Below are 72,089 nucleotides of genomic sequence, written 5' to 3'. Positions count from 1 at the left end.
ATACTATGACTTTTTTAATGACTTTTTATGACATACTATACTATGACTTTTTATGACATTCTATACTATGACTTTTTATAACATGCTATACTATGACATTTTCATGAGTTTTTTGGACATGCTATACTATGACTTTTTTAATTATTTTTTTCGACATGCTATACTATGACTTTTTCATGACTTTTTTGGACATGCTATACTATGACTTTTTTCATGACTTTTTTCGACATGCTATACTATGACTTTTTTAATTATTTTTTTCGACATGCTATACTATGACTTTTTTCGACATGCTATACTATGACTTTTTTCGACATGCTATACTATGACTTTTTTCGACATACTATACTATGACTTTTTTCGACATACTATACTATGACTTTTTATGACATACTATGACTTTTTTAATGACTTTTTATGACATACTATACTATGACTTTTTATGACATACTATACTATGACTTTTTTCATGACTTTTTTCGACATGCTATACTATGACTTTTTTAATTATTTTTTTCGACATGCTATACTATGACTTTTTTAATTATTTTTTTCGACATGCTATACTATGACTTTTTATGACATACTATACTATGACTTTTTTCGACATACTATACTATGACTTTTTTCGACATGCTATACTATGACTTTTTTCGACATACTATACTATGACTTTTTTTGACATGCTATACTATGACTTTTTTCGACATACTATACTATGACTTTTTTCGACATACTATACTATGACTTTTTATGACATACTATGACTTTTTTAATGACTTTTTATGACATACTATACTTTGACTTTTTATGACATACTATACTATGACTTTTTTCATGACTTTTTTCGACATGCTATACTATGACTTTTTTCGACATACTATACTATGACTTTTTATGACATACTATGACTTTTTTAATGACTTTTTATGACATACTATACTTTGACTTTTTATGACATACTATACTATGACTTTTTATGACATACTATGACTTTTTTAATGACTTTTTATGACATACTATACTTTGACTTTTTATGACATACTATACTATGACTTTTTCATGACTTTTTTGGACATACTATACTATGACTTTTTTCGACATGCTATACTATGACTTTTTCATGACTTTTTTGGACATGCTATACTATGACTTTTTTGGACATGCTATACTATGACTTTTTCATGACTTTTTTGGACATGCTATACTATGACTTTTTTCGACATGCTATACTATGACTTTTTCATGACTTTTTTCAACATGCTATACTATGACTTTTTTCGACATGCTATACTATGACTTTTTTCATGGCTTTTTTCAACATGCTATACTATGACTTTTTTCGACATGCTATACTATGACTTTTTCATGACTTTTTTGGACATGCTATACTATGACTTTTTTAATTATTTTTTTCGACATGCTATACTATGACTTTTTTCATGACTTTTTTCAACATACTATACTATGACTTTTTATGACATTCTATACTATGACTTTTTTCGACATGCTATACTATGACTTTTTTCGACATGCTATACTATGACTTTTTTCGACATACTATACTATGACTTTTTTCGACATGCTATACTATGACTTTTTTCGACATACTATACTATGACTTTTTATGACATACTATGACTTTTTTAATGACTTTTTATGACATACTATACTATGACTTTTTTCATGACTTTTTTCGACATGCTATACCATGACTTTTTTCATGACTTTTTTGGACATGCTATACTATGACTTTTTTAATTACTTTTTTCAACATACTATACTATGACTTTTTTCGACATGCTATACTATGACTTTTTTCGACATGCTATACTATGACTTTTTTCGACATACTATACTGTGACTTTTTATGACATTCTATACTATGACTTTTTTCGACATGCTATACTATGACTTTTTTCGACATGCTATACTATGACTTTTTATGACATTCTATACTATGACTTTTTTTGACATGCTATACTATGACTTTTTTCGACATGCTATACTATGACTTTTTTAATTATTTTTTTCGACATGCTATACTATGACTTTTTCATGACCTTTTTGGACATGCTATACTATGACTTTTTTCATGACTTTTTTCAACATACTATACTATGACTTTTTTCATGACTTTTTTCGACATGCTATACTATGACTTTTTTCATGACTTTTTTCGACATGCTATACTATGACTTTTTTAATTATTTTTTTCGACATGCTATACTATGACTTTTTTCATGACTTTTTTCAACATACTATACTATGACTTTTTTCATGACTTTTTTCGACATGCTATACTATGACTTTTTTAATTATTTTTTTCGACATACTATATTATGACTTTTTTATGACTTTTTTGGACATGCTATACTATGACTTTTTCATGACTTTTTTGGACATGCTATACTATGACTTTTTTCATGACTTTTTTCAACATACTATACTATGACTTTTTTCATGACTTTTTTCGACATGCTATACTATGACTTTTTTAATTATTTTTTTCGACATGCTATACTATGACTTTTTATGACATACTATACTATGACTTTTTTCGACATACTATACTATGACTTTTTATGACATACTATACTATGACTTTTTTCGACATGCTATACTATGACTTTTTTCATGACTTTTTTCAACATACTATACTATGACTTTTTATGACATACTATACTATGACTTTTTATGACATTCTATACTATGACTTTTTTCGACATGCTATACTATGACTTTTTTCGACATGCTATACTATGACTTTTTTCGACATACTATACTATGACTTTTTATGACATTCTATACTATGACTTTTTTCGACATGCTATACTATGACTTTTTTCGACATGCTATACAATGACTTTTTATGACATTCTATACTATGACTTTTTTTGACATGCTATACTATGACTTTTTTGGACATGCTATACTATGACTTTTTCATGACTTTTTTGGACATGCTATACTATGACTTTTTTCATGACTTTTTTCAACATACTATACTATGACTTTTTTCATGACTTTTTTCGACATGCTATACTATGACTTTTTTAATTATTTTTTTCGACATGCTATACTATGACTTTTTTCATGACTTTTTTCAACATACTATACTATGACTTTTTTCATGACTTTTTTCGACATGCTATACTATGACTTTTTTAATTATTTTTTTCGACATGCTATACTATGACTTTTTCATGACTTTTTTGGACATGCTATACTATGACTTTTTCATGACTTTTTTGGACATGCTATACTATGACTTTTTTCAACATACTATACTATGACTTTTTTCATGACTTTTTTCGACATGCTATACTATGACTTTTTTAATTATTTTTTTCGACATGCTATACTATGACTTTTTATGACATACTATACTATGACTTTTTTCGACATACTATACTATGACTTTTTTCGACATGCTATACTATGACTTTTTATGACATACTATACTATGACTTTTTATGACATACTATACTATGACTTTTTTCATGACTTTTTTGGACATGCTATACTATGACTTTTTTCATGAATTTTTTCAACATGCTTTTCTATGACTTTTTTCATGGCTTTTTTCAACATACTATACTATGACTTTTTTCGACATGCTATACTATGACTTTTTCATGACTTTTTTGGACATGCTATACTATGACTTTTTTCATGGCTTTTTTCAACATGCTATACTATGACTTTTTTCATGACTTTTTTCAACATACTATACTATGACTTTTTTCGACATGCTATTCTATGACTTTTTCATGACTTTTTTGGACATGCTATACTATGACTTTTTTAATTATTTTTTTCGACATGCTATACTATGACTTTTTTCATGACTTTTTTCAACATACTATACTATGACTTTTTATGACATTCTATACTATGACTTTTTTCGACATGCTATACTATGACTTTTTTCGACATGCTATACTATGACTTTTTTCGACATACTATACTATGACTTTTTTCGACATGCTATACTATGACTTTTTTCGACATACTATACTATGACTTTTTATGACATACTATGACTTTTTTAATGACTTTTTATGACATACTATACTATGACTTTTTATGACATACTATACTATGACTTTTTATGACATACTATACTATGACTTTTTTCATGACTTTTTTCGACATGCTATACTATGACTTTTTTCGACATACTATACTATGACTTTTTATGACATACTATGACTTTTTTAATGACTTTTTATGACATACTATACTTTGACTTTTTATGACATACTATACTATGACTTTTTATGACATACTATGACTTTTTTAATGACTTTTTATGACATACTATACTTTGACTTTTTATGACATACTATACTATGACTTTTTCATGACTTTTTTGGACATACTATACTATGACTTTTTTCGACATGCTATACTATGACTTTTTCATGACTTTTTTGGACATGCTATACTATGACTTTTTTGGACATACTATACTATGACTTTTTCATGACTTTTTTGGACATGCTATACTATGACTTTTTTCGACATGCTATACTATGACTTTTTCATGACTTTTTTCAACATGCTATACTATGACTTTTTTCGACATGCTATACTATGACTTTTTTCATGGCTTTTTTCAACATGCTATACTATGACTTTTTTCGACATGCTATACTATGACTTTTTCATGACTTTTTTGGACATGCTATACTATGACTTTTTTAATTATTTTTTTCGACATGCTATACTATGACTTTTTTCATGACTTTTTTCAACATACTATACTATGACTTTTTATGACATTCTATACTATGACTTTTTTCGACATGCTATACTATGACTTTTTTCGACATGCTATACTATGACTTTTTTCGACATACTATACTATGACTTTTTTCGACATGCTATACTATGACTTTTTTCGACATACTATACTATGACTTTTTATGACATACTATGACTTTTTTAATGACTTTTTATGACATACTATACTATGACTTTTTTCATGACTTTTTTCGACATGCTATACCATGACTTTTTTCATGACTTTTTTGGACATGCTATACTATGACTTTTTTAATTACTTTTTTCAACATACTATACTATGACTTTTTTCGACATGCTATACTATGACTTTTTTCGACATGCTATACTATGACTTTTTTCGACATACTATACTGTGACTTTTTATGACATTCTATACTATGACTTTTTTCGACATGCTATACTATGACTTTTTTCGACATGCTATACTATGACTTTTTATGACATTCTATACTATGACTTTTTTTGACATGCTATACTATGACTTTTTTCGACATGCTATACTATGACTTTTTTAATTATTTTTTTCGACATGCTATACTATGACTTTTTCATGACTTTTTTGGACATGCTATACTATGACTTTTTCATGACTTTTTTGGACATGCTATACTATGACTTTTTTCATGACTTTTTTCAACATACTATACTATGACTTTTTTCATGACTTTTTTCGACATGCTATACTATGACTTTTTTCATGACTTTTTTCGACATGCTATACTATGACTTTTTTAATTATTTTTTTCGACATGCTATACTATGACTTTTTTCATGACTTTTTTCAACATACTATACTATGACTTTTTTCATGACTTTTTTGGACATGCTATACTATGACTTTTTTAATTATTTTTTTCGACATGCTATACTATGACTTTTTTAATTATTTTTTTCGACATGCTATACTATGACTTTTTTCATGACTTTTTTCGACATGCTATACTATGACTTTTTATGACATACTATGACTTTTTTAATGACTTTTTATGACATGCTATACTATGACTTTTTATGACATACTATGACTTTTTTAATGACTTTTTATGACATACTATACTATGACTTTTTATGACATTCTATACTATGACTTTTTATAACATGCTATACTATGACATTTTCATGAGTTTTTTGGACATGCTATACTATGACTTTTTATGACATACTATGACTTTTTTAATGACTTTTTATGACATACTATACTATGACTTTTTATGACATTCTATACTATGACTTTTTATAACATGCTATACTATGACTTTTTCATGACTTTTTTCAACATGCTATACTATGACTTTTTTCATGACCTTTTTCGACATGCTATACTATGACTTTTTATGACATACTATACTATGACTTTTTATGACATGCTATACTATGACTTTTTATGACATTCTATACTATGACTTTTTATAACATGCTATACTATGACATTTTCATGAGTTTTTTGGACATACTATACTATGACTTTTTTCGACATACTATACTATGACTTTTTTCGACATGCTATACTATGACTTTTTTCGACATGCTACACTATGACTTTTTTCATGACTTTTTTCGACATACTATACTATGACTTTTTATGACATACTATACTATGACTTTTTTCGACATGCTACACTATGACTTTTTTCATGACTTTTTATGACATGCTATACGATGACTTTTTTCGACATGCTATACTATGACTTTTTTCGACATACTATACTATGACTTTTTATGACATACTATGACTTTTTTAATGACTTTTTATGACATACTATACTTTGACTTTTTATGACATACTATACTATGACTTTCATGACTTTTTTGGACATGCTATACTATGACTTTTTTCGACATGCTATACTATGACTTTTTCATGACTTTTTTCAACATGCTATACTATGACTTTTTTCATGGCTTTTTTCGACATGCTATACTATGACTTTTTTCATGACCTTTTTCGACATGCTATACTATGACTTTTTATGACATACTATACTATGACTTTTTATGACATGCTATACTATGACTTTTCGACATGCTATACTATGACTTTTTATGACATACTATACTATGACTTTTTATGACATGCTACACTATGACTTTTTTCATGACTTTTTTCGACATGCTATACTATGACTTTTTTCGACATGCTATACTATGACTTTTTATGACATACTATGACTTTTTTAATGACTTTTTATGACATACTATACTATGACTTTTTATGACATTCTATACTATGACTTTTTATAACATGCTATACCTTGACATTTTCATGAGTTTTTTGGACATGCTATACTATGACTTTTTTAATTATTTTTTTCGACATGCTATACTATGACTTTTTCATGACTTTTTTGGACATGCTATACTATGACTTTTTTCATGACTTTTTTCGACATGCTATACTATGACTTTTTTCGACATGCTATACTATGACTTTTTTCGACATGCTATACTATGACTTTTTTCGACATACTATACTATGACTTTTTTCGACATACTATACTATGACTTTTTATGACATACTATGACTTTTTTAATGACTTTTTATGACATACTATACTATGACTTTTTATGACATACTATACTATGACTTTTTTCATGACTTTTTTCGACATGCTATACTATGACTTTTTTAATTATTTTTTTCGACATGCTATACTATGACTTTTTTAATTATTTTTTTCGACATGCTATACTATGACTTTTTATGACATACTATACTATGACTTTTTTCGACATACTATACTATGACTTTTTTCGACATGCTATACTATGACTTTTTTCGACATACTATACTATGACTTTTTTTGACATGCTATACTATGACTTTTTTCGACATACTATACTATGACTTTTTTCGACATACTATACTATGACTTTTTATGACATACTATGACTTTTTTAATGACTTTTTATGACATACTATACTTTGACTTTTTATGACATACTATACTATGACTTTTTTCATGACTTTTTTCGACATGCTATACTATGACTTTTTTCGACATACTATACTATGACTTTTTATGACATACTATGACTTTTTTAATGACTTTTTATGACATACTATACTTTGACTTTTTATGACATACTATACTATGACTTTTTATGACATACTATGACTTTTTTAATGACTTTTTATGACATACTATACTTTGACTTTTTATGACATACTATACTATGACTTTTTCATGACTTTTTTGGACATGCTATACTATGACTTTTTTCGACATGCTATACTATGACTTTTTTCGACATGCTATACTATGACTTTTTTCATGGCTTTTTTCAACATGCTATACTATGACTTTTTTCGACATGCTATACTATGACTTTTTCATGACTTTTTTGGACATGCTATACTATGACTTTTTTAATTATTTTTTTCGACATGCTATACTATGACTTTTTTCATGACTTTTTTCAACATACTATACTATGACTTTTTATGACATTCTATACTATGACTTTTTTCGACATGCTATACTATGACTTTTTTCGACATGCTATACTATGACTTTTTTCGACATACTATACTATGACTTTTTTCGACATGCTATACTATGACTTTTTTCGACATACTATACTATGACTTTTTATGACATACTATGACTTTTTTAATGACTTTTTATGACATACTATACTATGACTTTTTTCATGACTTTTTTCGACATGCTATACCATGACTTTTTTCATGACTTTTTTGGACATGCTATACTATGACTTTTTTAATTACTTTTTTCAACATACTATACTATGACTTTTTTCGACATGCTATACTATGACTTTTTTCGACATGCTATACTATGACTTTTTTCGACATACTATACTGTGACTTTTTATGACATTCTATACTATGACTTTTTTCGACATGCTATACTATGACTTTTTTCGACATGCTATACTATGACTTTTTATGACATTCTATACTATGACTTTTTTTGACATGCTATACTATGACTTTTTTCGACATGCTATACTATGACTTTTTTAATTATTTTTTTCGACATGCTATACTATGACTTTTTCATGACTTTTTTGGACATGCTATACTATGACTTTTTCATGACTTTTTTGGACATGCTATACTATGACTTTTTTCATGACTTTTTTCAACATACTATACTATGACTTTTTTCATGACTTTTTTCGACATGCTATACTATGACTTTTTTCATGACTTTTTTCGACATGCTATACTATGACTTTTTTAATTATTTTTTTCGACATGCTATACTATGACTTTTTTCATGACTTTTTTCAACATACTATACTATGACTTTTTTCATGACTTTTTTCGACATGCTATACTATGACTTTTTTAATTATTTTTTTCGACATACTATATTATGACTTTTTTATGACTTTTTTGGACATGCTATACTATGACTTTTTCATGACTTTTTTGGACATGCTATACTATGACTTTTTTCATGACTTTTTTCAACATACTATACTATGACTTTTTTCATGACTTTTTTCGACATGCTATACTATGACTTTTTTAATTATTTTTTTCGACATGCTATACTATGACTTTTTATGACATACTATACTATGACTTTTTTCGACATACTATACTATGACTTTTTATGACATACTATACTATGACTTTTTTCGACATGCTATACTATGACTTTTTTCATGACTTTTTTCAACATACTATACTATGACTTTTTATGACATACTATACTATGACTTTTTATGACATTCTATACTATGACTTTTTTCGACATGCTATACTATGACTTTTTTCGACATGCTATACTATGACTTTTTTCGACATACTATACTATGACTTTTTATGACATTCTATACTATGACTTTTTTCGACATGCTATACTATGACTTTTTTCGACATGCTATACAATGACTTTTTATGACATTCTATACTATGACTTTTTTTGACATGCTATACTATGACTTTTTTCGACATGCTATACTATGACTTTTTCATGACTTTTTTGGACATGCTATACTATGACTTTTTTCATGACTTTTTTCAACATACTATACTATGACTTTTTTCATGACTTTTTTCGACATGCTATACTATGACTTTTTTAATTATTTTTTTCGACATGCTATACTATGACTTTTTTCATGACTTTTTTCAACATACTATACTATGACTTTTTTCATGACTTTTTTCGACATGCTATACTATGACTTTTTTAATTATTTTTTTCGACATGCTATACTATGACTTTTTCATGACTTTTTTGGACATGCTATACTATGACTTTTTCATGACTTTTTTGGACATGCTATACTATGACTTTTTTCATGACTTTTTTCAACATACTATACTATGACTTTTTTCATGACTTTTTTCGACATGCTATACTATGACTTTTTTAATTATTTTTTTCGACATGCTATACTATGACTTTTTATGACATACTATACTATGACTTTTTTCGACATACTATACTATGACTTTTTTCGACATGCTATACTATGACTTTTTATGACATACTATACTATGACTTTTTATGACATACTATACTATGACTTTTTTCATGACTTTTTTGGACATGCTATACTATGACTTTTTTCATGAATTTTTTCAACATGCTTTTCTATGACTTTTTTCATGGCTTTTTTCAACATACTATACTATGACTTTTTTCGACATGCTATACTATGACTTTTTCATGACTTTTTTGGACATGCTATACTATGACTTTTTTCATGGCTTTTTTCAACATGCTATACTATGACTTTTTTCATGACTTTTTTCAACATACTATACTATGACTTTTTTCGACATGCTATTCTATGACTTTTTCATGACTTTTTTGGACATGCTATACTATGACTTTTTTAATTATTTTTTTCGACATGCTATACTATGACTTTTTTCATGACTTTTTTCAACATACTATACTATGACTTTTTATGACATTCTATACTATGACTTTTTTCGACATGCTATACTATGACTTTTTTCGACATGCTATACTATGACTTTTTTCGACATACTATACTATGACTTTTTTCGACATGCTATACTATGACTTTTTTCGACATACTATACTATGACTTTTTATGACATACTATGACTTTTTTAATGACTTTTTATGACATACTATACTATGACTTTTTATGACATACTATACTATGACTTTTTATGACATACTATACTATGACTTTTTTCATGACTTTTTTCGACATGCTATACTATGACTTTTTTCGACATACTATACTATGACTTTTTATGACATACTATGACTTTTTTAATGACTTTTTATGACATACTATACTTTGACTTTTTATGACATACTATACTATGACTTTTTATGACATACTATGACTTTTTTAATGACTTTTTATGACATACTATACTTTGACTTTTTATGACATACTATACTATGACTTTTTCATGACTTTTTTGGACATACTATACTATGACTTTTTTCGACATGCTATACTATGACTTTTTCATGACTTTTTTGGACATGCTATACTATGACTTTTTTGGACATACTATACTATGACTTTTTCATGACTTTTTTGGACATGCTATACTATGACTTTTTTGGACATGCTATACTATGACTTTTTTAATTATTTTTTTCGACATGCTATACTATGACTTTTTATGACATACTATACTATGACTTTTTTCGACATACTATACTATGACTTTTTTCGACATGCTATACTATGACTTTTTTCGACATACTATACTATGACTTTTTTTGACATGCTATACTATGACTTTTTTCGACATACTATACTATGACTTTTTTCGACATACTATACTATGACTTTTTATGACATACTATGACTTTTTTAATGACTTTTTATGACATACTATACTTTGACTTTTTATGACATACTATACTATGACTTTTTTCATGACTTTTTTCGACATGCTATACTATGACTTTTTTCGACATACTATACTATGACTTTTTATGACATACTATGACTTTTTTAATGACTTTTTATGACATACTATACTTTGACTTTTTATGACATACTATACTATGACTTTTTATGACATACTATGACTTTTTTAATGACTTTTTATGACATACTATACTTTGACTTTTTATGACATACTATACTATGACTTTTTCATGACTTTTTTGGACATACTATACTATGACTTTTTTCGACATGCTATACTATGACTTTTTCATGACTTTTTTGGACATGCTATACTATGACTTTTTTGGACATACTATACTATGACTTTTTCATGACTTTTTTGGACATGCTATACTATGACTTTTTTCGACATGCTATACTATGACTTTTTTCGACATGCTATACTATGACTTTTTTCATGGCTTTTTTCAACATGCTATACTATGACTTTTTTCGACATGCTATACTATGACTTTTTCATGACTTTTTTGGACATGCTATACTATGACTTTTTTAATTATTTTTTTCGACATGCTATACTATGACTTTTTTCATGACTTTTTTCAACATACTATACTATGACTTTTTATGACATTCTATACTATGACTTTTTTCGACATGCTATACTATGACTTTTTTCGACATGCTATACTATGACTTTTTTCGACATACTATACTATGACTTTTTTCGACATGCTATACTATGACTTTTTTCGACATACTATACTATGACTTTTTATGACATACTATGACTTTTTTAATGACTTTTTATGACATACTATACTATGACTTTTTTCATGACTTTTTTCGACATGCTATACCATGACTTTTTTCATGACTTTTTTGGACATGCTATACTATGACTTTTTTAATTACTTTTTTCAACATACTATACTATGACTTTTTTCGACATGCTATACTATGACTTTTTTCGACATGCTATACTATGACTTTTTTCGACATGCTATACTATGACTTTTTATGACATTCTATACTATGACTTTTTTTGACATGCTATACTATGACTTTTTTCGACATGCTATACTATGACTTTTTTAATTATTTTTTTCGACATGCTATACTATGACTTTTTCATGACTTTTTTGGACATGCTATACTATGACTTTTTCATGACTTTTTTGGACATGCTATACTATGACTTTTTTCATGACTTTTTTCATGACTTTTTTCAACATACTATACTATGACTTTTTTCATGACTTTTTTCGACATGCTATACTATGACTTTTTTCATGACTTTTTTCGACATGCTATACTATGACTTTTTTAATTATTTTTTTCGACATGCTATACTATGACTTTTTTCATGACTTTTTTCAACATACTATACTATGACTTTTTTCATGACTTTTTTGGACATGCTATACTATGACTTTTTTAATTATTTTTTTCGACATGCTATACTATGACTTTTTTAATTATTTTTTTCGACATGCTATACTATGACTTTTTTCATGACTTTTTTCGACATGCTATACTATGACTTTTTATGACATACTATGACTTTTTTAATGACTTTTTATGACATGCTATACTATGACTTTTTATGACATACTATGACTTTTTTAATGACTTTTTATGACATACTATACTATGACTTTTTATGACATTCTATACTATGACTTTTTATAACATGCTATACTATGACATTTTCATGAGTTTTTTGGACATGCTATACTATGACTTTTTATGACATACTATGACTTTTTTAATGACTTTTTATGACATACTATACTATGACTTTTTATGACATTCTATACTATGACTTTTTATAACATGCTATACTATGACTTTTTCATGACTTTTTTCAACATGCTATACTATGACTTTTTTCATGACCTTTTTCGACATGCTATACTATGACTTTTTATGACATACTATACTATGACTTTTTATGACATGCTATACTATGACTTTTTATGACATTCTATACTATGACTTTTTATAACATGCTATACTATGACATTTTCATGAGTTTTTTGGACATACTATACTATGACTTTTTTCGACATACTATACTATGACTTTTTTCGACATGCTATACTTTGACTTTTTTCGACATGCTACACTATGACTTTTTTCATGACTTTTTTCGACATACTATACTATGACTTTTTATGACATACTATACTATGACTTTTTTCGACATGCTACACTATGACTTTTTTCATGACTTTTTATGACATGCTATACGATGACTTTTTTCGACATGCTATACTATGACTTTTTTCGACATACTATACTATGACTTTTTATGACATACTATGACTTTTTTAATGACTTTTTATGACATACTATACTTTGACTTTTTATGACATACTATACTATGACTTTCATGACTTTTTTGGACATGCTATACTATGACTTTTTTCGACATGCTATACTATGACTTTTTCATGACTTTTTTCAACATGCTATACTATGACTTTTTTCATGGCTTTTTTTGACATGCTATACTATGACTTTTTTCATGACCTTTTTCGACATGCTATACTATGACTTTTTATGACATACTATACTATGACTTTTTATGACATGCTATACTATGACTTTTCGACATGCTATACTATGACTTTTTATGACATACTATACTATGACTTTTTATGACATGCTACACTATGACTTTTTTCATGACTTTTTTCGACATGCTATACTATGACTTTTTTCGACATGCTATACTATGACTTTTTATGACATACTATGACTTTTTTAATGACTTTTTATGACATACTATACTATGACTTTTTATGACATTCTATACTATGACTTTTTATAACATGCTATACCTTGACATTTTCATGAGTTTTTTGGACATGCTATACTATGACTTTTTTAATTATTTTTTTCGACATGCTATACTATGACTTTTTCATGACTTTTTTGGACATGCTATACTATGACTTTTTTCATGACTTTTTTCGACATGCTATACTATGACTTTTTTAATTATTTTTTTCGACATGCTATACTATGACTTTTTTCGACATGCTATACTATGACTTTTTTCGACATGCTATACTATGACTTTTTTCGACATACTATACTATGACTTTTTTCGACATACTATACTATGACTTTTTATGACATACTATGACTTTTTTAATGACTTTTTATGACATACTATACTATGACTTTTTATGACATACTATACTATGACTTTTTTCATGACTTTTTTCGACATGCTATACTATGACTTTTTTAATTATTTTTTTCGACATGCTATACTATGACTTTTTTAATTATTTTTTTCGACATGCTATACTATGACTTTTTATGACATACTATACTATGACTTTTTTCGACATACTATACTATGACTTTTTTCGACATGCTATACTATGACTTTTTTCGACATACTATACTATGACTTTTTTTGACATGCTATACTATGACTTTTTTCGACATACTATACTATGACTTTTTTCGACATACTATACTATGACTTTTTATGACATACTATGACTTTTTTAATGACTTTTTATGACATACTATACTTTGACTTTTTATGACATACTATACTATGACTTTTTTCATGACTTTTTTCGACATGCTATACTATGACTTTTTTCGACATACTATACTATGACTTTTTATGACATACTATGACTTTTTTAATGACTTTTTATGACATACTATACTTTGACTTTTTATGACATACTATACTATGACTTTTTATGACATACTATGACTTTTTTAATGACTTTTTATGACATACTATACTTTGACTTTTTATGACATACTATACTATGACTTTTTCATGACTTTTTTGGACATGCTATACTATGACTTTTTTCGACATGCTATACTATGACTTTTTTCGACATGCTATACTATGACTTTTTTCATGGCTTTTTTCAACATGCTATACTATGACTTTTTTCGACATGCTATACTATGACTTTTTCATGACTTTTTTGGACATGCTATACTATGACTTTTTTAATTATTTTTTTCGACATGCTATACTATGACTTTTTTCATGACTTTTTTCAACATACTATACTATGACTTTTTATGACATTCTATACTATGACTTTTTTCGACATGCTATACTATGACTTTTTTCGACATGCTATACTATGACTTTTTTCGACATACTATACTATGACTTTTTTCGACATGCTATACTATGACTTTTTTCGACATACTATACTATGACTTTTTATGACATACTATGACTTTTTTAATGACTTTTTATGACATACTATACTATGACTTTTTTCATGACTTTTTTCGACATGCTATACCATGACTTTTTTCATGACTTTTTTGGACATGCTATACTATGACTTTTTTAATTACTTTTTTCAACATACTATACTATGACTTTTTTCGACATGCTATACTATGACTTTTTTCGACATGCTATACTATGACTTTTTTCGACATACTATACTGTGACTTTTTATGACATTCTATACTATGACTTTTTTCGACATGCTATACTATGACTTTTTTCGACATGCTATACTATGACTTTTTATGACATTCTATACTATGACTTTTTTTGACATGCTATACTATGACTTTTTTCGACATGCTATACTATGACTTTTTTAATTATTTTTTTCGACATGCTATACTATGACTTTTTCATGACTTTTTTGGACATGCTATACTATGACTTTTTCATGACTTTTTTGGACATGCTATACTATGACTTTTTTCATGACTTTTTTCAACATACTATACTATGACTTTTTTCATGACTTTTTTCGACATGCTATACTATGACTTTTTTCATGACTTTTTTCGACATGCTATACTATGACTTTTTTAATTATTTTTTTCGACATGCTATACTATGACTTTTTTCATGACTTTTTTCAACATACTATACTATGACTTTTTTCATGACTTTTTTCGACATGCTATACTATGACTTTTTTAATTATTTTTTTCGACATACTATATTATGACTTTTTTATGACTTTTTTGGACATGCTATACTATGACTTTTTCATGACTTTTTTGGACATGCTATACTATGACTTTTTTCATGACTTTTTTCGACATGCTATACTATGACTTTTTTAATTATTTTTTTCGACATGCTATACTATGACTTTTTATGACATACTATACTATGACTTTTTTCGACATACTATACTATGACTTTTTATGACATACTATACTATGACTTTTTTCGACATGCTATACTATGACTTTTTTCATGACTTTTTTCAACATACTATACTATGACTTTTTATGACATACTATACTATGACTTTTTATGACATTCTATACTATGACTTTTTTCGACATGCTATACTATGACTTTTTTCGACATGCTATACTATGACTTTTTTCGACATACTATACTATGACTTTTTATGACATTCTATACTATGACTTTTTTCGACATGCTATACTATGACTTTTTTCGACATGCTATACAATGACTTTTTATGACATTCTATACTATGACTTTTTTTGACATGCTATACTATGACTTTTTTCGACATGCTATACTATGACTTTTTCATGACTTTTTTGGACATGCTATACTATGACTTTTTTCATGACTTTTTTCAACATACTATACTATGACTTTTTTCATGACTTTTTTCGACATGCTATACTATGACTTTTTTAATTATTTTTTTCGACATGCTATACTATGACTTTTTTCATGACTTTTTTCAACATACTATACTATGACTTTTTTCATGACTTTTTTCGACATGCTATACTATGACTTTTTTAATTATTTTTTTCGACATGCTATACTATGACTTTTTCATGACTTTTTTGGACATGCTATACTATGACTTTTTCATGACTTTTTTGGACATGCTATACTATGACTTTTTTCATGACTTTTTTCAACATACTATACTATGACTTTTTTCATGACTTTTTTCGACATGCTATACTATGACTTTTTTAATTATTTTTTTCGACATGCTATACTATGACTTTTTATGACATACTATACTATGACTTTTTTCGACATACTATACTATGACTTTTTTCGACATGCTATACTATGACTTTTTATGACATACTATACTATGACTTTTTATGACATACTATACTATGACTTTTTTCATGACTTTTTTGGACATGCTATACTATGACTTTTTTCATGAATTTTTTCAACATGCTTTTCTATGACTTTTTTCATGGCTTTTTTCAACATACTATACTATGACTTTTTTCGACATGCTATACTATGACTTTTTCATGACTTTTTTGGACATGCTATACTATGACTTTTTTCATGGCTTTTTTCAACATGCTATACTATGACTTTTTTCATGACTTTTTTCAACATACTATACTATGACTTTTTTCGACATGCTATTCTATGACTTTTTCATGACTTTTTTGGACATGCTATACTATGACTTTTTTAATTATTTTTTTCGACATGCTATACTATGACTTTTTTCATGACTTTTTTCAACATACTATACTATGACTTTTTATGACATTCTATACTATGACTTTTTTCGACATGCTATACTATGACTTTTTTCGACATGCTATACTATGACTTTTTTCGACATACTATACTATGACTTTTTTCGACATGCTATACTATGACTTTTTTCGACATACTATACTATGACTTTTTATGACATACTATGACTTTTTTAATGACTTTTTATGACATACTATACTATGACTTTTTATGACATACTATACTATGACTTTTTATGACATACTATACTATGACTTTTTTCATGACTTTTTTCGACATGCTATACTATGACTTTTTTCGACATACTATACTATGACTTTTTATGACATACTATGACTTTTTTAATGACTTTTTATGACATACTATACTTTGACTTTTTATGACATACTATACTATGACTTTTTATGACATACTATGACTTTTTTAATGACTTTTTATGACATACTATACTTTGACTTTTTATGACATACTATACTATGACTTTTTCATGACTTTTTTGGACATACTATACTATGACTTTTTTCGACATGCTATACTATGACTTTTTCATGACTTTTTTGGACATGCTATACTATGACTTTTTTGGACATACTATACTATGACTTTTTCATGACTTTTTTGGACATGCTATACTATGACTTTTTTGGACATGCTATACTATGACTTTTTTAATTATTTTTTTCGACATGCTATACTATGACTTTTTATGACATACTATACTATGACTTTTTTCGACATACTATACTATGACTTTTTTCGACATGCTATACTATGACTTTTTTCGACATACTATACTATGACTTTTTTTGACATGCTATACTATGACTTTTTTCGACATACTATACTATGACTTTTTTCGACATACTATACTATGACTTTTTATGACATACTATGACTTTTTTAATGACTTTTTATGACATACTATACTTTGACTTTTTATGACATACTATACTATGACTTTTTTCATGACTTTTTTCGACATGCTATACTATGACTTTTTTCGACATACTATACTATGACTTTTTATGACATACTATGACTTTTTTAATGACTTTTTATGACATACTATACTTTGACTTTTTATGACATACTATACTATGACTTTTTATGACATACTATGACTTTTTTAATGACTTTTTATGACATACTATACTTTGACTTTTTATGACATACTATACTATGACTTTTTCATGACTTTTTTGGACATACTATACTATGACTTTTTTCGACATGCTATACTATGACTTTTTCATGACTTTTTTGGACATGCTATACTATGACTTTTTTGGACATACTATACTATGACTTTTTCATGACTTTTTTGGACATGCTATACTATGACTTTTTTCGACATGCTATACTATGACTTTTTTCGACATGCTATACTATGACTTTTTTCATGGCTTTTTTCAACATGCTATACTATGACTTTTTTCGACATGCTATACTATGACTTTTTCATGACTTTTTTGGACATGCTATACTATGACTTTTTTAATTATTTTTTTCGACATGCTATACTATGACTTTTTTCATGACTTTTTTCAACATACTATACTATGACTTTTTATGACATTCTATACTATGACTTTTTTCGACATGCTATACTATGACTTTTTTCGACATGCTATACTATGACTTTTTTCGACATACTATACTATGACTTTTTTCGACATGCTATACTATGACTTTTTTCGACATACTATACTATGACTTTTTATGACATACTATGACTTTTTTAATGACTTTTTATGACATACTATACTATGACTTTTTTCATGACTTTTTTCGACATGCTATACCATGACTTTTTTCATGACTTTTTTGGACATGCTATACTATGACTTTTTTAATTACTTTTTTCAACATACTATACTATGACTTTTTTCGACATGCTATACTATGACTTTTTTCGACATGCTATACTATGACTTTTTTCGACATACTATACTGTGACTTTTTATGACATTCTATACTATGACTTTTTTCGACATGCTATACTATGACTTTTTTCGACATGCTATACTATGACTTTTTATGACATTCTATACTATGACTTTTTTTGACATGCTATACTATGACTTTTTTCGACATGCTATACTATGACTTTTTTAATTATTTTTTTCGACATGCTATACTATGACTTTTTCATGACTTTTTTGGACATGCTATACTATGACTTTTTCATGACTTTTTTGGACATGCTATACTATGACTTTTTTCATGACTTTTTTCAACATACTATACTATGACTTTTTTCATGACTTTTTTCGACATGCTATACTATGACTTTTTTCATGACTTTTTTCGACATGCTATACTATGACTTTTTTAATTATTTTTTTCGACATGCTATACTATGACTTTTTTCATGACTTTTTTCAACATACTATACTATGACTTTTTTCATGACTTTTTTCGACATGCTATACTATGACTTTTTTAATTATTTTTTTCGACATACTATATTATGACTTTTTTATGACTTTTTTGGACATGCTATACTATGACTTTTTCATGACTTTTTTGGACATGCTATACTATGACTTTTTTCATGACTTTTTTCAACATACTATACTATGACTTTTTTCATGACTTTTTTCGACATGCTATACTATGACTTTTTTAATTATTTTTTTCGACATGCTATACTATGACTTTTTATGACATACTATACTATGACTTTTTTCGACATACTATACTATGACTTTTTATGACATACTATACTATGACTTTTTTCGACATGCTATACTATGACTTTTTTCATGACTTTTTTCAACATACTATACTATGACTTTTTATGACATACTATACTATGACTTTTTATGACATTCTATACTATGACTTTTTTCGACATGCTATACTATGACTTTTTTCGACATGCTATACTATGACTTTTTTCGACATACTATACTATGACTTTTTATGACATTCTATACTATGACTTTTTTCGACATGCTATACTATGACTTTTTTCGACATGCTATACAATGACTTTTTATGACATTCTATACTATGACTTTTTTTGACATGCTATACTATGACTTTTTTCGACATGCTATACTATGACTTTTTCATGACTTTTTTGGACATGCTATACTATGACTTTTTTCATGACTTTTTTCAACATACTATACTATGACTTTTTTCATGACTTTTTTCGACATGCTATACTATGACTTTTTTAATTATTTTTTTCGACATGCTATACTATGACTTTTTTCATGACTTTTTTCAACATACTATACTATGACTTTTTTCATGACTTTTTTCGACATGCTATACTATGACTTTTTTAATTATTTTTTTCGACATGCTATACTATGACTTTTTCATGACTTTTTTGGACATGCTATACTATGACTTTTTCATGACTTTTTTGGACATGCTATACTATGACTTTTTTCATGACTTTTTTCAACATACTATACTATGACTTTTTTCATGACTTTTTTCGACATGCTATACTATGACTTTTTTAATTATTTTTTTCGACATGCTATACTATGACTTTTTATGACATACTATACTATGACTTTTTTCGACATACTATACTATGACTTTTTTCGACATGCTATACTATGACTTTATGACATACTATACTATGACTTTTTATGACATACTATACTATGACTTTTTTCATGACTTTTTTGGACATGCTATACTATGACTTTTTTCATGAATTTTTTCAACATGCTTTTCTATGACTTTTTTCATGGCTTTTTTCAACATACTATACTATGACTTTTTTCGACATGCTATACTATGACTTTTTCATGACTTTTTTGGACATGCTATACTATGACTTTTTTCATGGCTTTTTTCAACATGCTATACTATGACTTTTTTCATGACTTTTTTCAACATACTATACTATGACTTTTTTCGACATGCTATTCTATGACTTTTTCATGACTTTTTTGGACATGCTATACTATGACTTTTTTAATTATTTTTTTCGACATGCTATACTATGACTTTTTTCATGACTTTTTTCAACATACTATACTATGACTTTTTATGACATTCTATACTATGACTTTTTTCGACATGCTATACTATGACTTTTTTCGACATGCTATACTATGACTTTTTTCGACATACTATACTATGACTTTTTTCGACATGCTATACTATGACTTTTTTCGACATACTATACTATGACTTTTTATGACATACTATGACTTTTTTAATGACTTTTTATGACATACTATACTATGACTTTTTATGACATACTATACTATGACTTTTTATGACATACTATACTATGACTTTTTTCATGACTTTTTTCGACATGCTATACTATGACTTTTTTCGACATACTATACTATGACTTTTTATGACATACTATGACTTTTTTAATGACTTTTTATGACATACTATACTTTGACTTTTTATGACATACTATACTATGACTTTTTATGACATACTATGACTTTTTTAATGACTTTTTATGACATACTATACTTTGACTTTTTATGACATACTATACTATGACTTTTTCATGACTTTTTTGGACATACTATACTATGACTTTTTTCGACATGCTATACTATGACTTTTTCATGACTTTTTTGGACATGCTATACTATGACTTTTTTGGACATACTATACTATGACTTTTTCATGACTTTTTTGGACATGCTATACTATGACTTTTTTCGACATGCTATACTATGACTTTTTCATGACTTTTTTCAACATGCTATACTATGACTTTTTTCGACATGCTATACTATGACTTTTTTCATGGCTTTTTTCAACATGCTATACTATGACTTTTTTCGACATGCTATACTATGACTTTTTCATGACTTTTTTGGACATGCTATACTATGACTTTTTTAATTATTTTTTTCGACATGCTATACTATGACTTTTTTCATGACTTTTTTCAACATACTATACTATGACTTTTTATGACATTCTATACTATGACTTTTTTCGACATGCTATACTATGACTTTTTTCGACATGCTATACTATGACTTTTTTCGACATACTATACTATGACTTTTTTCGACATGCTATACTATGACTTTTTTCGACATACTATACTATGACTTTTTATGACATACTATGACTTTTTTAATGACTTTTTATGACATACTATACTATGACTTTTTTCATGACTTTTTTCGACATGCTATACCATGACTTTTTTCATGACTTTTTTGGACATGCTATACTATGACTTTTTTAATTACTTTTTTCAACATACTATACTATGACTTTTTTCGACATGCTATACTATGACTTTTTTCGACATGCTATACTATGACTTTTTTCGACATACTATACTGTGACTTTTTATGACATTCTATACTATGACTTTTTTCGACATGCTATACTATGACTTTTTTCGACATGCTATACTATGACTTTTTATGACATTCTATACTATGACTTTTTTTGACATGCTATACTATGACTTTTTTCGACATGCTATACTATGACTTTTTTAATTATTTTTTTCGACATGCTATACTATGACTTTTTCATGACTTTTTTGGACATGCTATACTATGACTTTTTCATGACTTTTTTGGACATGCTATACTATGACTTTTTTCATGACTTTTTTCAACATACTATACTATGACTTTTTTCATGACTTTTTTCGACATGCTATACTATGACTTTTTTCATGACTTTTTTCGACATGCTATACTATGACTTTTTTAATTATTTTTTTCGACATGCTATACTATGACTTTTTATGACATACTATACTATGACTTTTTTCGACATACTATACTATGACTTTTTATGACATACTATACTATGACTTTTTTCGACATGCTATACTATGACTTTTTTCATGACTTTTTTCAACATACTATACTATGACTTTTTATGACATACTATACTATGACTTTTTATGACATTCTATACTATGACTTTTTTCGACATGCTATACTATGACTTTTTTCGACATGCTATACTATGACTTTTTTCGACATACTATACTATGACTTTTTATGACATTCTATACTATGACTTTTTTCGACATGCTATACTATGACTTTTTTCGACATGCTATACAATGACTTTTTATGACATTCTATACTATGACTTTTTTTGACATGCTATACTATGACTTTTTTCGACATGCTATACTATGACTTTTTCATGACTTTTTTGGACATGCTATACTATGACTTTTTTCATGACTTTTTTCAACATACTATACTATGACTTTTTTCATGACTTTTTTCGACATGCTATACTATGACTTTTTTAATTATTTTTTTCGACATGCTATACTATGACTTTTTTCATGACTTTTTTCAACATACTATACTATGACTTTTTTCATGACTTTTTTCGACATGCTATACTATGACTTTTTTAATTATTTTTTTCGACATGCTATACTATGACTTTTTCATGACTTTTTTGGACATGCTATACTATGACTTTTTCATGACTTTTTTGGACATGCTATACTATGACTTTTTTCATGACTTTTTTCAACATACTATACTATGACTTTTTTCATGACTTTTTTCTACATGCTATTCTATGACTTTTTTAATTATTTTTTTCGACATGCTATACTATGACTTTTTATGACATACTATACTATGACTTTTTTCGACATACTATACTATGACTTTTTTCGACATGCTATACTATGACTTTTTATGACATACTATACTATGACTTTTTATGACATACTATACTATGACTTTTTTCATGACTTTTTTGGACATGCTATACTATGACTTTTTTCATGAATTTTTTCAACATGCTTTTCTATGACTTTTTTCATGGCTTTTTTCAACATACTATACTATGACTTTTTTCGACATGCTATACTATGACTTTTTCATGACTTTTTTGGACATGCTATACTATGACTTTTTTCATGGCTTTTTTCAACATGCTATACTATGACTTTTTTCATGACTTTTTTCAACATACTATACTATGACTTTTTTCGACATGCTATTCTATGACTTTTTCATGACTTTTTTGGACATGCTATACTATGACTTTTTTAATTATTTTTTTCGACATGCTATACTATGACTTTTTTCATGACTTTTTTCAACATACTATACTATGACTTTTTATGACATTCTATACTATGACTTTTTTCGACATGCTATACTATGACTTTTTTCGACATGCTATACTATGACTTTTTTCGACATACTATACTATGACTTTTTTCGACATGCTATACTATGACTTTTTTCGACATACTATACTATGACTTTTTATGACATACTATGACTTTTTTAATGACTTTTTATGACATACTATACTATGACTTTTTATGACATACTATACTATGACTTTTTATGACATACTATACTATGACTTTTTTCATGACTTTTTTCGACATGCTATACCATGACTTTTTTCATGACTTTTTCAACATACTATACTATGACTTTTTTCGACATGCTATACTATGACTTTTTTCATGACTTTTTTCAACATACTATACTATGACTTTTTATGACATACTATACTATGACTTTTTATGACATTCTATACTATGACTTTTTTCGACATGCTATACTATGACTTTTTTCGACATGCTATACTATGACTTTTTTCGACATACTATACTATGACTTTTTATGACATTCTATACTATGACTTTTTTCGACATGCTATACTATGACTTTTTTCGACATGCTATACTATGACTTTTTATGACATTCTATACTATGACTTTTTTCGACATGCTATACTATGACTTTTTTTGACATGCTATACTATGACTTTTTTCGACATGCTATACTATGACTTTTTTAATTATTTTTTTCGACATGCTATACTATGACTTTTTCATGACTTTTTTGGACATGCTATACTATGACTTTTTCATGACTTTTTTCAACATACTATACTATGACTTTTTTCATGACTTTTTTCGACATGCTATACTATGACTTTTTTAATTATTTTTTTCGACATGCTATACTATGACTTTTTTCATGACTTTTTTCAACATACTATACTATGACTTTTTTCATGACTTTTTTCGACATGCTATACTATGACTTTTTCATGACTTTTTTCGACATGCTATACTATGACTTTTTTAATTATTTTTTTGGACATGCTATACTATGACTTTTTCATGACTTTTTTCAACATACTATACTATGACTTTTTATGACATTCTATACTATGACTTTTTTCGACATGCTATACTATGACTTTTTTCGACATGCTATACTATGACTTTTTTCGACATACTATGACTTTTTTAATGACTTTTTATGACATACTATACTATGACTTTTTTCATGACTTTTTTCGACATGCTATACTATGACTTTTTTAATTACTTTTTTCAACATACTATACTATGACTTTTTTCGACATGCTATACTATGACTTTTTTCATGACTTTTTTCAACATACTATACTATGACTTTTTATGACATACTATACTATGACTTTTTATGACATTCTATACTATGACTTTTTTCGACATGCTATACTATGACTTTTTTCGACATGCTATACTATGACTTTTTTCGACATACTATACTATGACTTTTTATGACATTCTATACTATGACTTTTTTCGACATGCTATACTATGACTTTTTTCGACATGCTATACAATGACTTTTTATGACATTCTATACTATGACTTTTTTTGACATGCTATACTATGACTTTTTTCGACATGCTATACTATGACTTTTTTAATTATTTTTTTCGACATGCTATACTATGACTTTTTCATGACTTTTTTGGACATGCTATACTATGACTTTTTCATGACTTTTTTGGACATGCTATACTATGACTTTTTTCATGACTTTTTTCAACATACTATACTATGACTTTTTTCATGACTTTTTTCGACATGCTATACTATGACTTTTTTAATTATTTTTTTCGACATGCTATACTATGACTTTTTTCATGACTTTTTTCAACATACTATACTATGACTTTTTTCATGACTTTTTTCGACATGCTATACTATGACTTTTTTAATTATTTTTTTCGACATACTATACTATGACTTTTTTCATGACTTTTTATGACATACTATACTATGACTTTTTTCGACATACTATACTATGACTTTTTTCGACATGCTATACTATGACTTTTTTGGACATACTATACTATGACTTTTTTCGACATACTATACTATGACTTTTTATGACATACTATACTATGACTTTTTTCATGACTTTTTTGGACATGCTATACTATGACTTTTTTCATGAATTTTTTCAACATGCTTTTCTATGACTTTTTTCATGGCTTTTTTCAACATACTATACTATGACTTTTTTCGACATGCTATACTATGACTTTTTCATGACTTTTTTGGACATGCTATACTATGACTTTTTTCATGACTTTTTTCAACATGCTATTCTATGACTTTTTCATGACTTTTTTGGACATGCTATACTATGACTTTTTTTATTACTTTTTTCGACATGCTATACTATGACTTTTTTCATGACTTTTTTCAACATACTATACTATGACTTTTTATGACATTCTATACTATGACTTTTTTCGACATGCTATACTATGACTTTTTTCGACATGCTATACTATGACTTTTTTCGACATACTATACTATGACTTTTTTCGACATGCTATACTATGACTTTTTTCGACATACTATACTATGACTTTTTATGACATACTATGACTTTTTTAATGACTTTTTATGACATACTATACTATGACTTTTTATGACATACTATACTATGACTTTTTTCATGACTTTTTTCGACATGCTATACCATGACTTTTTTCATGACTTTTTTGGACATGCTATACTATGACTTTTTTAATTACTTTTTTCAACATACTATACTATGACTTTTTTCGACATACTATACTATGACTTTTTTCGACATGCTATACTATGACTTTTTTCGACATACTATACTATGACTTTTTATGACATACTATGACTTTTTTAATGACTTTTTATGACATACTATACTATGACTTTTTATGACATTCTATACTATGACTTTTTTCGACATGCTATACTATGACTTTTTTCGACATGCTATACTATGACTTTTTTCGACATACTATACTATGACTTTTTATGACATTCTATACTATGACTTTTTTCGACATGCTATACTATGACTTTTTTCGACATGCTATACTATGACTTTTTATGACATTCTATACTATGACTTTTTTCGACATGCTATACTATGACTTTTTTCGACATACTATACTATGACTTTTTTCGACATGCTATACTATGACTTTTTTAATTATTTTTTTCGACATGCTATACTATGACTTTTTTCATGACTTTTTTCAACATACTATACTATGACTTTTTTCGACATGCTATACTATGACTTTTTTCGACATGCTATACTATGACTTTTTTCGACATGCTATACTATGACTTTTTTCGACATACTATACTATGACTTTTTTCGACATGCTATACTATGACTTTTTTAATGACTTTTTATGACATACTATACTATGACTTTTTATGACATGCTATACTATGACTTTTTTCATGGCTTTTTTGGACATGCTATACTATGACTTTTTTCATGAATTTTTTCAACATACTATACTATGACTTTTTCATGACTTTTTTGGACATGCTATACTATGACTTTTTTCATGGCTTTTTTCAACATACTATACTATGACTTTTTTCATGACTTTTTTCAACATACTATACTATGACTTTTTCATGACTTTTTTGGACATGCTATACTATGACTTTTTCATGACTTTTTTGGACATGCTATACTATGACTTTTTTCATGGCTTTTTTCAACATGCTATACTATGACTTTTTTCATGACTTTTTTCAACATACTATACTATGACTTTTTTCGACATGCTATACTATGACTTTTTCATGACTTTTTTGGACATACTATACTATGACTTTTTTCGACATGCTATACTATGACTTTTTTCGACTTACTATACTATGACTTTTTTCATGACTTTTTTCAACATACTATACTATGACTTTTTATGACATTCTATACTATGACTTTTTTCGACATGCTATACTATGACTTTTTTCATGACTTTTTTCAACATACTATACTATGACTTTTTATGACATTCTATACTATGACTTTTTTCGACATGCTATACTATGACTTTTTTCATGACTTTTTTCAACATACTATACTATGACTTTTTTCGACATGCTATACTATGACTTTTTCATGACTTTTTTGGACATACTATACTATGACTTTTTTCGACATGCTATACTATGACTTTTTTCGACTTACTATACTATGACTTTTTTCATGACTTTTTTCAACATACTATACTATGACTTTTTATGACATTCTATACTATGACTTTTTTCGACATGCTATACTATGACTTTTTTCATGACTTTTTTCAACATACTATACTATGACTTTTTATGACATTCTATACTATGACTTTTTTCGACATACTATACTATGACTTTTTTCGACATGCTATACTATGACTTTTTTCGACATACTATACTATGACTTTTTATGACATACTATGACTTTTTTAATGACTTTTTATGACATACTATACTATGACTTTTTATGACATACTATACCATGACTTTTTTCATGACTTTTTTGGACATGCTATACTATGACTTTTTTAATTACTTTTTTCAACATACTATACTATGACTTTTTTCGACATGCTATACTATGACTTTTTTCATGACTTTTTTCAACATACTATATTATGACTTTTTATGACATACTATACTATGACTTTTTATGACATTCTATACTATGACTTTTTTCGACATGCTATACTATGACTTTTTTCGACATGCTATACTATGACTTTTATCGACATACTATACTATGACTTTTTATGACATTCTATACTATGACTTTTTTCGACATGCTATACTATGACTTTTTTCGACATGCTATACTATGACTTTTTATGACATTCTATACTATGACTTTTTTCGACATGCTATACTATGACTTTTTTTGACATGCTATACTATGACTTTTTTCAACATGCTATACTATGACTTTTTTAATTATTTTTTTCGACATGCTATACTATGACTTTTTTCATGACTTTTTTCAACATACTATACTATGACTGTTTTCGACATGCTATACTATGACTTTTTTCGACATGCTATACTATGACTTTTTTCGACATGCTATACTATGACTTTTTTCGACATACTATACTATGACTTTTTTCGACATGCTATACTATGACTTTTTTAATGACATGCTATACTATGACTTTTTTCATGACTTTTTTCAACATACTATACTATGGCTTTTTTTGACATACTATACTATAACTTTTTATGACATTCTATACTAGGACTTTTTTCGACATGCTATACTATGACTTTTTTCGACATGCTATACTATGACTTTTTTCGACATGCTATACTATGACTTTTTTCGACATGCTATACTATGACTTTTTTCGACATACTATACTATGACTTTTTTAATTACTTTTATCGACATACTATACTCTGACTTATTTCATGACTTTTTTCAACATGCTATACTATGACTTTTTTCATGACTTTTTTCGACATACTATACTATGACTTTTTTAATTACTTTTTTCGACATGCTATACTATGACTTTTTTAATTACTTTTTTCAACATACTATACTATAACTTTTTTTATTTACTTTTTTTGACATGCTATACTATGACTTTTTTTGACATACTACACTATGACTTTTTTCGACGTGTTGTGACTAGCATGACTTTTGTGACGGCCCCTGTCTCTAATCACTGCAAGTATGCGTTTGTCCTTTTGTCCCTAGAGAGCAGATTACCTGATGCAGAGCACCTGGTCCGGGAACAGGGAGAGCATAAAGGCCCTGCTCTCGCGTTGCTCATGAGGGGTGTTTTCTCCGGTGTACGCGGAGTTATCCCTCCAGTCGCTGCCGGTTATCTTTGGTTTTGGTTGTCTTTAGTTTCGCTGACAACACCCACACTTCACTTCACACGCATCCACGTTGACATTACTGACGGACACACCTCATAGAGCTAACTATTTCTTTATTTAGTAAAAATAAATACTTTTCTTTACCATCATCTGTTGTCCTTGCCGTATTTGTCATGGCCTAGGAGCCGGGTTATGAAACTTTTTTAATGACTTTTTTCGACATGCTATACTGTGACTTTTTTTTAATGACTTTTTTCGACATACTATACTACAACTTTTTTAATAACTTTTTTTGACACACTACTTTGACTTTTTTCATGACTTTTTTCGACATACAAAAAGTAACACTAATACCATAGTATAGCATGTCGAAAAAAGTCATGAAAAAAGTCATAGTATAGCATGTCGAAAAAAGTCATGAAAAAAGTCATAGTATACATGTCGAAAAAAGTAATTAAAAAAGCCACAGTATAGCATGTAAAAAAAAGTCATAGTATATTATGTCGAAAAAAGTCATAGTATAGCATGTCATAATATACTATGACTTTTTTAATTACTTTTTTCGACATGCTATACTATGACTTTTTTCGACATGCTATACTATGACTTTTTTCAACATGCTATACTATGACTTTTTTCATGACTTTTTTCGACATGCTATACTATGACTTTTTATGACATACTATACTATGACTTTTTTCATGACTTTTTTCGACATGCTATTCTATGACTTTTTTCGACATGCTATACTATGACTTTTTTCGACATGCTATACTATGACTTTTTTCAGGACTTTTTTCGACATGCTATTCTATGACTTTTTTCATGACTTTTTTTGACATACTATACTATGACTTTTTATGACATGCTATACTATGACTTTTTTCATGACTTTTTTCGACATGCTATTCTATGACTTTTTTCATGACTTTTTACGACATACTATACTATGACTTTTTATGACATGCTATACTGTCATAAAAAAAGTCATGAAAAAAGTCATAGTATAGTATGTCAAAAAAATTAATGAAAAAAGTCATAATTTAGTATGTCAAAAAAAGTAATTAAAAAAGTCATAGTATAGTATGTTGAAAAAAGTCATAGTATAGCATGTCGAAAAGTCATAGTATAGCATGTCGAAAAGTCATAGTATAGCATGTCGAAAAAAGTCATAGTATAGTATGTTGAAAAAAGTCATAATATAGCTTGTCGAAAAAAGTCATAGTATAGTATGTCAAAAAAAGTCATAGTATAGCATGTCGAAAAAAGTCATAGTATAGAATGTTGAAAAAGTCATAGTATAGTATGTCGTAAAAAGTCATAAAAAAGTCATAGTATAGTATGTTATGTGATAAAAGCCAGTTTGCAATGAAAGTCATTCACACTTTCAAACAAATTCATTCTCTGATGGAACCAGCTTCAGGACGTATCACGTTTGTCTTGTTGTACAAGAACAACCAGGGATCCAACTGCTGATCTTCTTCTGCTGTTCAGGTTCAGACTAATATACACTGCTAACAATATAACATATTATTAATGTGCTTCTGAATGTAAAACACATAATTAGGACGTTTAAATGGATTTCCCTAATGCTGCCTAATAAATAAATAAATCATCTTAAAATAACCTCTCAAATGACAAATAAGTAAGAAAAATTTAGTTTTCGTCTGTAATTCAGATTGAAACATCAACATTTGTTATTGTTGTTAAATGAAAGTAGAAGTAACTAATAAATAATAAAATGTAGTAGAGTTGAAAGTTTTGTGAAGTTTAATTGTATAAAAAAACAATAAAAACATTTCTAGAACACACGAGTGGATTACAGATACATAAATACACTGTAAAAAATAAAACAAGTTGTGGATTTAGACATTGGACAGTGGATTTCTCAGGAGCTGTCAGTAATATCAAAGTAAAGCTTAAACAAGTTAGACACAAATGACAAAAATCATTTCAGAAAAAAACTACAGAAGTTACATCTCCAGACTGAATAAATGGCCGAATATTATTATTCCAGATCCACACATTCATTTTCATTCAGTCTTTAATTCAATCATTCTAGAGGGCAGAAACAAACATTGTTGTAATAACAGAACAATGCACACAAGTCGTCTTCTTCTCTCTTTGAAAAGTTAGTCGTGATTTCCACTCCTGCAGTTATTCATAAATAGATGAATGTAATCTAGAAAACATAAAAAATGGTCATCATCATCTCTCAGAGTTCAAGGAGACGTATTTAAAGAGACAGTAGTGATGTTAAGAAGTGTGTTTGTAAGTACTTCTACACAGTCAGAGTATTACTACAGTAGATATTTTAGTGAATGGAGTCTGGTGGGTAAATATGGCGTTCACTTAAACTGATATTGATTCTTTCAGGAGTGTAAAATACATCCACAGCAGTACATCTACTGTAGTAATACACTGACTGTGTAGAAGTACCTCATAGAGACACACTTCTACACATCACTACTGTCCCTTTAAGTGAGTTGTTCTTAAAGGGGCGTGACTGTTTTCATCTATGTGGTTAACCACGGAAGTGAAAATCCGGCTCACAATTTCCCCCAGTGGGTTATGAAGTAACTTCTTGAGAAACACGAGAGAGAGAACATGAGTTTGTGTTTTCCATAAAGACTCAAGTTTCTTCTTTCATCAGCTTCTTTCTCAGACGTTCAAACAAACACCGTCATGAATTAAAGGCAGAAGAAGAAAAGCTCACTGTGGTCCGTCAATCTGAGTCCCATCATGGATGTTGACGTAGTTCCCTTCATCATCATCATCACTGTTATCATCACTGTTATCGTCACTGTCATCATCTTCATCATCATCTTCTTCAGTGTCGCTTTGAGCCGACAGATCTAGAGTTGATCCTGAAAAGAAACATCACAATGATTCAGTATTTCTACTGTGTGGTAAAATACTTTTACTTGAGTATTTTTACACTGTGGTATTACTACTTTTACTTGTACCAGAGTATTTCTACACTGTGGTATTACTACTTTTATTTGTACCAGAGTATTTTTCCCCTGTGGTATTAGTGTTATTACTGAAGTTAAGGACCTGAGTACTACCTCCACCACTGTAAAGTATTATGTACTTTGTAAAAACTTCAGCTGCTCAGTTTGTGACCAACAGTCTAAAACATAAAGACAAACAGGTGATCACATGACACTAACGGGTGATCACATGACACTCAGGGGTGATCACATGACACTCAGGGGTGATCACATGACACTCAGGGGTGATCACATGACTCTAACGCTTCCTGTGTGAAACACCACCGAGGAAGAAAAATCAAACTCACTTTGAAAGTGCAGCGGCTCCACATTCAGATAGTCTTTGTCCTCTGAGGAGACCAGAAGAAGAAATATGTCAATTCATATGAACAAATGAAAATAATAGAAGAAGAAATAACAAATAAGACAAACTCACCTTTCTTCTCTGGGACGTTTTCATAATCATGTCGAACATCTGGAGATGAAAACAAAACAGCTGATTGGTTTATATTGATTCAGTAATCTACTTATGCTCAATGATGCATTAGAGATAATATACAGTAAACTAGAGACAATAAAGATAATATATATAAAATCAGAGATGATATAAAGTATATTAGAGATTATCAAGATAATATCCAGGACATTAGAGATAATATCTAGAACATTAGAGATAATATCTAGGACATTAGAGATAATATCCAGAACATTAGAGATAATATCCAGGACATTAGAGATACTATCCAGGACATTAGAGATAATATCTAGAACATTATAGATAATATCCAGAACATTAGAGATAATATCTAGGACATTAGAGATAGTATCTAGAACATTATAGATAATATCTAGAACATTAGAGATAATATCTAGGACATTAGAGATAGTATCTAGAACATTAGAGATAATATCTAGGACATTAGAGATAATATCTAGGACATTAGAGATAATATCCAGAACATTAGAGATAATATCCAGGACATTAGAGATACTATCCAGAACATTAGAGATAATATCTAGAACATTATAGATAATATTCCAAACAGTAGAGTTAATATCCAGAACATTAGAGATCATATCCAAAACATTAGAGGTAATATCCAGAACATTAGAGGTAATATCCAGAACATTAGAGATAATACACAGAACATTAGAGATCATATCCAGAACATTAGAGATCATATCCAGAACATTAGAGATCATATCCAAAACATTAGAGATAATATCCAGAACATTAGAGGTAATATCCAGAACATTAGAGATAATACACAGAACATTAGAGATAATATACAGAACATTAGAGATCATATACAGATTATAGAGATAATATACAGTACAATAATCCATTGGTTAAAGAGGTAATTAAAGTAAAAGGCTTTTAACTGAATCCCAAAAGCAGCTCTAAATGAACCTCTAAAGTCTGAATTTGTGTTTGTGTTTTCCTGACTGTACCTGAACTGGGCGTCGAGGCTCGGCTCTGATTGGTCTGAGGGGTCACTCCTTCGGGTATCACGATTCTGCAGAAACCACAGAAGAAGAGACGATCAGCTGTGAATTACTTACATAAGTAGAAAAGCCCCAGAGGCTCATGGGAAAGAGGAAACCTACATGTAGCCGGGGTCTTCTGCATCACTCTCTGTGTTTATGTAGTCAGAACCTGAAGAAGACAACAGGTGGGACATGGTTTTTGTTATCCAAGTCACAGGCCGGTTCCAGGACCTGGCAAACAAGTCCAAAGTCGAGGCCACCAAGTCCCGAATCAAGACAAGCAAGTCTTGGAAAACAGGTCTCAAGTTGAGGCCACCAAGTCCAAAGTCGAAGCCAACAAGTTTTTGCAATCAAGTCTCAAAGAATAGTCACCAAGTCGCAAATCAAGAGCAACAAGTTACAGGTCTTGGCAATCAAGTCCAAAGTCGAGGCCAACAAATATTAAGTTTGTTACAGACAATTCTATCATTTTTGCTTTTTTCTTGTGACAGTTTGATGTCTACAAATGATTGAAATAAAATAAACATGAGAAGATAAATATAGAAGAGCTCACGGCTCATAGAAATGAATGCTGAGGTCAATTTTAAGAGTTTTTCCTCAACATTTACTGATATTCCTCCGAGCCGTTAAAAAGCAACAGGACTCCTCATTATGATGTTTGCAGTCTAGTACAATGCATATAAAAATGATTGAATGCTGAATGTGAATCTTCTGCTGCAGTTGAAGACAACGGGATCTTACCGTCTGCTGGATTCTCATAACTTGGATTACTTTCTGGAAGAGAGAAAAAAAGTCAGATTGTTATTGTTAGATTTTTAGATTAAAGTACAACAAAGTGTAAAAATATGAACAAACTAATATCTGAGATAAACTGCAGTGAAAGCACATCTACCTGTTAATATAAATATAAATTCTATACAAATATTACTTAATATTACTGAAATGAAAGACAACAACATGTTAGAATCAGACTTCTTTAATGAGAAGTGAGAAGAACCGGACCGGTCTCTGTCGGGGTGATGGGTCTGTGTCTCCGCTGAGCTCCAGGATCAGCTGACGGTAAACTGAGAATAAAAACACATCAGATGTTTCACACTTTTATACATTTTCTGTCCAAATCAAAGCTCAAGAAGCTACTGAGATCTGGCCACTGGTGTAATGTGTATAAATACTTTGAATCAAGTACAAATATGAGGTACCTTACTTGAGTATTTAGATTTGATGCTAATTTCTCCACTACATTTCAAAGACAAATAGTGTACTTTGTTACTGCACTACATTTAGTTTCAAGCTTTTGTTGGTTTCATTTTACATAGAAAATGAACTCAGATCAGATGTATTGTTATAGATTAGAGGCCATGTTGATTAACAAGTGTTTTTAGTAATGTGACTGATATTCAGTGTGAAGCTACATGAAGGGTTAAATTGTCCCAAAATAAAAACTTTTTGCTGGTTATACTTTGGTACTATTACTCAAATATAATTTTAAATGCGGGCCTTTTAGTTGGGCTGTTATTTTAAATTGAAGTATTGTTACTTTTACTTAAACGATATATTTACTTTCTACACTACCGAATCTGTATGACAGTATTAAAATACGGCAGCGTATTGCTGTCAGCAGGAAAAGAAAAACGGGTCAGATTCAAGTTATAACAAGATGTTTTTCATGTTATTACGACATACAAACGTATATAATAACAAACTATTCTTGTATACTATTTATCTTGATATAAAGTGATCCTTATTAGTGAACACATACTTATCACTGTAACTTATGATATAACATGAAAACATCTTGTTGTAACAAGAAAAACATCTTTTTAAAACGCAAAAATATGTTGTTATACCTGATCCATTTTTATTTTTCTGGTGTGGCAGCAATACGTTTCAATATAAATTGGGAACAATACAGTAGAGAAACAAAAATGTCTCAGTACAATAAAAGTAATTGTAAAGCTTTAAATGTTTCCAGAAAGAACAGACGGCTCCAACACTGAACAAAGACGTTAAGAACCAGCAGAAGTCGATGCATTGAGGCTGTGTGGGCTCACCAGGTGAGTTTTGTTAGAATAAAGTAACTCACTAAGGGGACAGCAGGTTGGAGGAAAGGTGGATGGAGTTCAAGCCAGGGTTCGGCTGGGCTGCAAATCAACAAGAGAGAAAGTCACCTTCATCATCATCAAAAACAAGACGAGTGTAAATGACGACATCATCAGCGTAGAGTCGAAGTCAGCTTAATGATATACAAAGACACTGACATGGTCGTTTATACCAAACTATTGGACATTATCAATGTTAACAACAATGTTCTTACAGGGGAGTGAGGTCACTTATTAGAGACTAGTTTGCCTATATTCACTTATGTCACTGCTGAACTTTTATATTGAGGAATAAGAACACATTTTTATTGAGACATGCAAAGTGATCATTGAGGCAGAATTGCGTTTCTACCAAATAAAGAGAACACTGGATTTACAGGATAAAAACAGTAAAAAACTGTAAATTCCGCATGAAAGCAGCTGTGGATGTTCAGAGAACCTGCAGCCTCTCTCACTGCTAGATGCTGTTTACCTTTTCTCCCATACAGCTAATCTAGAATACGTTAAGTGAAGAAATGTGATATTTTCTGTACCATAATTCTCTTTTTTGTATAACTGTTAATATGTTTGAATGCTGACTTGTGCACTGACAATAAAATATGTCTATTCTATTAAATACATAGTTATATGTTTTAATTATGAGACTGTTTTTCTTATTGTTCCTGCATCATTTATCACTAAAAATGTACTTACACGGATGGATGACTCTGAATTGAGTGGATCTGATTGACAGAAAGAACAAAACATTCAGTGATCATCTCATATGAAACTGTAAAACTATTATCATCACCTATGTTCTGGAGAGGTTGAAAGAAAAAGACTTACGGCATGTAGTCCTCTGAAGCATTCGCTTGTCTGATGGACACTGATGGGAGGAAACAGAGAGACATAAGCTATTTATTGAGTTAACATGAACATGGATGTGGTTTATAATCACAGCGTGTGACATTCAGGTCATTGTGAACCACGTATTGGTGCAGTGTGAAGCCAGACGTTGTCCCACCCAGAGGGCCTTTGTTTCTGCATTTCAGACAGACGACAGCCAGGAGGACAACAGAGACAAAGATGGCGGCCGCCATAACCCAGATGAGCCAGGAGACGGCCATGTTTGATCTGAGGGAGGACAGAAGAGGACAACATGAGACGTTTAACTCTCTCCTCCTATTAGATGGATTCAGATGAAACTCATCATACAAACTGCTTTTCTAAGTAGTAATTGTGTTTCTATAGAGTCCACGTCGCAGCTGCCGCCAACAAAACCTCATTCACATTTCTGTCGTTTTAAAGATCTGAGACGTAATCGGATCTCCAGCAGATTAAACATCTCAGCGGTCTCCAAATGTCAGCTTTGAAACTAAGAAATACAACTTGTATTTTTAAAAACGCCACTCCACTTTGATGGTGGAGTGGCGTTTTTAAACAACTATTAGATACAAAACCATTCATGGTCGCCAGAGGATGAAACCTACTGACTTTGGTGAGCTGATCTTTCCTTTAACGCCAACAGCAGGTTATCCCACAGTAAGATTTCTTAACTTTGACATTTATGGTTTTGAACGGATTAAGATGATAATTTGTTCAGATATTCATGATCCTCAGAGGATGATTCCCTCTGACTTTAGTGATGCTGAGGTTTCCTCCAGCTCCACCAGCAGGTTATCTAGTAAAATAACTCAACATCCACCAGATGGTTTGGCACAGCATTAGTTTTCAAATGTTTAATTTTCTTAAGATTTATTAAATTTGACATTTGTGTTGACAGTAGATTATTTCACTCTTTCTGTGTCTTTCTTTAATTTCATATATATGTACCTAATGTAAACGATGATTATTATAAAGTTTAAGTTTATTTCATTGACAGCAGAAGATCCTGTTCGTCTCTTTCTGAGTGAAAAAGATCAACAAAGTTATTGTTCATCCTGAAAGATGAAGCACATTTCATCATTTCAGTTTCAGACTTACTTCACAGAAATGTAACCTTTACCAAACTTCTGCATGTGTCTCAGAACATGTGCACTTCATGACTCTGTGATATAACGATTGAAGGTTTTTGTCAGAAGGAGAATCTGACGATCGTCTGTGAGTCACACAGGAAGTAGAGCCATGAGACACGAGGCGCCGCTGACACTAAACATCACCTTCTTTCCTCTGAACGCTCCACTACCAACCTCACCGACTGGAAAACAGCTTTTATTACGGTGAACATGGAACCTCCACAGGGCTGGAGGAGGTATTCAGGCCCTTTACTGCAGTAAAAGTACTACTGTTAAAATACTCCGTTGCAGTAAAAATGTTCCTTCAGTAAAAGTGTGTCAGTTTAATCAAGAAACAGAATAAGTTAGAAACACTTCATATGTTCTGTGAGTAAAACTCTAAAGTAACTAAAGTAACTAAAGCTGTGAGATACATGTAGTGAAGTAGAAGTACATGAAACGAAAAGACTCAAGTACAAGTAGCTCAAAGTTGTACTTGATGAAATGTATTTAGTTACTTTCCACCCACTGCAGGCATTAAAATATGTCATCGTGTGCAGACTGAACGGCAGCCATCTTGTGTCTGGTGGTGCCGTCTTTCATAAAAAAGGTCAAAGTAGAAGAAGTGTGACAAAGTTCAAAGTAGAGAAGCAAGGTAGTGAAACGTGTTCCTATCTGTCAGTTAAACTTCTGATCTGATAAAATACTTGTTTTAATGTTTAAAGTATCATCTGTCTCTGCTGCATTACAGTTTAAAATGATCCTTCAAAGTAAAGAAACACAAGAAGATTATCTACTTTAGTTTTTACTAAAGTAAATAATCTTCTTGTGTGTATTTAAAAAAACACACTCTGTACAAGAAATATTCTATTTATCTGACATTTAAGTTAACATATGTGGTGCAGTACTATACTATTAATGTACTACTAGTACACAAAAGTTAAATGCTCTATTTTAACATTCTACAACAACACAACACAACGTTACGAATACTTTTACTTCTGGTACTTTTAGTACATTTTCCACTATACTGGTGTACTTTTATTGGAGTAACATTCTGAATGCAGGACTATTTCCTTGTAATGGAATATTTTGACAGCGTGGTATTTCTACTTTTACTGAGGAAAAGAGTACTTTGTAATACTAACTGCAGCTGTCAGATGGAAGTAGAAAGTATGAAAAAGGAAACACTCGTTCAGACCTGATTATCTGTGTGATGTCAAAGTACAGGAAGTCACTTCTTATCAATAATTATTGATTCGGATGATACGGGGAAAGACAGCCGACGTCTTCGTCTGATGAAGAAACATCAGAGATGAAAAGTTATTCATGGATATTATTAAACCCTGAGAAGATGAAATGAAACGGGTCGAATTAAAGACGGTTTAAGTTAAAGTCACCAAAAGTGTTGCTTCTTTAGGGACAAAACTTCAGTGCAGCGGTTGATTAAATCTGATGAATTTGATTCAGGAGACAAAAGAGAAGTCAAAGCTTCATGTGTTTAAAGCTGCATTCTCTCTAGTGTCCAACAGGGGGCGACTCCTCTGGTTGTATAGAAGTCTAGTCTAAAATAACTCTACTTCTCTCTTGATTTATTCCCTCAGTAAACATTGCAAACATGAGTTTATGGTCTCAATCTCTAGTTTACAGTCTTCTTCAATACAGCATGATGTTCATTTAGTACATTATGCTCCATTTAGAGTCAAACAGACCATAAAGCAGGGGATGCTTTAGGGGCGGGGCTACACGCTGATTGACAGGTCTCTACCACGGAGTTGTCTGTGGTTTCACTTCACGAAAGTGAACTGGAACATTTCCTTATTCAGTGTTCTGTTGTTCTTAGATCCGCCCTTAAGTGATGTAACGTGTTCATCACTTTAATGTTGCAGCTGGTAAAAGTGGAGCTTGTTTTAAAGACTCTGCATCTTTATTATTATCAATAAAGTTTCATCTTAACTGATAATAACAGCTCTTAATTAATTTGTTCATTGCATTTTGCATCATTATTGTCATTATGAGTCTAAAGCTCATAGATGTAGTAGTATAAAGTAGTATAAAATGGAAATAATTGAGTACAAATACCTCAAAAATGCAAAGGTAAATGTGTCACTTGCATTAAAAACTTCAAAGTTGAGAACTTAAACTTGTATCAGAGTATTTGTACTTGTACTGAAGTAAAACACCAGTGCCGTGGAACTTGAGCTCCGTGGAACTTGAGCTCCGTCTCACGTGAAACACGAAGAGATGCTCAGCTTCTCCTCCTCCAGGTGCATGCTGGGAAACAAAGCAAGGTTCCTCCGCCACGCAGAGGTCACAGGTGAACAATAAAGGGGACGGAGGACTCACCTAGACCTGAGGACGGACGGCGGTCGTACGAGGAGGACGGAGGACGGGTCCACATGAGGCGACTCTACTGCAACCGAACATCCGCCATGTCTGGAGACGTCTTCGCTCGGGTTCTGATCTGGAGTCTGATCTTCGGCGACCTACTTCAGCCGGTTCCTCCCTCTTTCTCCTCCTCCTGCAGCCAATCACCTCCCTTCACCTCCCGCCACCAACCCCGAGGTGCTCGTCTTCTGCAGGGTTTCTGAGGAGAAAGGAGACGATGGATGAGTCACGTTTGTCCAACGAGACGTCGTCCTCTGAAAGTTCAGAAGACACAGAGAAGCGTTTAAAAAAGAAAACCTGGTCTAAAGAACGAGCGGGAGACAAAACTTGTGACTCATCGACATCAAAGTTCTCAAAGTGTGTGTGGGCTGATCAGACTGCAGATCTCACACCAACACCTCCAACCAATCAGCAGACTGAGCCGTGAAGCCAAGAAGCTGCAGCGCTGCTGCAAAGAAACCGTCTCGACATCCTCCCTCCTACCAACAGGAAACCACACCGAGGAGAGGAAGCCTCTCTCCTCTCCTCTCTCTCCTCTTCACTCCTCTCTCTCCTCTCTCTCCTCTCTCTCCTCTTCACTCCTCTCTCTCCTCTTCTCTCCTCTTCACTCCTCTCTCTCCTCTTCTCTCCTCTTCACTCCTCTCTCTCCTCTTCACTCCTCTCTCTCCTCTTCTCTCCTCTTCACTCCTCTCTCTCCTCTTCACTCCTCTCTCTCCTCTTCTCTCCTCTCACTCCTCTCTCTCCTCTTCTCTCCTCTTCACTCCTCTCTCTCCTCTCCTACAGCAGAGGAGAGAAACCCCCCATGAGTGAGGAGGGGGAGGCTTCTTTCTGTTTGGTCGTGCAGGTTGAATGGTTCTTGTGATGATCTAATCATTGGGGGGGGGGGGGGGGGGGGGGGGGGGGAGTTCTCAATAAACAGCAGACCCCCACATGTCTCTTGGTCTCTTGACTTCAGGACTTCTTGTCGAGTCACAGCTCTGTGATGAGAACTTTGTTACCTTTTAAAAACGAGGCCTATTTGCAGGCCTCAGCTCGAATAAAGATAAGAAATACCTAATTAATTGTATAAAAAAAAATAAAAAAATAAAAAAATAATATTTTTTTTAATATATTTTTGAGATGAGAAAAATCATGGAACTATCAGAATACATGTTACTGGTTCACATAAGATAAGGATGGAACACAGCAGAACTTGGAAAACTCAAAAGCTTGATCTTGAAAAACAGCACTTTTAGGGTATTGTTTTTTTGGAAAGTATGGGTATCCAAGACTTTTAATATGCTGGGCTCTTAGAACAACTGATATAGGCTCTATATACACAGCTATACATAGATACAGTGAAACATTTATGAATATAGAGCATTTCAAATTAGAAAACTGATCAAATACTCCAATATTTGAATAAAAAAGTATTTTTTAAATTCAAAAACACTCTATATCACTTCTATGTATCACTCATGATGTTCATTGAATCAATAGACCGAAGATTGGACCTTTTTTGAGTGTTTTAAGCTCTTTCTATGCCCTTTTTAGTTATTTAGTTTAAGGTCAAATCCTGCTTCAGACTCTCTGTTCAGGGCTGTATCTCAGCCCCCCCTTCTCCGATTTTCACTATTGAGACATCCTTTGAACCGTAGGAGCCAATAGAATTGCCTGGAATTGAAAGCTAGATGATTGACAGCACTATTAGCCAATAAAGCTCAAAAAGGTCCAGCTCTGAAATCTGATTTGCTGAGCTTCCAACCCTCCCAAGAATCCGAGGAGTGTCGGAGAGACACGAATCGAACGGATTCACACGGAGCACCAGCAGCTGGACAAACATGAAGTGGAAGTACGGAGATATTCCATTTTTTCGCTGAGATTCGACCAAAAGTAAGTACAATATTCGATGAAAGCTGTGTGACTTTTTGTGTTCGAAGCTGAATATCTCTGCGATGGTTTACCGGGGAGAGAAATGGAAACTATGTCCGTAATCTCCGTCAGGCGCTCGTGCTTTTTCATGCTGCATGTTCGTAGGTAGCACGTTGCTAACGGAGTGTAGCAGCCGTTTTCTCCGGTCTGTCCCAGTCATATCGAGTATGATTTATGATATTTTGTTATTTGTTTGCTTGGCTGATGGGAGATGTGTTTGTCTCGTGTAGAAGTGACCTAGTTCATGTTGTTCCCAGGACGCTGAGGTTTCTGCAGAACTATAACATCACTATATTCGTTCTTCGTGGGTTCTCTGCCAGTTACTTTTAACACAAAACTCTCTAAGTTTTGATGTACTCTGCGTCCAAATGGGGGACCTACGGGTGTATCTGGTTCACTTCTGCTCCTTTCAGTGAAGATTTTTACATTTGAATGGATTCAGAGGCCGTTGTTGTAACGTGGATTTGAAAAGAGGTAGAAAGAGAAAACAGATCTTTTACTTTCAGGTTCTTTAAACGATTATTAATATCTCATCAATAACTATCATGGATGTAAAGATCCAGAGGAGGAAAGTCCACCTGAGCAGAGGATCAAGTCTCTGTTCACTAATCCAGCCGGCCACGTGCATGATAGTGCACGTGAGAGTGCCTTTTTTAGTGCATGTGAGCATGCCTTTTTAGTGCACGTGAGCGTGCCTTTTTTAGTGCATGTGAGCGTGCCTTTTTAGTGCACGTGAGCGTGCCTTTTTTAGTGCATGTGAGCGTGCCTTTTTAGTGCACGTGAGCGTACCTTTCTTAGTGCATGTGAGCGTACCTTTTTTAGTGCATGTGAGCGTGCCTTTTTAGTGCACGTGAGCGTGCCTTTTTTAGTGCACGTGAGTGTGCCTTTCTTAATGCATGTGAGTGTGCCTTTCTTAGTGCACGTGAGCAGGGTTTTCTTAGTTCATGTTAGTGCATGTGGAGACCCGGATCAATACCGATGTGCATGTGATCATGTTAGATCCTCAGACTGTATTTAAGAAGAGGACGAAGTCGTCATGACGTCCCTCGTTGGTTTGTCTTCGGTTTTGAAGCCTCTAGTTTGGCGATTTGGCCGTCGCCATCTTGTTTTTTAGCAGCCAGTGAACAGGAAGTGACCATATCTGGACTGAGGAGGAGTGACGTAGAGACGGCGTATACGTCTCTGGTAGAGACCTGTCAATCACCGTGTAGCCCCGCCCCTAAATCATCCCCTGGTTTATGGTCTGTTTGACTCTAAATGGAGCATAATGTACTAAATGAACATCATGCTGTATTGAAGAAGACTGTAAACTAGAGATTGAGACCATAAACTCATGTTTACAATGTTTACTGAGGGAATAAATCAAGAGAGAAGTAGAGTCATTTTAGACTAGACTTCTATACAACCAGAGGAGTCGCCCCCTGGTGGACACTAGAGAGAATGCAGCTTTAACACATGAAGCATTGACTTCACTTTTGTCTCCTGAATCAAATTCAGTCAACCTCTGGTTCTGAAAAGTAGCTTCATATTTGTTTTGTTTACATTGAATTTCCCTCTTACGTTATGTTTGTTATTCACCAACACATTAAAGCAAATTGTTCTTCAGTGAAAACCTTCTTGTCAATAAACACCTAATAATAATAACAATAATAATAATAATAATAACAATATTTTGAGGTCTGATCTCTACTTATTTTCTCCAATAATAATGATAATTTACCTCCTTATTAATTAAACATTTCCATCAAGTGTAAACACACACGTTACAAGTTAATTCTCCTTTAATAGTTCACAAAACAGCTGCTAAAATAATTTGAGGTTAAACAAACAACATTTGAGTATTAACATTCATCAAAAAGTGTTTTTGTCTTTAAATAACTGTGTGTGTGTGTGTGTGTGTGTGTGTGTGTGTGTGTGTATACACACACACACACACACACACACACACTATTTATATATATATATATATATATATATATATATATATATATATATATATATATATATATATATATATAAATAATGTGTGTGTGTGTGTGTATATATATATATATATATATATATATATATAATGTGTGTGTATATATATATATATATATATATATATATATATATATATATATATATATACACACACATATGAGTTCTACCTGCTGAGTCGGTCCACTTGGAGAAGCTCTGAACCAGAAACCTTTAAAATAAAACCGTTTCTTTGAAGAAAAAAAAATGTAAAGTTTACTGAAGATCAATAAAAAGAATCAAAAGATTCTCTGATCTTTATGTTTAGAACATTAGTGTTTTAATTCAAACATAAAACACATGATATATATATATATAATAATAATAATAAAGCGTCTGCTGTGTATAAAATGACTCTTGTTGGTTACAGAGGATTTGACTGATCCAGACCAGCCAGTAGAAGAGAAAGAAACGGATCGTTTGACTCCACAGATCAACTTCTGTTTGAGTCTCTCACCGTAACCGTTTACAACAAATCCTCAAAAAGAAGAAAAGAAAAAGTTCCCTCATGTTGTTAAAATTATTTTAAAAAAAAGTATAATTTCAAGAATTCAAAAATAAACATGTTTCTGCATAGCAGAGAGTCCTAAAAAACAGGAAACATCCAGAACTCAGATCAGAACGCTGGACACCGGGACTCTGGTGGAGCGGCCGCTCTTTGGGACCACGATGGGCTCGTCGTCTGTAAACAACAACAATAATAAGGTTAACAACAACGTCAACAACAACAACAAGGTTAACCACAATAACAATAACAAGGTTAACAACAACACTAACACGCTTAACAACAACAACACGCTTAACAACGTCAACAACAACAAGGTTAACAACAACAGCACTTAACAACGTCAACAACAACAAGGTTAACAACAACAACAAGGTAAACAACAACAAGGTTATTTATATACACTCATCATCATATATTGTACTTTTTACTGTACTACACCTCAGAGGTACATATTGTACTTTTTACTGTACTACACCTCAGAGGTACATATTGTACTTTTTGCTGTACTACACCTCAGAGGTACATATTGTACTTTTTACTGTACTACACCTCAGAGGTACATATTGTACTTTTTGCTGTACTACACCTCAGAGGTAGATATTGTACTTTTTGCTGTACTACACCTCAGAGGTACATATTGTACTTTTTGCTGTACTACACCTCAGAGGTAGATATTGTACTTTTTACTGTACTACACCTCAGAGGTACATATTGTACTTTTTGCTGTACTACACCTCAGAGGTAGATATTGTACTTTTTGCTGTACTACACCTCAGAGGTACATATTGTACTTTTTGCTGTACTACACCTCAGAGGTACATGTAAAGTAAACTTTATTTGTGGAAAATGTAGAATAAAATGTTTATGATGAAATTTAAATTTTAAGCTTCATTTTGGCTGCTTTTTCTGATGGAAGTGTTCGTCACACATGATGCGTTCAAGGACCGTCGTAAACATGAAACCTTATGATTCCTTATCCTGCTGTGATAAACGGTGTAGTTTAAAGGAAACATGATCCGATACGAAGCGATCGTCCGGTCTCACCTGTGGGGGCGTAGCTCTCGGCCCGGTCGCGGTCTCCCTTGATGAAGAGGGCGGTGGCGAGGAAGAAGCCTCCTCCGATCACGGCCACGAAGGAGCAGAGCAGCAGAGAGAGCTGCAGGGAGCGGAACTGCCACAAGAAGGAGTCCGTCCTCCTCAGAGAGTCCGACACCTGAGACACAGGAGAACCACTCAGACCTGGAGTACACACGTGAGGTACTTGTACTTCACTTTTCATAATACAGCTTTAGTTACTCTACTAATTCATATCTTTAAACACAAAACACATGAAGAGGTTATAGTAACCTGATGTTCATTCATTTATTAGTAATAATGTTCATCAATTAGCCGAAATATACAAATATATGAATCAATATATACACATAATAAAAATAATATATTTATTAAAGTTATTTATTCTTAGAGTAATTACTCTACTTTGTATCTTTGCGATAATTTAATTTATTTCTCTTTAATCTTGAACAGATAACTCTTTTCTGTAAGTTCTTGTTTTACAATCGTTAATATTAATTATGATTATTTATTGTATTTAAACGTCTGGATGTTTCTGTGGCTGATTTAAACAAGATGGTGAAGAGGTTCATCCTTCTTCTTTAAACAAGTAAACAGTCTTATAATTAATATCTTTCTAAAAAATAAATAAAAGTAATTATTTATTTATTTATTTATTATTGGGGGATATTTGCTGCATTTCTCGATAATAATAAAGCCATTAAATACCCCAAAGACCATGTGTGTGTGTGTGTGTGTACAGGTGTGTGTGTGTGTGTGTGTGTGTAGGTGTGTGTGCGTACAGGTGTGTGTGTGCGTGAGTACAATTGTAGGTGTGTGTGTGTACGTGTGTGTGTTTGTGTATACGTGTAAGTGTACACAGGTGTGTGTATACGTGTAGGTGTGTGTGTGTGTGTGTGTGTGTGTGTGTGTGTACATACCACTCCTATCAGGTAGGGACTCCCTGCGTCTCCCAGTAGATGTGAGATGACGATCTGAAACGCTTCAGCTGTGGAGCGACGAGTCGGAGGAACGACGTACTGAGAACAGAGTTTACTTCATTCATTCATCCGCTACACAAAAACACATATTCAATCTTTAAATGTGTACAAATATGAGACTCCAAGACTAGTGCAGAAGTTAAAATATAGAGATAAATATAATATATTAAATAAAATGTGTTTTCCAAATATTTAACTTTTCATGAGATGAGCTTCAGAAGAAAGTGCATTTTAATTTAACTATAAATAATAATAATAATAATAATGACTTTATTTTTATAAAACTGCTTTCATAAATAAAACTACAGAAAACTCAACAAAGCAAAACTAACTGATAAAACAATCAATACAATAAAAGCAAACTAAGAAATATAAAATTAACTTAAATAAAAGTAAAAACTTAAAAACATAAGTTAAGTTAAAACCCTAAAATAAAGCAGTAAAGAAGTCAACGTGAATTCTATCTCACTGCTTCATGAGCACTGTTCCTTTAAGAGTTCCTCGTACGTCTACAGAGAGAACAAGGTTTCCTCACCAGCAGTATATCGGCCACGATGGCCCAGTTCATGGAGAGGAAGGTCTCTCCGAGGAAGATGAAGACCTGAGAGGACGGACGAGAAGCATCACCACCATTTCATTTCACATGTTCATTAACTGACGTGTCCTCCGGCTGAGGCTCCTGAGGGACTCACGTATGTGGCGACGGTGCTGGCCTGAGCGAAGACGATGGCGAGGTAGAGGAACGGCGCCGAGAGGAGCAGCCCGGCGGCGCAGACCAGCGGGTCGGCTCGGTCCGTCCTCGTCCTCAGACGCCGACTCACCAGCACGCCGCTGGCCACGCCCAGCACACCTGTCACGCAGGTGATCACCCCGAAGATCAGACTGCGGGAGGAGAAACGCAGCGTCAGGACCACGGACGGGAGAAGAGGACGTAGAGACGCCGTATACGTCTCTGGTAGAGGCCTGTCAATCACTGTGTAGCCCCGCCCCTAAAGCATCCCCTGCTTTATGGTCTGTTTGACTCTAAATGGAGCATAATGTACTAAATGAACATCATGCTGTATTGAAGAAGACTGTAAACTAGAGATTGAGACCATAAACTCATGTTTACAATGTTTACTGAGGGAATACATCAAGAGAGAAGTAGAGTCATTTTAGACTAGACTTCTATACAACCAGAGGAGTCGCCCCCTGGTGGACACTAGAGAGAATGCAGCTTTAACACAAGAGGCTTTGGCTTCACTCTTCAGAAGCGGAGGTTGTCTCCTGGTCTGGGTACGGCGGTGCCCTAACCCACAGCAGGAGGTCCACCTGTAGGTTTTACCTGTCCGAGGAGGCGCAGTTGACCTCCAGACAGGGAGGTCTCTCCCCGGTGAACACGGCCGCTCTGTAGAGGAACGTCGGAGCCCAGAGAGCCAGAGAGCCGGTGACGAACGCCACCGCTGTGAAGCCGAAGGTGGACAACACGAAGCTGTAGCTGCAGAGGAGACGCAGGAATCAGGCACAGGTGTTATTCTGCACTGAAGACGTGTTCTAGTTCTCTCTACTTCTACTCATGATGGTTCTGTTTCCACAGAGGAGCAGGACTTTTATTTTGAAGGAATAAACCCCATCATGTGGTGTTGTTGGCGGAGAGACGTTGGACCTACTTCTTGCTGAGAGCCTGCAGGTCCGTCAGCCAGCTGGTCTGCTGCATGTGATGCTCCGGTCGCTCTTCAATGGCTCCTCTTTTAGGCTCTTTGACCACGAAGAGCAGCAGCACCACAGCGACCAGACCCAGACCAGGAGTCACCTGAGGAGAGGAGACCACCGTCATCCTCCAGCACTCAGTAGAACATGTGGTTCTAGTCTCTGATCTCTGATCATGTTACATTAAAAACAACAGGAGGAGAGCTAGTAACGTTAGCAGCACCGCTAACGGCTAACCAACGGAGGTTCACTTCAGTTACATTATTTCCTTATTATTTTAATTGATTCATCCTCCTCCTCCCTCTCTCCTCTCCTCCCTCTCTCCTCCTCTCTCCTCCTCTTACCCGTAGAGCCCAGTGCCAGTCCTGCGCCGCACTACTGACTTGTGACCCGACGATGTATCCGAGACCGCTGACGAGAAGAAAAGAAGTAAAATTAAATATTTATATATATATAAATAAATTATATATATATATAAATAAAATAAATATATATAAATAAAACAAATAAAAGTAAACCCACCTGCCGACAGGGATGGCGAAGTAGAAGATGGAGAGCATGTTGGTCCTCTTCCCCTTCACATACAGGTCAGCGATGATGGTCGGAGCGATGGTGGAGTAACTGGCCTCCCCGACTCCCACCAGACCTCGAGTCAACAGCAGAGCCCAGAAGTGCTGCGGGACCACAAGAGACCAGGAATCATTCAACGGTCCAGGGTTTATGTCGATGTGGTCCAGGGTTTATGTCAATGTGGTCCAGTGTTTACGTCAATGTGGTCCAGGGTTTATGTCAATGTGGTCCCGTGTTTATGTCAATGTGGTCTAGGGTTTATGTCAATGTGGTCCAGGGTTTATGTCAATGTGGTCTAGGGTTTATGTCACTGTGGTCTAGGGTTTATGTCAATGTGGTCTAGGGTTTATGTCACTGGTCCAGGGTTTACGTCAATGTGGTTCAGGGTTTATGTCAATGTGGTCCAGGGTTTATGTCAATGTGGTTCAGGGTTTATGTCACTGGTCTAGGGTTTATGTCAATGTGGTCCAGTGTTTATGTCAATGTGGTCCAGGGTTTATGTCAATGTGGTCTAGGGTTTATGTCAATGTGGTCTAGGGTTTATGTCAATGTGGTCTAGGGTTTATGTCAATGTGGTCTAGGGTTTATGTCACTGGTCCAGGGTTTATGTCACTGGTCCAGGGTTTATGTCACTGGTCCAGGGTTTATGTCAATGTGGTCCAGGGTTTATGTCAATGTGGTCTAGGGTTTATGTCACTGGTCTAGGGTTTATGTCACTGGTCCAGGAGGAGCCTCACCTCTTTGGGGGTGTAGGAGCTGGCCAGCGTCACCACAGACCAGAACGTGATCCCGAAACTCATGATGACCTTCCTGTTGTACCTGTCGCCAAGGTAACCGAAGACCGGAGCCAAAAACATGTAACTGCAGATAAAAACTGAAGAAAAGAAACGTTTAAATAAAGTCACACTCTGAGCACAGAGAGCGAGGAAATACAAGTGATACTGTGTGAAGAACACTGCTGTTAAAAAGAACCTGATCTGTTTAAAGGGTTTACAAAAACAAATGTTGTTGCACTTTTGTTCATATAGCAGTACTTTCAAAATAAAAGTGCGCAGTACACTACTTTTTAATGAATTATTGAACGTTGCGCATAACAATGAGATTAATCACGATTACAAATTGTAATCGTTGCTTTAACTACATTTTACTGAAGGAACATTTTACTGCTACACTGTAGTAGTGGTACTTTCTGCATGTCGTTTCTCTGACTTGATGGATGACTAATGGATGATGTCATGGATGATGTTATTGATGATGTCATGGATGGTTCCTCTTACCCGTCTGGAGGAGGCCGGACTTCTCGTCATTGATCCCAAAATAGTGCTCGATGTCGGGGAGAACACCTGGTGGAGACGACACGCTGGATTTACTTCTTTTAATAAACGCTGAACATCAAAGAGTCTCGACTGAAACAACAACTTTAATGATTCACTTCTTTTCATATTTCAGGTGAAGATGTTTCAGTAAAGTTACAGCTCCACTAGTAACATTAAAGGATCTAACCCTCTTTAATTATCATTTATAAAGTACTGAAAGTTATATTTTACTTCATTAAAGTCTCCACAAGCTTCTCTTTTAGAGTTCAGCGTAGAGATTAAACCTGTGATATCTAATGACGCTCCGGTAAACGGACGCTCTGCGTTCTCTCCCCTGATTGGCCGACGGCCCCCAGGTGTGCTGGTCTACCTGCCACGGTGAAGCGGTCCATGTAGTTCAGCAGGTTGATGTAACAGAGGATGAAGACGGTGACCAGAGATCGAACCCTCGACACGCCGCTGGGAGACTCCTCCCCCTGAGCCGCCGCGCCCCCCGACTCCTCCGTCTCACTGTCGTCTGAGAAGAACGGAGCAGAGTCCACCGTGATCTCACCCAGAGACATGGCCGCTGAGGAGCAGAGGAGGAGCAACAGAGGAGGAGGAGGAGGAGAGAGAGAGGAGGAGGATCAATAGAGGAGGAGGAGGAGAGAGAGAGAGAGGAGGAGGATCAATAGAGGAGGAGGAGAGAGAGAGAGGAGGAAGATCAATAGAGGAGGAGGAGAAAGAGAGGAGGAGGAGCAATAGAGGAGGATCAATAGAGGAGGAGGATCAATACAGGAGGAGGAGAGAGGGAGGAGGAGGATCAATAGAGGAGGAGGAGCAATAGAGGAGGATCAATAGAGGAGGAAGAGGATCAACAGAGGAGGAGGATCAATAGAGATGATTAGTATGTATATATATATATATATATATATATATATATATATATATATATTATATATATATATATATATATATATATATATATATATATATATATATATATATATATATATATATAAAAAAGTTTCCAGTCTTTATGCTAAGCTAACCAGCTTGAGAGTACTTGAGTAAATGTACTATTTGAAATGAAACTTCCCCGTCAGCAGAAGGAAAACCATGAGATCTTGGCTGAAGTGAAACCAGCCAAGTGATCGCATGACTTAGTGAAACCAGTGGTTTCACTAAGTCATGTGATCACCTCAACAATCATTTCGCTGATGTGGAGAAATATATTAGTGACTTTAAATCAACCTCAAAAGAAAATTAATTCTTTAAACTTCGTCTGACGTTAAAACTAAAGATGTCACAAGTTCACCAGCCACAATTATTAATAATAATTATTATTATTATTAATAATTATTAATATTATTATTGCTCATTCCTCTTGAGGGAAATAGAATAAATTAAGTACAAAAATAAAACAGAAGTTAACATAAACATGTAAAATAGATATTATTATATTACTTACATACTTTCTTATTGTATAGAAATGTTGCGTTTTGTTTTGTTATATATATATATATATATATATATATATATATATATATATATATATATATATAAATATATAGAGAGAGAGACATTAGATGATTACATCATATGTTGATCTGGAGCGCAGAGGTGAGACAGAAGGGAGGAGGTCTGCTGGACTTTGTCTCCAAACACGACTCACTGATCAGAGAGATACCAGGAAGTGATCAGATCCTCACTGATCGATACTGACACATTCAAGGTGTTCACAGACTCACGCGGTGTGTGCGCACGAGGACATAATAAGATGACACTCCTAAAAACAGACCAACGGCTCTCTGAGGTCACGGACGCTCAACCAGACTCCATTCACGATTCTGACTGTTTTACGAATGTTTGCCTCACATCAAACGTAACGTTTGTTTATAACCGTTTCGCTGTGATGCGGGACATTTTTAGGGGCCTTCTGGTGAATTCGGCGGTTAAGTTAAGATCATTTTGCACAAGTGTTTTCAGGATTCTGCTAGTTTTACGTACTTAGCTTTACAACAACACGCACGTTCCTTTATACCGATAATGAAAGCGACGCTTTGAACGGAGTCCGGCGTACGAAGAAGTACAAGAGAAGCGCGCGCAGCTCGTCTATTCTGCGGTTAATAGTGCAGCTAAGCTAGCTGGTGTTAGTGTGTTTTTGTTGTTGTTTACCTGGTTGGATGACGCTTCTTTCTTCCTGCCGCCGCTCCAAAATATCGTCTTCGTCACACCGGAACCGTGAACGTTATTTAGAACTCATGACGGTACAATAAAAATAATTCTCCGTAAACACAGTTTTAAAAAATAAAACTAAATGTTTACATCAGAGATGACAATTCTGCACCGCCGCCATGTTGGATCTGACTGCACTTCCGCTCCGCAGCTCACATGACCTCGTTATGGGAACGTCACGTGACGATGATTGGTTCATCTGATTGGTGGGCGACTTTCATCGACATAAATAATTCAAAATAAATACAACAAATTGGTAAATAAATAAATAAAATATTAAATAAATATAAAAAATAAAATGTGAAAAATGTGCAGTTCAATAAAACTAAAATAAATGAATATGCGCATGTAGAAAATTAAATAAATTTAACAATAATTAAAAGTATAAATAAAAACCATTATTACATAAATGTGCAGTTAAATTTGAAAAATAATAATATGCTCATGTATCAAATTAAATAAATAATAATTTATTATACAAAATTACTCATTTTTGTATTAAATTAATTCCTTTGTTTAGTACAGTTTTGAGGCATCATTTTAATTGTATACTACTTTATTCTTGAGAATATTGGACCCTCTCCTCCATTACATTATTTTCACATTTCAGATTAAAATTTTCCTCCAAAACTCAGTTAATAAAATCTACACACTGTTAAAAATAAACAAACAACAATGTTTAAATTAAAGCACCGAGACGTAACTTCTACTCATTTTATTAAATATCTCAGTAAAAAAAGTACAAAGCAGAAGTTATTGTTAAAATAAAAATAAGTTTACAATTGTACAATTATTTATGGGCTCGTATATGTCAACGGCAGTTATAAAAAAAATGTCTCAACATATATTTCCATTATTTGTGTATTTTCATTTTACAGATAAAGTAACTTTTACAAATAAAGTAACTACAGACTGGATCTTCTTTATAAACATATGATGTCGTGAGTTCAATTTAAATCCAAACTTCGATGATGTCGCCGTCCTCCATGTCCAGCTGAGCCGGCGTCTGTCCGTCCGTCACTTTACCGCCATCGAAGAGGAAGCGGACCTTCGTCTGTTCAATGGAGGACATCCGGGACAAGTACTGGGAGAAGACGGAGACCAGGGGAGAATCCTGGACACACACACACACACACACACACACACACACACACACACACACACACACACACACACACACACACACACACACACACACACAGGTTATTAGGTCACAGGTTTGAGTCCCGCTGCTAAAGAACAAACCAGTGAGGTGGTGAAGGAGCGATGAAGAGGAGCTACTCACTCTGTGCACAGAGAACTCCTGGGAGGAGTCTCGGTCTTTGCTCTGCAGCCTCACAGTGATGATGTCGCTGCCGACGATGACGCCTTCCCTTTTATCCTCCGCTGCCATGACGACGCACTCTGAACAACAACAACAACAACAACAACAACAACAACAACAACAACAACAGAAGAAGAACATCAGGTCGACACGCTAGATGTTACAAAGTCACTAAAAACAGAATATACGATTAAAATATCAGAATTATGCATAATTTACTCTTTTATAAGCATTCAGAAACAATAATAAAAAGGAAAAGATAACATTAATATGAGTACAAACATCATTCAGGAAACATTGTGAAGTATTATTAAGATAATGAGCGATCATTATGTTAAATAGAAACATGGATTCAAGTCAAAATGATGCTGCATTATTAAACAATAAAAAGATTAAATGAATTAAACTAAATCCACAGAACGCCTGTTTTTCAGCTCAAGCTCGTCTCATTTAAGTCACGTGACCACAACCCAACCGAAGAAGACCATGACACGCGGCTGAAAGCTGAGCAAACACTAAGTAAGAAGAAGAAGACGTTTGAAGCTGAACTGAACAATCAGCTGATAAAGAGAAGAAGAGCGTGTGCGAGTGTCATGTGACGTCATGTGACCCACCGATGATGTCGGCGATGCCGAGGCCGAGCTCTCCGACGGTGGCGTCCGTCTGTAGCTCCTCCTCCTCCCTCAGCAGCAGGAGGCGAGGAGGAGGAACGTTGAGGACGACGGACAGCCGGGTCACCACTTCACTCAGAGGGGTCGACTACGAACAAACAAACAAACAAACAAACAACCCGTTAAGAAACAAACAGGTGACATCATCTCGTCCTGCTCCGTGTTTTTCTCGGCGTTCGTACCGACAGAACCGGGATCTTGTGGACGTCGGTCCGGCAGCGGATCTTCAGCGGGATCTCACGGACCGACGAGCTGTACGGAGAAACCTGACGTCCGGAGAACGGGTTCACGATAACGACGTCGTCCTCGTCCTCGCCGTCCTGGACGGACTTCCTGTCCGGAGGCTCAGGAGACAGGAAGGAGTTCACCGCCCGGAGCTTTCTGTCGATCTCACTGAGGAAGACACACACACACACACACACACACACACACACACGTTTATTTCTTTCTGTGTAAAAAAAACCCACTGAGCAATATCTGAGCAAAGAGTCCAGACTCACCTGATCTTCTTCTGGACCTGCCTGGACTGTTTCTGGACCGGACTATGTGGAGGAGACGGGCAGCGGACGGCTGCTCTGAAATCCACAAGACAAACATGTTCAGGTTAAGTTAATATGACTTGGTCGTTATTATTACGTCACTAAAAGGAGGAGGACGCGAGTGAACTAGGACCTGGAGACGGTCTGGGTCCAGGTTCTACTGACTCACAGTTCTGCTTTCTCCTGCCGGACTTCTGCTTCGTCCTCCTCAGAGTCGCTTAATTCGACGACGTCGGCCGCCGGCGCCCGAGAAGAAAACCTCGTCCACAAAGTGTCGTCTGCAGCGTCGTCTGTCCAGAGACACAAAGGACCCGCCTCACGGCGTTAGAAGACACCCGATTGGTTGAACTCGTTCTGAGCGTTTCGCCTCCGGTTTGTTTCTTTTTACCTGACTTTTCCTTTTCAGCGAACACAGCCGACATCATCGGCTCCCACTGCAGACTGCTGCTCACCTGAGAACAGAGCAGCCGGTTGAGCCTTTAAATAGAAACATGTTAAGACAGTAGAACGTCACGGAGCGCCGGATGTTCACCTTGTTGGAGTAAACGGGCACCGAGACGACGGCGGAAGGGTCGAGGATGCGTCTGCGTTTGGGTCGAGGCTTCACCTCCTGCTCACCGTCCGACAGCTGGAGGACAGAGGAGGTGTTCAGGCGCTGGGTTAGCAATAAGGAGGGTTAGACGTCTTCTCACTGCAAACTTAATAGTGGAGTAACTGTTACTCCCCTTCAAAATGTCTCAAATGATGCTTAAAAGATCATTGAATTGCTGTTTTGTAGTCATTTTCCTTCTGTATTATTGTCCATGTTTCAGGTTTTACACACACACACACACACACACACACACACACACACACACACACACACACACACACATATACACATACATGAAACATTACTAATGTTTAGGAGTTAATTCAGATGTATAAACAAATATCCTCTGAACACACACACACACACACACACACACACACACACACACAATCTCTTTCTTTTTTTTGTTGACAACGTATTATTATATATTGTTGAAACACTTTGTCATCAATATGACGTAGTCATATCTTTATGTATAATAATTTAGTGTTCTCTATAATTTAAATATTATATAGGTGGAGGCTTCCTGCACTGTGATATTTATCATTATATATATTTATCTGTTATGTTTGTGTATTTATGTAATTGTGCAAAATAAAAAAATACAAATATTTTTATATTATAACACACACATATATATATATATATATATATATATACACACGTATGTAAAATAAAGTGTGTTTCATTGATTGTTGTCAGAATTAGGTTGGACTTTATAACATTAACATTTTTAGTGTATAAAATATAATGACCCGTCTAGGATCACCTGGGAGATCCATTGAGGAAAAGTCTGAAAACAGTTTGTTGTTTTCTTTCGGCTGTATTCTTGCTACCCTACAGCTCCGGAAGTCCAGCTACAAAGTGTACACGTTAGTTTTAACGTGGTTAAATCGGTAGTTTAACGGTAACTGTCGTCTCACTAGGACGCTTTGACTAAAAACGAAACCAAAAGTGAAGCTAACGGACCGTCTTTTATCGCAACTGCAGGCTTTTATTTTGAAAGAACGCTAGCTTTAGCTAACCTCCCGACTACGTTGATGCTAATGCTTAACGTTACACCAAATATAGTTTAAATAGGTTTCCGTTGCTTCACACCTCAACGGTTCACTTTTCTCTGGAAACAACTTTAATCACAGCAACACCACATTTGTTTTTATTTACATAATTCACCAATAAAAGTGTTTTTTTAACCGATAAAAAGCAGCAGATTTGTTTTAAACACTCACCGATTCCGCCATTTTTGTTTCTGTTTGTTGCCTTCACGGACTGTGGGACATAATAAAGAGTCAGTAGCGGATGTTCCGTTGTCTAGTGTTGCTTTCAGAGACTGTGGGAAATATATACAATATGCGAATGACAGAGCAACTAGAGAACTGATTATTGAGCAGTGGTGGAGAGTAACTAAGTACATTTACTAAAGTAATGTGCATTGTAGAGTTTGAGGTACTTGTACTTTACTCAAGTATTATCTATTTAAGATCTATATTACGCTTCTTCTACTCCACTGCATCTCAAATATTTAACTTTTTACTCCACTGCATTTATTTAAGAGCTAGTTTCTTATAAATTGTGATTAACAATAATATATATAATCAATTAATACATTAACATTACTGATGAATTAACAATATTAATAAAATAATACATTAACATTACTGAATAATTAATATTAATAAAATAATACATTAACATTACTGAATAATTAATATTAATAAAATACAATTAACATTATTACATCTAGAACCAGGAAATGTTTTTACAGGAGAAATATCTTCAAGAATCAAAATAGTTTCATAAATATGTTCAATAATTTCCTGTTAATAGTTTAAAGGTTTCAGTTTTTCTTTTATAAACTGCTGCAGTTTAATTTATGACAAAACATATTATATAAACTCGTGTTTTGTGTGTAAATATTTTAATCTGCAAAGTCGCTAAAATAAGTAGAAAAAGAGTATGTGTGTGTGTGTGTGTGTGTGTGTGTGTGTGTGTGTGTGTGTGTGTGTGTGTGTGTGTAGAATGAAGCACGGAAACATTTGGTCACCGTTTTTTGTTGTTGTTTTTTTTAAGTTTTATGTTTCACAACAATCATCAAACATCACATGTAATAACAAAAAATAAACAGTTCATAAACAGAACATTTAAAGAAGCTCCGCCCCGTAAACATCGACTGGAAACTGATGCTGGTGTTCAAATCAAGCGCTCCTCCACTGACGCTGTCTGTCCTCACTGAGAAAAAATAAAATGTCCAAAACTCAACAGCTGTTTACATAAAGAGTATTTATAGTGAACAGCTGTTTACATAAAGAGTATTTATAGAGAACATCTGTTTACATACAGAGTGTCAACAGGTGAAGACAGAAGGATGTTCTTTCTCTCGTTTCTTTAGCACTTTATTTGGTCGTTTTCTCCTGAACGCTCCACAGAAGGATTGGAGACGCAGCTTCTACTTCAGGAGTTTAATTTCTCTCCTGCGTCTCCGTGGTGATTTAAGATTAAAATAATCTCATTTCTTTTAGAGATGTCGAGTATTAAAGCGTCTGTTCAGAGGGCGTCTCCCACCTCAAAACACTCTAATGCTGCGTTCACACTCGCCGGATCATTCGTGTTTTATTCTCTTCAACCTTAAAAAGTGATGCAGAAATATCTACATAATGATGATTTGTAAAAAGTCTGAATTCATGTTTTGTTCTCTCCTCAAGACGAACAGTAAACTTTTAAAACGCTTGCTTTCCGAATGGAGTCTGGTGCTATCGGTGCTATGCTAAGCTAACATTGTAGCCGCTCCATCGACACTCAACCCGACGTCATCTAGACGTAAACACAGCAGCGCGGTTGTTGTTTGTACACGTATATTAATACACATAGTATCTGGTCTCTACTAATATGAGGCGTCGTAGAGACGTGGGAATGGATGCGGATCTGCGCTGCGTTTGTTGTGAACGCAGCATGAGAAGATCGTCAGAAGCCGACACTCAAACCTCAGAGTCTAGTTTGAGTCGACATGTTCTTCCTCCAGAACGAGACGAGATCAGAGCTCTTCTTCTTCTCGTGGGTCACTTCTTCTTGTTCTCTTTGCAGGCGACCACGTATCTCTGAGCCACGTTGAGCGGAGGAGAGTAACCGTCGGCGTACGACGTGTCCTCAAACAGAACCGAGTAGTCGTCCTGAGGCTGCACACAAAAACACACCGAGGTCAGGCTGAGGGACGCTGGAGACGCTTCCCACTTTGTTTTAAGTCAGAAGAGAGGAGAAGAGAGGAAGAGAGAAGAACAAGAACAAGGAGAGAAGAACAAGAAGAGAGGAGAGAGAAGAACAAGAAGAAGAAGAGGAGAGAAGAAGAAGAACAAGGAGAGAAGAAGAGGAAGAAAGAAGAGGAAGAAGAGAGAAGAACAAGAAGAGAGGAGAGAGAAGAACAAGAAGAAGAAGAGAGAAGAAGAAGAACAAGGAGAGAAGAAGAGGAAGAAAGAAGAGGAAGAAGAGAGAAGAACAAGAACAAGGAGAGAAGAGGAAGAAAGAAGAAGAGGAAGAAGAGAGGAGAACAAGAACAAGGAGAGAAGAAGAGGAAGAAAGAAGAAGAGGAAGAAGAGAGGAGAACAAGAACAAGGAGAGAAGAAGAGGAAGAAAAAAGAAGAGGAAGAAGAGAGGAGAGCAAGAACAAGGAGAGAAGAAGAGGAAGAAAGAAGAAGAGGAAGAAGAGAGGAGAACAAGAACAAGAAGAAGAGAGGAGAGAAGAAGGAGAAAGGAGAAGAACAAGAACAAGAACGGAGAAGAGAGAATAAGAAGAGAGAAGAAGATCCAACTAAACTATATATAGATATAGATCTATATATTAGATATAGATCTATATCTATATATTAGACATAGATCTATAGATCTAGATCTATGGACCTGTTGAGTACTCGTGGCTCACCCTGTGTGGAGGCGTGTGGATCAGGGCCCGGTAGAAGCAGGTGGTCTGTGGGTAGAGGGCCAGTACCAGCTGGTCCTTACTGAACAGGGCCTCTGGGTCGGTCTCTGGGTTGGCCTTCCACTGAGGAAGAGGAATGATCCTCCGTCTGCTCAGAGTGTGTCTCCTGATCGACAAACACCCCGTCAGACACACACACACACACACACACACACACACTCTGTTACTCATCACATCACATCAGCTGTTACATGTCCTCCATGTCTGAGGACCATCCTGACAGGACTAAAGAGAGACAGTGATGAAGGATTGAACTCACTCTTTTCCCTCTTCGTCGATGTCGTCCACTTCATACCTGCAGAGATCAAGAGAGGGTCACAGTGAGGCGTTCAGGCACCATGGGAAACACAACAAACAAAGGTACTTCACTTCGAGTATTTCTCCGTGTCTGCGCGTGTTCTTACTTGTTGGTGGAATGGTTGTAGCTGACCACCTCTGCGAGGATCCACTGCTCGTCTCCGTCCACGGCCTTCACCCTCGCTGCCACCTTGTCTCCTTGTTTGGCCACGTAGTCGCTGCTGGCCGGGGTCGCTCCACACAGAGGGGGGGGGCTGAGGACAGGGACAGACGCCACGCTATTACAACACGTGTGTGTGTGTGTGTGCAGAGCATAATAATAATAATAATAATAATAATAATAATAATAATAATAATAATAATAACAACACTTCTATTATTATTATTATTATTATTAATCAATAATATTCAATAACACTGTTAATAATGATTATTTGTATTATCAATAATAAATAATCATAATATCAATAGTAATAACAACATATTTTATTTGTTTTATTCTAAATTATTAGTTAAAAGTGCTTTAAAATAAATAAATGATAAAATTAGACACAAAAAGACAGATGATAAAATATAAATAAGAGAAAGAAAAAAATGAATATATCATAAAAAAAATAATGCTAATAAAAACTAAATGGTAAATTATCATTTATATATATATATATATATATATGATAATTTACCATTTAGTTCTACATTAAGTTAATATGTTACACAGCTTTTTGCACCATTAATCACGATTTTGTATCATCAAAGACTTTAATAATAAATATGTAATAATAATAATAATAGTGTCTGTGGAGACGCTACCTCTCCCCCGGCTTGCCGATCCACAGAGGAAGCGTCATGGCCGACTGCTGGAGGAGCGTCATCAGGACGCCGCGACGCATCGTCTTCCTGGGAGGGTCGCTGTCGCTGTAGACCCCCGCCATCTTAGCAGCTGTAAAGAAGAGATGCATCACCATTAAAGAGCAGTGGGTCTACACACACACACACACACACACACACACACACACACACACACACACACACACACACACACCTATCCTCCTCTCCTCCAGCAAAGACTTGATCTCTGCTATTTTATCCAGAGCGTGACGCAGGATGCTGCGAGAGAAAACAAAGAGGGAATAGATGAAGATTAATAATAATGTGGACATTTAAGACAAAAAATCAGAGAGTGGCATGTTTCTCTTTAGTCTCTGCTATTAAAGGACAACATGTTCTAAAGACACGAGGCTCTTCTGCTGCATCAGCCTCACACTGACTTCACCTGATCAGCTCCTTAGAGACACTCAGAAATCTAAGTCTTTGCTCACCTGCACTCGGCCTCTGCGTCTGCTTTGGCCGTGGTGTAGAGGCCTCTCAGCTTGGTCCGGTAGTACGGGGACGCTGAGGGGACAGGGGGGGACACAAGAGGGACGGGAATAATTAGGTTTGATCAGGACTCGTAAAACAGCAGAACATAGAAAAGCAAAGCAGTTCACTGACTTTTGTTCTCCGTCTGCATCCTCTCGTGTGTTTTCTGGATGTTGAGCAGATTGTGTTCGCTGCGTGACCTCTCCTCCTACAGACAGACAGACAGACAGACAGACAGACAGACAGAGGTGAGATTTAGACATTTCCTTCTCTTAACCGGTCTTTAGATGACGAGAAACCAAAGCTACTAAACTCACCTGCGTCTGTTTGATGAGCTGATGGAGCTCCGTGAGCAGCTCGGCGATCTTGGTATCTGCTGACATGTTCGTACCTGCAAGCGTTAAAAACACACAAAAATATACGTTAAAAACATACAAAAACACGCGTTAAATACATACAAAACCCCATTAAATAAATGTAATTTTAAAGGAGCAGGGCACAGCTTCTGGTAGACTTAGTTGGTACAGAAACATCTGTTCTAAAGTTTAACGTTGTATTAATGGAGCAGTGGATGAAAGCTGAATGATTAAGTGGATTCTACCAGTTTTGATCAATGTGCCAATGTGATTTTATATTTACTGAACAACAATGCATCTCTGAATTGACAGATTTCAGAATGGAGTTTGGTGTGAACCGAAGGAGCAGCTGTCATGGTCGTACCTTCACTCAGATTAAGAGTCTTGCTAGAGCAGCGTTGATGCACACCAAACCACATATAGAAATCTGCCATTTTAACGGCTTCTCGTAGAAGAAAATGACTGGAGGCAGACTTAGTAGGACCAGAAACAAACTGTTATTAATGTTAACACCGTATTAAATAGTATATTTTATAGATGCCGAATAATAACGTGGATCATACCGGTTGTGAATAATGTTATTCTCGGCTTGTATGTCTTTTAATTAGGTAGATAATTCTGAATAGACAGATTTCTGAATGGAGTTCTATGTAATCTCTGATAGGCTACTTTGTGGCTAACTATTAGCTCCCTGCGTTAGCAAGTGGCTTGTTTCGCTAATGTTAGCTAGGTTACTACATTTATGCTCATGCAACACAAACATGAGCTGTATTTATTTCATAACTTACTATTCAGATATGCACCATATGTTTTCAGAACACAACGTGTACTCACCGGGTTCGTCTTTGTTTTTATTTATTGTCGACTTGCTAACTACACGGATTAGCTTCTTCTTCCGCTTCTTCTTCTTCTTCTGGTTTTACGGCAGTTGGCATCCATCTTCATTGGTGCATTACCGCCACCTTCTGCTCCGGAGTGTGGATCAGAGAACACACTTAATATGTCCCCCAAAATAAAATAAAATAAAATAAAATAAAATAAAATAAAATAAAATAAAATAAAATAAAATAAAATAAAATAAAATAAAATAAAATAAAATAAAATAAAATAAAATAAATACAGTACACTGTACTGATGCTGTGTTTTAGATAAAGTAGTTCCCTTTCATTTGGAGTTACAGGAGTGCCATGAAAATAATAAATCAGGAAAATAAAGAGGAATAAATAAAAGAATAAATATGTAAATTTAAAGAAATGTGGAAATAAAAATACACAAAATATAAAAGGATAATAGCATTAACATTTAGTTTACTTATTTCTATATCTTAAAAATCTATACTTATTACTTACTTACATATAAATTACTCTTTATTTTACTGTATATTTTCATTTATTCATTTATCCTCTTTTAATAATGCCATTTATTTATCTTTATCCTTTTGTTTCTCTGTATTATTTTCATGAAATGCTCACAAGGACTGAAGTCTACTTTCTTCAAACAGGAAAGCGACACTAGTCAACTCAATGGACAACACTGGAGCATGAATACACTCACTGGTGTCACTGGTGTCCTGGTGTCACTGGTGTCCTGGTGTCCTGGTGTCACTGGTGTCCTGGTGTCACTGGTGTCCTGGTCAGGGGAGGGACCACGACAGAGAAGGTCTGACAAAGACACCGGTAGTCTCCGCCGAGTTCACGGCCGCCGGTGGAGGCTGGATACGACATCACAGCCTCCGCCGGGCCAACACTGTTTCACCAGGTCAGTAACTCACCAGAACTCACCTGTCACCAGGTTCAGGGTCCACGGCGGCCTGAGACTCTCGCTGCTGATAAAGCAGCTTCACACAGCGCCGCCAGCTGGATGCAGTCTGGAACTGCAGGTTTAACTCAGAGACAGTGAAGACGGAAAGTAAACGCTGTTTGTTGTTGAAATGTGATACGAGTTGATGGTACAATATTGAGGTACTTCTACTTAACTTTAGTACTTCTATTTCCCGCTTTTTTATATTTCTCCTCCACTTCATCTCAGAGGGAAATATTATTAAATAACTATTTAATTTATTAATTAGTTATTAATTAATTAATTCAATTTATTTAATAACTTCAGTTACTTTACGGCTTTAGAATATTAAAACTTAAAATAATGAATACATGATGATGTATTAGTATACATTAAACTACCAGCAGAATGTAAAGTTATTAAAAAGAGCTCCGTCTTTACCAGCTGCACCATTAAGGTGATGAACACATATATATATATATATATATATATATATATATATATACATGTACATATATACAGTGGCTTGCAAAAGTATTCATACCCCTTGAACTTCTCCACATTTTGTCACATTACACGCCACAAACATAAATATATTTTATTGGAATTTTATGTGAAAGACCAACACAAAGTGTCACACAATTGTGAAGTACAAAGAAAATTATACATGATTTAAAAAAGTTTTCACAAATAAAAAACTGAAAAGTGCAGTGTGCAAAATGATTCAGCCCCCTTTTCTCTGAGTGCAACCAATTGCCTTCAGAAGTTGCCTGGTGACTGCTGAATGATTGAATGTTGACCTAATGACTAAATAGAGTCCACCTGTGTGTAATCTAATCTCAGCACAAATACAGCTGTTCTGTGACGGCCTCAGAGGTTTGTTAAGAGAACATTGGGGAGCAAACAGGACCATGAAGTCCAAGGAACACACCGGACAGGTCAGAGATAAAGTTGTGGAGACGTTTAAAGCAGGGTTAGGCTACAAAAAGATTTCCCAAGCTTTGAGCATCTCACGGAGCACCGTTCAATCCATTATCCGGAAATGGAAAGAGTATGGCACCACTGCAAACCTACCAAGACACGGCCGTCCACCTAAACTTACGGGCCGAACAAGGAGAGCACTGATGAGAGATGCAGCCAAGAGGCCCATGGTGACTCTGGACGAACTGCAGAGATCCACAGCTCAGGTGGGCCAATCTGTCCACAGGACGACTATTGGGCGTGCGCTCCACAAATCTGGCCTTTATGGAAGAGTGGCAAGAAGAAAGCCATTGTTAGAAGAAAACCATAAGCAGTCCCGTTTGCAGTTTGCCAGAAACCATGTGGGGGACACAGCAAACATGTGGAAGAAGGTGCTCTGGTCAGATGAGACCAAAATTGAACTTTTTGGCCTAAATGCAAAACGTTATGTGTGGCGGAAACCTAACACTGCACATCACCCTGAACACGCCATCCCCACTGTCAAACGTGGTGGTGGTGGTGGTAGCATTATGCTCTGGGGGTGCTTCTCTTCAGCAGGGACAGGGAAGTTGGTCAGAGTTGATGGGAAGATGGATGGAGCCAAATACAGGGCAGTCTTGGAAGAAAACCTGTTGGAGTCCGCAAAAGACTTGAGACTGGGGCGGAGGTTCACCTTCCAGCAGGACAACGACCCTAAACATAAAGCCAGGGCTACAATGGAATGGTTTAAAACAAAACGTATTCATGTGTTAGAATGGCCCAGTCACAGTCCAGACCTAAATCCCTTCGAGAATCTGTGGCAAGATCTGAAAACCGCCGTTCACAAGCGCTCTCCGTCTAATCTGACTGAGCTTGAGCTGTTTTGCAAAGAAGAATGGGCAAAACTCTCAGCCTCCAGATGTGCAAAGCTGGTAGAGACGTACCCCAGAAGACTTGCAGCTGTAATTGCAGCAAAAGGCGGTTCCACAAAGTATTGACTCAGGGAGGCTGAATACTTTTGCACACTGCACTTTTCAGTTTTTTTTTTATTTGTGAAAAAAATTTAAAATCATGTCTAATTTTCTTTGTACTTCACAATTGTGTGACACTTTGTGTTGGTCTTTCACATGTGTGTGTGTGTGTGTGTGTGTGTGTGTGTGTGTGTGTGTGTGTGTGTGTGTGTGTGTGTGTGTGTGTGTGTGTGTGTGTGTGTGTGTGTGTGTGTGTGTGTGTGTGTGTGTGTGTGTGTGTGTGTGTGTGTGTGTGTGTGTGTGTGAGAGATCTCTAAAGCTGCTCTGTTGTTCTACTCGGTTTGTACTTTGCTCTGAGTCAGACGTCGTGTACAGACTCTGTTATCATCACACAGATAAACATTCTGTTCATTAATAATTAATATCTGCTGCTGAATGATTAATAAACACACCTTCACATAAACCTAATGAACTCATAAACTAAACGTCTGGACACGGAAAATAGATATAATAATCATAATAATATCAACAATATGATGAGGTATTAAAATTCATAAACAACATGTTTAAAATACATGAAGTCTGCTGCAGAGAGAACAGCTGATCTCTTATCTGTGTCCTGGTTTCTGTGTTTACAGTCTGTTAAGATCCTGAAGACAGAACTGAGGGCACACCTTAACAGACCACTCATATTACTGAAAACATTTACAGTGAGGAGGAGGAGGAGGAGGAGGAGGAGGAGGGGGAAGAGAGAGGGAGGAGGCAGGAGGAGGAGGGTTGGCAGGAGGAGGAGAGAGGAGGAGGAAGGGAGGAGGAGAGTTAGCAGGAGGAGGAGGAGAGAGGAGGAGAGAGGAGGAGGAAGGAGGGAGGAGGAGGAGGAGGAGGAAGAGAGAGGGAGGAGGCAGGAGGAGGAGGGTTGGCAGGAGGAGGAGAGAGGAGGAGGAAGGGAGGAGGAGAGTTAGCAGGAGGAGGAGGAGAGAGGAGGAGAGAGGAGGAGGAAGAGGGGACAACAACACAAGTTAAAAACAGCTGACTGAGCTCAGAGGAAACGTTATAAATATATAAATATATAAATGTTTCTACAGAAACAATGAACTGAGATAAATAATAAAGTGACTTTTCAAACAATAAAGGATTAAACCTTTGTTATGTTTGACTCTAATTATTATAATTAACAATATATATATATATATATATATATATATAATATATATTTCATCTTCTGTGAACTCTTTTCTTTACTTTAACTAAAGGTTTGAATACAGGAAGTGCTTCCCCGCTGCAGTAAAAGTGTAACATGTGAGGATGTGACGACCTGTAATTATGTTTAAATTCAGAACATGACGTCATGTTGTTGGAAACAATGTTTACAGCTGCACCAGGAAACGAACTCCTAAATATAAATATAAATACATAAAAACATAAATATATAAATTCCTTCACAGGATCAATACGTTGATGTTTCTCTTCAGGTTTAACTTCATTCTCAACATCAACGTGTTTCTCTTTTACTCTGATAAGTTCAGTCCAAAGTTTGTTTTAGATGGAAAAGTCACGAGGTGTTTGACAACACACACACACACACACACACACACACACACACACACACACACACACACACACACACACACACACACACACAGTGTGAAGAGTGCAGCTGCTGATAAAGATGAAGGTCAGACTCTGTTCACTAAAATAAATAATACAAAACTTTAAAAACATTTCAGGATACAACATCCAAATCCAAACACATTTTTAAGACAATATCTGAGTCCTAAAAATCCTTCTTTTCTGACAACAAGTGAACACATCATCATTCAGTGAGAATATAAATACGTTTTATTACACGTGAGAGGAACCAAGACAAATACATCAAACGAGTTTATGCTCATTGAAATAATTAAAATAGTAGTAAATTATGGACATGAAGCTTAAATTAAGAGTCTAGAATGTTGAAAAGTTTTGTCTTTAATCTGACAAATGTAATATAAACCTGAATATTATAATGAAGCTGGTTATGAGTTTAACGTGAAAAACGTTGATTCATGAAACAATGAGGTCAATTAATGATTAACTATTTTTAGTCTTTAGCTGATGCAACACTTCTGCATATCTGTGTGTGTGTGTGTGTGTGTGTGTGTGTGTGTGTGTGTGTGTGTGTGTGGAGGAGGAGCTCAGTGTCTCCGTTATAAAAACACACGGGACATTCCAGACAGAACATCCTGTATTTTTCCAGCTCTCAAACAGAACCTCGTTTTTTGAGTTTGTGTCTTTAACGTTTTGTAAAATAACATCATGAGTCACGTGGACGTGAAGAACCTGAAGCCCTCGAGCTTTGAAGACGAGCATTATGACCAGTATGAATATTATAACCTGACCGATAAATACACAGGTGAGACGCTCTAACTGCACTCAAAGAGCTTCACTAATCTCTTTTATCCTTGTTTGTATTAAAGTGTAAAGTGTGTCCCGCTCCACAGAAGGCTCGGCCCGTAAAGGCCGCACAAAGAAGGAGGCCAGCGACAACACCAACCGACACAACCCGTCCGGACACGAGCGCAAGATCGTGGAGAAGCTCCAGAACATGGAGAAGAAAGCCAAGGAGTGACTGCTGGAGGTGAGCTGGTGTTAACGCTCCTCTCTGTTCACGCGAGTTTATCTGTAAGACGAGTTAAAGAGCGGCTGTTGTACTCGTGTGGTGGAGGAGTTGTTGCGTCATTTAATGCGCTCTGTGCGCAAACAGAACCAGTTTCTTAAATTGATACTTTTTTTGGAGTTTAGAACGTTGAAAGTAGTTCCAGTGTTCCTCTAAGGATCGCTTTCTTTACCTGCTCTGAAGTGGGCGATTCGCCACTCGAAAACCAGACTTTGTTCTTAAATTAGTTAATTAATTAATGTAAGTTAGTGCGCCGAATTAAAGAGTGCTTGTTTTACTTGTGACTGGTGAAGTCGCGGACTCGTTGTCTGCGCGTCATACGTCACAATCTAGCAGACACTTAAAATGTGAACATTTGTTCATGACGTTTGGCGAATTAAATGTGATCCTTTTAAATAACCGACCGATCCTCTGCTGTTGACACAAGAGGATGATGTTGTTGCCAACCAGCACGAGGAGGCGTTAACTCTTCGCTCACCGCGACTCTTTGAGGAGTGGTCAGTGACGTCACGGACTCATCATATATCTGTACTTTAATGATTCACTGCAAACTTTAAACTGGACAATTTGGGAATGAGGTTTTGAAGAGTGAACTTTTAAAATGTTTGGGTCAAAAGGTTTGTTTTAGAGGTTGAGTGGCTGCTATAAATATATATGTATATATGTATATGTACATATATATATATATATATATATACACACACATGTTTGTCAGCAGCACTGACTCCGGTCGCAGTAAAGTGTCTTTTCCTGGACCAGAACCAGAATGTGACCCGTTTCCTTCCTCTGATCCAGGGCGACTCGGACGGCTCATCCCGGACACCGACCACGGCCTCCATGGCGACAGAACGAGACGTACGGACGGCGGCAGCGCGAAGAGGAGGCCACAGATCCAGAACGCTCCAGAGGAGGAAGACCTCCATCGTGGCGGCAGACTGTGGCTCCTCCCCCCCTGCGGGTTGTTGGAGAGCGCTCACCTGCGGCGGCGGGTACCCGGTCCCTGCTCGGACCACGACGTGTGCATGTGTGATTGTGGTGGTGCTTTCAGCATTGTGACAGGTTTTCATTGTATTTTTAAAAAAAAAGGTGTTTTTACTATTAAAAATATTCTTAAATAACTTGACGTTGTAGTTTTTTTCCCTCTCAATACTGTGATGAAATTAAAGTAAATTCTGTTTTCAATAGATATTGAACCACAATGCTTTGAGCTACAAATCAAAACGTGTTTCTGGCTTATTTCACCTTTAAAAATGAAACCTTATCTAATTGCAGACCTTCATTACCTCTGTCAGTGTCAGTCAGTTAAACAAAGAGCTACAGGTGTTACATTAATACTTTTTACTTCTCTGAAAGTGTTAAATAATCCAGTAATTCATGAATAAAGATTAGACGAAAGTCAGAAAAACAGAGTATTCTGTGAAGCTAATGTTTAGCACGTGTAATGTTCACCATCTTAGTTTAACTTGTTAGCATGCTAATGCAAACAAGTTGCTAATGTTTAGCACGTATAATGTTTAAATGTTTACCATGTTTTATCTTAGTTTATCTTGCTAGCATGCTAATGTTTAAAAGGTATAATATTCACGTTCACCGTCTTAGTTTAGCTTGTTAGCATGCTAATGCTACCACCCTAATGTCTATCAGGTATAATGTTCACCATCTTAGTTTAGCATGTTAGCATGCTAATGCTACCACCCTCAGGTATAATGTTCACATGTTCACCGTCTTAGTTTAGCATGTTAGTGTTTGAGGGCAGACCAGTACAGACGGCTCAACATCTGGGTGCACAGCTGCAGGGTGTGATGTTTGTGTCCACCAGCAGGTGGCAGCGACGGTCCAACGACAAGACACTAAACGTGAGAGAGAGAGAGAACTCTGCAGTGCGGAGGAACCTGAACTCAGACACACAACAACCGCATTAACAGATCAGTGTTTGGTGAGGTTTTTTACAGCATGATGAGATCACAGAGCTGCTTCATGCTTGAACCACAGAGAGTCAGAGTTTTCATACGGTAACTTTAAATGTTGCTTGTTTAAATGTTCTCGACGAGGTTATGCGACAGAGTGGAGTTACATAACGAACCCAAACTCTGCAGAGCTCAGACTGAACTTCAAGATGGGACTCTAAAGGGTGATTATGACTAAATATAGCATAAATATCTGTATCATAACAAAGAATACACACACTGTAGTATATTCTGTCTCAATTCTCACATACAAATACTCACTAGAGCACCACAAGTGGATTAATACGCCTCTGAAAATAGTCCCAAGACAAACATCTCATCTCTGCTCTTCTGTCTGTGTTCATGCAGAACGAGTCGATGAACCAAAACACACTGCAGCTTTATACTGCAGCTCATTTACATGCAGCCAC

At 34.1% G+C, this 72,089-nt stretch overlaps 5 protein-coding genes across 9 annotated transcripts; 1 reads left to right on the top strand and 4 right to left on the bottom strand.

Annotated features, from left to right (window-relative positions):
* Nucleotides 1–32,781: 32,781 nt before the first annotated feature.
* Nucleotides 32,782–42,492, bottom strand: lat (linker for activation of T cells). Of its 3 annotated transcripts, none has more exons than XM_068725702.1 (14): nt 41,934–42,492; nt 40,789–40,882; nt 38,618–38,727; nt 38,440–38,479; nt 38,308–38,336; nt 37,599–37,656; nt 36,518–36,579; nt 36,257–36,289; nt 35,636–35,684; nt 35,480–35,544; nt 34,464–34,502; nt 34,336–34,377; nt 33,751–33,901; nt 32,782–33,216 (listed from the first exon to the last, which is right to left on the bottom strand). In XM_068725702.1, exons 3-14 carry the CDS (start codon nt 38,718–38,720, stop codon nt 33,192–33,194), a joined length of 696 nt encoding a protein of 231 aa, XP_068581803.1. In that variant the 5' UTR covers nt 38,721–38,727; nt 40,789–40,882; nt 41,934–42,492; the 3' UTR covers nt 32,782–33,191. The 3 variants fall into 3 exon arrangements, with proteins under 3 accessions (XP_068581803.1, XP_068581802.1, XP_068581801.1); XM_068725701.1 differs by lacking the exon at nt 40,789–40,882 and having other exon boundaries at nt 41,934–42,174; nt 42,273–42,445; XM_068725700.1 differs by lacking the exon at nt 40,789–40,882 and having other exon boundaries at nt 41,934–42,445.
* Nucleotides 42,493–46,162: 3,670 nt separating this feature from the next.
* Nucleotides 46,163–54,396, bottom strand: spns1 (SPNS lysolipid transporter 1, lysophospholipid). The gene is made up of 13 exons (XM_068725816.1): nt 54,200–54,396; nt 52,413–52,610; nt 52,004–52,069; nt 51,464–51,600; nt 50,679–50,830; nt 50,501–50,567; nt 50,117–50,259; nt 49,792–49,944; nt 49,160–49,349; nt 49,003–49,068; nt 48,408–48,506; nt 47,458–47,626; nt 46,163–46,587 (listed from the first exon to the last, which is right to left on the bottom strand). Exons 2-13 carry the CDS (start codon nt 52,603–52,605, stop codon nt 46,517–46,519), a joined length of 1,506 nt encoding a protein of 501 aa, XP_068581917.1. The 5' UTR covers nt 52,606–52,610; nt 54,200–54,396; the 3' UTR covers nt 46,163–46,516.
* Nucleotides 54,397–54,959: 563 nt separating this feature from the next.
* nfatc2ip (nuclear factor of activated T cells 2 interacting protein) lies at nt 54,960–58,639 on the bottom strand. Its single transcript, XM_068725698.1, has 9 exons — nt 58,615–58,639; nt 57,326–57,421; nt 57,182–57,245; nt 56,963–57,083; nt 56,755–56,829; nt 56,437–56,647; nt 56,198–56,342; nt 55,545–55,663; nt 54,960–55,373 (listed from the first exon to the last, which is right to left on the bottom strand). Exons 1-9 carry the CDS (start codon nt 58,624–58,626, stop codon nt 55,212–55,214), a joined length of 1,005 nt encoding a protein of 334 aa, XP_068581799.1. The 5' UTR covers nt 58,627–58,639; the 3' UTR covers nt 54,960–55,211.
* Nucleotides 58,640–59,426: 787 nt separating this feature from the next.
* Nucleotides 59,427–65,145, bottom strand: sgf29 (SAGA complex associated factor 29). 3 transcript variants are annotated; one of them, XM_068725842.1, is made up of 11 exons: nt 64,922–65,145; nt 64,202–64,361; nt 63,329–63,402; nt 63,144–63,219; nt 62,972–63,044; nt 62,695–62,759; nt 62,463–62,592; nt 61,760–61,906; nt 61,615–61,650; nt 61,299–61,461; nt 59,427–60,558 (listed from the first exon to the last, which is right to left on the bottom strand). In XM_068725842.1, exons 3-11 carry the CDS (start codon nt 63,392–63,394, stop codon nt 60,442–60,444), a joined length of 873 nt encoding a protein of 290 aa, XP_068581943.1. In that variant the 5' UTR covers nt 63,395–63,402; nt 64,202–64,361; nt 64,922–65,145; the 3' UTR covers nt 59,427–60,441. The 3 variants fall into 3 exon arrangements, with proteins under 3 accessions (XP_068581943.1, XP_068581942.1, XP_068581941.1); XM_068725841.1 differs by having other exon boundaries at nt 64,202–64,335; XM_068725840.1 differs by having other exon boundaries at nt 64,202–64,332.
* A 4,121-nt stretch (nt 65,146–69,266) lies between these two features.
* On the top strand, nt 69,267–70,830 carry nupr1b (nuclear protein 1b). The gene is made up of 3 exons (XM_068725828.1): nt 69,267–69,448; nt 69,537–69,673; nt 70,508–70,830. The coding sequence occupies exons 1-2, from the start codon at nt 69,352–69,354 to the stop codon at nt 69,662–69,664; spliced, it is 225 nt and encodes a 74-aa protein (XP_068581929.1). The 5' UTR covers nt 69,267–69,351; the 3' UTR covers nt 69,665–69,673; nt 70,508–70,830.
* Nucleotides 70,831–72,089: the final 1,259 nt, after the last annotated feature.

This window comes from Cebidichthys violaceus, unplaced genomic scaffold, assembly GCF_023349555.1.
Source record: "Cebidichthys violaceus isolate CVI_PGR_0920_01 unplaced genomic scaffold, fCebVio1.0.p SCAF_36, whole genome shotgun sequence".
Taxonomy (NCBI): Eukaryota; Metazoa; Chordata; class Actinopteri; order Perciformes; family Stichaeidae; genus Cebidichthys; species Cebidichthys violaceus.
The sequence above is the reverse complement of the archived record's forward strand: the minus strand, read 5'-3'. Positions and strand labels throughout refer to the sequence as shown.

Coding starts and splice junctions, on each gene's coding strand:
- lat (XM_068725702.1), bottom strand. CDS start 38,720: ATGGCCGTCTCCTGGCTCATCTGGGTTATGGCGGCCGCCATCTTTGTC. Junction 33,902..34,335: donor GGAGCCGCTGCACTTTCAAA/GTGAGTTTGATT, acceptor GTTTCTTTTCAG/GATCAACTCTAGATCTGTCG. Junction 33,217..33,750: donor ACTCAGATTGACGGACCACA/GTGAGCTTTTCT, acceptor TATGTTTTCTAG/ATTACATTCATCTATTTATG.
- spns1 (XM_068725816.1), bottom strand. CDS start 52,605: ATGTCTCTGGGTGAGATCACGGTGGACTCTGCTCCGTTCTTCTCAGAC. Junction 52,070..52,412: donor GGACCGCTTCACCGTGGCAG/GTAGACCAGCAC, acceptor CGTCTCCACCAG/GTGTTCTCCCCGACATCGAG. Junction 50,568..50,678: donor TTCGCCATCCCTGTCGGCAG/GTGGGTTTACTT, acceptor TCTTCTCGTCAG/CGGTCTCGGATACATCGTCG.
- nfatc2ip (XM_068725698.1), bottom strand. Junction 57,084..57,181: donor CGCTGAAAAGGAAAAGTCAG/GTAAAAAGAAAC, acceptor GTCTCTGGACAG/ACGACGCTGCAGACGACACT. Junction 55,374..55,544: donor AGGAGTTCTCTGTGCACAGA/GTGAGTAGCTCC, acceptor GTGTGTGTCCAG/GATTCTCCCCTGGTCTCCGT.
- sgf29 (XM_068725842.1), bottom strand. CDS start 63,394: ATGTCAGCAGATACCAAGATCGCCGAGCTGCTCACGGAGCTCCATCAG. Junction 63,045..63,143: donor GATGCAGACGGAGAACAAAA/GTCAGTGAACTG, acceptor CTGTCCCCTCAG/CGTCCCCGTACTACCGGACC. Junction 61,651..61,759: donor TACAACCATTCCACCAACAA/GTAAGAACACGC, acceptor TGATCTCTGCAG/GTATGAAGTGGACGACATCG.
- nupr1b (XM_068725828.1), top strand. CDS start 69,352: ATGAGTCACGTGGACGTGAAGAACCTGAAGCCCTCGAGCTTTGAAGAC. Junction 69,449..69,536: donor CCTGACCGATAAATACACAG/GTGAGACGCTCT, acceptor CCCGCTCCACAG/AAGGCTCGGCCCGTAAAGGC.